Below are 72,089 nucleotides of genomic sequence, written 5' to 3'. Positions count from 1 at the left end.
CTTTTTACCACTGTATATAACAGTGGTATATGAGCTTTTCTGTAGTAGTGATAGGGTTACATGTAATACGATATGTGCATATATTTATGATAATTAGTTATGTATGAACAAAAACTTCACAATATGATTATGTCGTGATATGTTAGCTTAAACCTATATGATTTGTTTCCCATATTTATCTATTCTAAAATGTTGCAGGCATTGGAAAAATCTAAATACGAGCAGTCACTTGAACACACAAGTGATTAGTTCATTGAGAAATTAGAAAAAGAGCTAGAGGCTGTATCAAATGATTCCCGTGTATCTCATGTTGTTTGACTTGATACGAGAGTCTATTGAAAAATGTGGTTTAACAAGGTCAAAAGGGATACTGCTATCCTAGGTGCTACAAGGCTACAACTGGTTGTTGGACCTTACGCTGAGCGACAACATCATAGGAAACTTGAGTTTGTCAGAGGAATTTGTATTTACTCTAACAGTTCAACGGTGAGCATTGTAGGAGAATTGAACTGCACTATTTCTATTCTGTCCATGGAAAATTATGTTGGTATGCTTTGTCTTCTTCCTCCGATAGGAGAACGATTAGGAGTGGGATAAACTGTTTCAGGAGTTGCGGATGTCTTCCACGATTCTTTCATCTTATTGCTAAGCAACAGGCAAGCATTATGGTATCCCTTACTACTTGGAACCACATATCCAGCTGCAGAAAGCGCATGGAGCTACTCACAATCCTTTATTTGTTGTTTAATATCCATATGATTTAACCGAGTCTTGGTATGATTTTATTGAGTCGATGGAAAAGTTCGTGTATCTTTCTTGATGTTGAGATGGGAAGGAATTGGTGAGCTTGAAGATACAGGGCGCTCTGCAATGAAGTAACTGTGTTGTCATCAATGCCAAGAGAATGCCATCAATGAAACAAATTCGTGGAGTGGAGATGTGAATGCCAAGTGCCTGAAATTTATGGGGTAGATTGAAGTGGCAACATGGAAGTCCAGTGGACATACATCTTGCCTGGGCTTTTGTTACAATTTATGGCAGTAATTAGGAATTGAAGTTCTACTAACCGCTTTTGAAGTTATTTGAAAGTTTTGGCTCTGGCTAACTGTTTGTAGTAAAAGATGTCCATACATTCTTGTACCTTGATATCGCATTGTTGCCCATAACAACTTTTGCAGTTGCCAATCTCGGCTTTGTAGATCTATAGTATTTATATATGGAATTTACAGTTCACGTTGAATATAGATTTTTTTTAATTTTCTTATCGATTTTATTCGTTATTTCTTTTTATGATACAAGTATCTGTAAATAAGTTTGCTGATTTGCCTTTTCTACTTTATTTTATTTACAGGATCATTATTCTTGCCCACATCCCAAAATTAAAGCAGAAAGTGTTTCACACTTCAAGCCGAGAATAAAGGCATTATGCAATCCATATCACCCTTGGTTCTTTGTTTTAAATATTTCCTTAATGAAAATCCATGATGAATGGCTCATCTTTTCATTTGTAAGTGCTTTGAAACCCGTAACATGCATCCATCTTCCTTACGAGTGCGTGAAGCCTTAAGGATGGAAACAGGTAGTGGTAAAACTGTATTTATGATTTTATATGACTAATGGAATAAGAATAAGGTTGATCTAAAAAATAAGAACAAGGATGATCTCACTGAACTGTAAATGAATCTTGATCCAATAGGAATAATCGACGGGGTAGATATAAGCTGCATTGTAAGATTATTGCTGAATTTTTATCTTTGACATTTTTGGTATCATATCTACTTCTTGAGTTAAGACTGTGTGGTGCAGGTGAATTTCGAGGTAGATACTAGATAATGTCAAAATTTAAGATCAAGGTCTTAAAAAGATGTTGGTGACTCTGGGTATGGGCACATGGAGATATTGAGATTTTTATTTTAGTTTACATTTAGGAGTTCTTATTCATCATTTCTTTGTTTCCGTTTCTATTAATCTTTGGTAACAAGTGAGAATGATGTTGAAATCTATTAGCACTCGCTATTAATATAATCGTGTTTACAGTGTTCTCTAATTGTAAAAATTCTTTTCAATATTATTCCGTTGCCCAACAATATCTTTAAGACATGCTTGAGAATGTGGTCTTCCACTATTACAAAGGTACACACATGCTACACTTCCCGAAAGTACTTTTGTTACTCCACATGAATGATACAGATCAACAATCAACATTTTTCCTGCCCGATTTATGGATTAGGGGTACCACTACAGATGAATGCTAACTGGATTAGGAAAAGTAAAATAAAATATCGTCTTAACTTAACTTAAATACTGGATACAGTTGGCAATTATCAGCCCATGGTGAAGATCCAATTTATAAAGAATATTATGAGGATGTGGATGATGGCTACTAAGTTCTAATATTGGTATTTGGGTAATGTGATTTATCTCTAAAAATACATAGAAGTGAACAATATATGGATTATTTTCCAGTGAGAACAATGATTGAAATACAAAGATCATCCACTATTAATGTAGTAAGCCCGGCAATAGCCGGGCCAATTAGCTAGTGCATCATCAGAAACGTAGGTAATAGTTAACCAAACAAGAGAAAATAAACCCACAAGCAATTTAAAAATAAAAACAGAGATGTAGCAAAAGATACTGATCAAGACCCATCACGTACTAATCAATCTCATTAGAGATGAAAGAAACCCAACAAAAATTTCATTAGCCTTAATAAATTACATTTCGTTAACCCAACAAACTCAACATAAAAAAAAAACCCATTTATCAAACTTCAAAACCCAACAAGCCACATTATTATTCAACATATACATATATAGCCTTAATATATATACAGCAAATAAATGAATATTAACAACCCATTCATAGAACATATATATACCAACATTGATTTAGGCATTTAGCTAGCAAAACACATAGAAAACTAAAAAAATAGGACTTGTAAAGGTGTGTTTTCCCTTTATATACAAAGGAGGAGGAGGAATGGGATTGGATTTAGGAAAGACCGAGTTCGCTAAGGAGCGAGCTACCTATGTATCTTCTCTTGATTCTGGGGGGAGAGAACAATCAGGTCTCACGTAGTTCATGTAGGTGGTATTTATAGGTGGTATTTATAGGTGGGAAGGGTGTTGATCCATTAGACACGTGTACTAACATGTACATATGTAAGGTGGAGATCATGAATGTGTGTTAGGTTGGTTTTGGTAGGAATTCTGTAATCATTGGGAGTAGGTGTAGTAGTTCATATTTCACGGTGATTGGAAGTACAGGTAAGGCTCTAGTGATGATTACATCTGGATTAGAGATGGTGTCTTTATTTGAAGCGTTACGCCTTTAGGTCGCTTCGTTTGTCTTGATGTATTATTGAGCGAGCTGAAGTGTCCCACCTACATGAAGCAAGCTATTCACAACTCGATCTTGGAGGTCAATGACATGAGTTCGTTACGATCTTTGCTTATGCTTAACGCGTGCTTAATATTCCTTAATGAGAATATTACTCCCTTACACAGCCCCCTCTCAGTAGATTGTGTTGTACATTTAAGCGATCTGCTGAGAGAAAACGGCAGTGCGTGTTGAGCATGAGTGGAAGAGCGGGCTGGTGTGAACGAACCCGACTGGCACACCGTAGAGCTCGAGTCGTGTTGTATGACGTCTTGACGGGAAGTGAAAGTTGGCCGCGTGGTTTGGCGCGTGACAGAATCATAGCAGTTGGTAAGGAAACATGTTGCTGCATTTTTCAGAATCTTGAAAAGACAGGTCCTTGAGACACGTGTGTGGGCTAGGGCGTAGGCTGTAATCATAACTTCTTGGTAACTGAACGGGCGATTGCACAAAATCAAATTTGGGACAACTGAAAAGTTATTTTCTATTTTCAATTCTTCTTCAGCAAAATCACAAGCTAGGGTTTCTCAAGTGAGTGTTTCTGCTACCGTTGCCTTTCCATTTTCAGTTTTCTTTCTTCTTGTTCAAGTGCAGTGTGTTTATTAGGTAGGTCGGTGTTAGGTTTTATTGTTTAAGTTTGGATATTTGATAAGAAGAAAACGTAAAAAATGTCTGACTCTGATGATACTCGATCTGAAGAGGTTCGAGAGGTCTTTTTAAGCTGTGGTGAGTATGAGAAAGATAAGGAAGAGTCGGTGAGTCTTGGCAGTCGGTCTGAGCATGGTGAGGTTGACGTTAGGGAAGATGAAGGTAGTATACGATCTGGCTATGTTGGTGCTGTGGCTAGCACGTCAGGTCGTGATGAAGGGTCATCTTCAAGTGGGTTGCCCCCTAGGACGGTGGATCGTCATGCAGCGAGTGCATTCCCCGAACTGAGGGCAACTTACGGGATAGATATACCCGACCTAGAGATATACGAACCCGAACCGCGTGAAAATGTGCGGAGTGAGGAATATAACCCTCCAAACGGTGGGATTATAATCTGCAAAGGTCAACTGAGAGGGCATATGCGAATACCGTTCTCGAAGCTGGTTTGCGATTTTTTAGCTGAATGTTGGAAATCCCCTTGTCAGTTTGTTGGTAACACCGGGCGTCATTCAGGTATCCCGATCCGATTCTTGAATGCTAGTGGTGAATACCACATAGGGGTATCTGATATTATGGAACATTTTGTTGTCAAGCGATCTCGCAATTTCAACTTTAGCTTGCAAAATTTGAGTGGGCATTCTAGTGTTATGGATGGTGTAAGCAATGAGGCTTGGAAGAAGAGGTCGTTGCTGTTAGTTAGAAACTATTGTGCTAGAGGATGTAGGTTGCAAACTAGGATTTGCAACATCTCCGGTGGGTGGAGTGCATTTGTTTATAATTTTGATTGCTCGGTTATTATCATTCTGATCTACATGTGTTTGTGTTGTGCTTGCAGAGTACGCTGCCAAGAAACGAACTGATCGGAAGGAAATAGAGAAGTTTGCGAGGTTGACTCGGTCTGAGAAGCGAGCGAAACTGCCAGAAGTTACTCATTTCTTCGTGGAAAAAGGAGGTCCGGTGATCAGGGAGAAAAGGAGAGTTCAGAAGAAAAGGGCACGGGGTCAAGCGAGTGAAGAAGTGATGGATAAACGAAATAGCGATCTGATAACTATGGAAGATAGGAACCGAGGTCGCGGTGGTGATAAACGACCCTCTAGAGGTCTTTGGTGCCTCCGGGGGTTGGTACGTCGGGTGGCATCCCCGGCGGGGGTCGGTGACGACGCTGTGGAACGGGAGGGTAGTTTTCAACCCTCGCGGCGCAGGACTTCGCTGAAGAGGAAAACAGACGCGTCAGAGCATGACGCTACAAAGGCTGCCAAAGCTGCGAAGCACGTGCTTGGGGACAATTCCAGCATGGGGGGCGGCTTTGGTGGTGGTTGAGTTGGCGATACAGCCACTCGCAATACTCGGTCGAGACCGGAACAAGTTTTGGACTTGGCAACTTTTGGGGCTAAACCGAGTTCGTTCCCTATGTTACGAGAGCCTAGCCCGCTGGCGAAGGCGAAGGGTCCTAGTAAGGCTAGCGGGAAGTCGCCTATGACTGTTGATGACTTAGAGTCGCAGCTAGTGTACTTGGATGACCAGGGGGTGCAGCGGACTGTGAGGCGAACTGATTACAGCTTCCGGTCAAGTAAGGTAGCGACTTGTTTGCTTGAACATATAGCTCTGGATGTCAACCGTAAGGAGCTGGATGCCAAGGGGCTAGCTGATAACCTGAAGCGGATGGAGATTGCGCAATGTCTGGTACGTGAAACTGTCCCGATTTAGTTTGTTTGTTTATGAGAACTGCTATGAACTGATTGCTAGTATATGTGTGCGATTGCAGCTTGTAAGTGGATTTCAGAAACTGAAGGAGATTCCCCAGTTCGCTGAGTTAGATAGAGAGACTGTGGTGAAGTTGACAGACGAGTTGAAGAACGTTCAGGACGTCGCTGGTATGGAACACGAGGAGCTTGAGGAGATGAAGAAAATGCATCAAGCTCTTAGTTTACGGCTCTTGAAGGATACCGAAGGTGGATTGGAGGTTGAAACTACAAGTTATTGAAGAAAACGTTCATGCGCATTTCATCGTGGAAATTCGTAGGTTGAATGAGTACGCCCTGCACTGCAAAGGGGTTGCTCAGGATACTACGAAAGCTTATGACGTTTTGGATGCTGAGTTTGTTGATCTGGAGGCCGCTTACAATGCCTTGAAAGACGAGCATGAACGCGGGGCTCCTTGTACCTCAGTGGTACAGGTACAGGGAGGTGCGAGTGATGTTCCTACTTCTACAGTCGTTGCCCAAGAAGTTGTTGCATCTCGAACTGAAGTTGTTGTGTCTGATGTACTTGTGAATCTAGATGTGGATGGTGTGTCAATTGTGGTCGAGGGGAGGGATGCTGAAGTTGAAGACTCGCTGGTGGCTGGAGATTTGGTTGTCCTTCCTGGAGCTGGCGAGTTGTGAGATTGGTTTGTTGATTTTAATGTTTGTAAGTTGTGATACAATAGAGCTGGTTTCCCAGGGTAACCTGGGTAGTTCATTTTTCTTGTTTCTATTTACTGACATGTTGAACGACTTGGCGCCTCATATTGGTCTGGGGTGCCAATATGATGTTGAATGGTGGTTAGCCGAGCTGGATTTCCTGAGTAGACTCAGCAGCTCGGCTAAAATGCGAACTGTGGTATGGGTTTGTCCAACCAGTTCATCTTTTGCTTATAATCTATTTTTGCTGCTTGCTTCTCTGCTTTGTGTAACTCTTGCATGGTTGAATGTATTAGTGGTGATATTGCTATATTTGTGTAGTTGCGTAGATGAGTCCTTGTAACAGTAGTTGATTTTAAGTAACCTGTGATCTTGAGTGAGCGTCCTGCCTTTAATTTGTCCTTAGCATAGTGGGCCGCGTGTAACGAGAGTTAGTGACTCGTTACGAACTGCGGATATAGTAGGACGTATGTTGTTCCCTTTATTCTGGAGAGCTGAAGTATTTTCGCATGTGCGCCACATGTAGGAAATTGAGCGTTAGAGATGTGCAATGATGGCTGCCAGTGGCCCGGACGCTTACGCCTCGATGTAATTATGGCATTTCTAGGGAAGATATGTTATTTGAGAGAAAGTAGAACTGTTCCTAGAAGACCAAAAACATTTGCTCTTCTTCTTGCTGCCTCTCGTCTTCTCCAAACTGTTGTGCGCCATTTTCTTTGCCGCTTACTCGTGCACGCGTTTGTTTTCGCTTTTTCTTATACTTTTGAATAGAAACCCGTGGTCTTGGTTGATAACTCGTAATGTCAGCTTTGCTTGTAGATTTCTCTATGGCCAGGTGCCGCAAATACAGTAAGGGGGAAGGGAGTGTGAGGGAAACCTCCCCTCTTATAATGGAAGAAATGAAGTTTCATGCTCATGTGCATGGTGACCGTGGTAAGAGAAAAATTGTTGCTTCAGAAAGTAAGGGTAATAAGCGACCCAGGAATTCAGGTCGCTCGACTGGTGGCATTGTATTCAGGTCGCCTCGGCAGATGAATGAGACCGATCTGGCTGATGAAGACTATAGCGACCAGGGTCAAGGCCACCACGTCACTCGGGAGAATTCGCCCCAGCGTGTCAGGGATGTGGGGACTGAATTCTTCTATATGGGGAAGACGGGGAAAAAGCGCGGTCGCGGAAACGTTTTCGGGCGGCTTCCACTCAGCACCCATAGCGACCAGTCTTCTAAAAGGGATCGTGTTAGATGGTGATAAGGCTGAAGTTGAAGATGAAGATATGGAGATGCTGTTGGGGACCATGGATATGGGTACTTGCTTGGTAATTGCTGATTAGTTATATGTTTTTTTTTTGTTTATTGGGCAACTTTAACTTTAGTATTGTACTTGTAGTTTCTTGCGGAGTATGATAAATTGAAGAATGTTGTGCAACACGCTGAGACTGATGTTAACTCGCACGTTGAGCTGGGATGTATTCGAGCTGCGTGGGGAGTTGACAAGAAGAAACTGGAAGTGATGACCAAGAAATATTAGGATGCTGTTGACGAGAACGCTGTGCTAGTTAACGCTATGACTGATCTGTAGGGGAAGTTAGCCGAAGTGACTGAGTATGCCAAACAATGTCAGGGGGTGGCACACAAAGTGCAGGATGCGTATACCATGGCATGTGCCCAATATGCCGAACTGGATGAGAAATATCACCAGCTGAAAAAGGCGAGTGATGGCGGGGTGGTACGTGTATACGCGTGTGGTGTCGCCAGAGTGCGCCAGCACACTCCCGACTAGTGCTTTGCCGAAAAGAAAAGCATGTTGTGGCTGGTCCTTGATGGTGGTTTCTACTCTTGTCTTTGTAATTGTTGAAAGTTTATGAGCATTTTGTCTATTCTCCTCTCCGTGTGAGAGTTAAACAATAGAGCTGTGTTTTCAGGCTTGTCTGAGCAATTCACCACTTAGATACAGAGAACTGGTTTCCACGAAAGTGGCAGTTCGATATTTTGCTAAGATTGTAACGAAGCATCGATTCTGGATTTCCGGTAAAACCAAAGCCAGATTGGTGGATTTTGAACCTGGTTTTCCCGGCATTAGTCAGCGGCCCATTGGTAAATTGTATGGAATGCATGTTTTTGCTTGATTACTTGTAGCCAGTATTCTGTTTATTATGCTCATGGTGTGAAGTGGCTAAGGAGCATGGGACCTAGCTTAAGGAAGCGTTTGGGTCGTAAATATCATTTTGTTTTGTGGGCTGACCCCAAATAAATATAGTATAAAGAGGTTGGCAACGTTTTGATATGTGAGTTGCTCGTATGCAATAACCATATAGACTGTGAAGTCTGGTAGCTTAGGTGAGCGTACCAGTATGTTATGGCGTAAGACTCACTGAGAGCGTTATCGTTGATCTGACCCTAAAATTAAGGGCTTTCAACTGGCTAAATTGGGGAGGCGCTGGAGCCTGTGAGCTCGAGAGAGCGTGCTGCTTACGGAGAGCGTGTTAGCTTAAGAAAGCGTATTGCTCACTGGGAGCATTCTCTTTGAGTCGATCTTAGAAGTATAGATCCTCAACTAGTGAGGCTTGGAAAGGCTATGGAGCCTGTAAGCTCAAGAGAGTGTGCTACTGACGGGGAGCGTGGTAGCTTATGAAAGCGTATTATTCACTGAGAGCGTTCTCGCTGAGTCGATCCTAGAAATATAGGTCCTCAACTAGCGAGACTCGGAGAGGCTATGGAGCCCCGATGCGCTCAAGAGAGCGCGCTCGCCACCTGAGAGCGTGTTGGTTTATGAAAGTGTAAGCGCGACCGAGAGCCGCTCGCCACCGGAGAGCGTGTTGGCTTATGAAAGTGTGATGCTCACTGAGAGCATTCTCGCTGAGTCGATCCTAGAAGTATAGGTCCTCAACTAGCGAGACTCGGAGAGGCGATGGAGACTATAAGCTCAAGAGAGCGTTCTGCTCACGGAGAGCATTTTGGCTTTTGAAAGCGTGTTGCGCACTGAGAGCATTTTGCTCACAGAGAGCGTGTTGGCTTATGAAAGCGTGTTGCTCACTAAGTCGATCCTAGAAGTATAGGTCTTCAACTAGCGAGACTCGGAGAGGTTATGGAGCCTGTAAGCTCAAGAGAGCGTTCTGCTCACGGAGAGCGTGTTGGCTTATAAAAGCGTATTGCTCACTGAGAGTGTTGAAACTTCAGACAGTGCAAATGTACTGGTCGTGCTTACGGTGCGAATTGCATGACTTATCGATGCAAGTAAATGGAGTAGATTGTAATAACAAACATACGTAAATTAAACTTGAATTTACAGCAAATGAAAACATGGAATATACAACAATGTAGTTTTATTGATAAAACTTCTTCAACAAGTAAGTGTTCCAAGGGCGTGGCAATAATTTCCCTTACTGGGTTTTGATCCAGTACGCTTCATTGCCTACAACGTGTTCCACTATGTATGGGCCTTCCCATGTTAGTGCTAGTTTGGAGTCATCTTGAGTCTTTTTCAGAACTAGATCGTCGTGTTGAAAAGATCAAGGATGCACTCGCTTGTTGTAGGATTTCTTAGAATTTGTTGATAAGATGTGACTCTGATGACGGCTAGGTCACGCCATTCTTCTAACAAGTCAACTTCTCGTGCTAGGACGGAGTCATTGTGCCCTGACTCTACGAGTTCTGACCGAGTTGTAGTGACTGTCAGTTCGGTGGGAATAACGACTTCTGTGCCATAACACAAGGAGAATGGATATTCGCCTATACTGGAGCGAGCTGTGGTGCGATGAGCCCACAAAATGTTCTCTAACTGATTCGGCCATTGGCTTTGTTCTTTTCAATCTCTTTCTTCAAATTTTCTAAGATTGCTTTGTTGTTGGCTTCAGCTTAACCATTACTCTGGGCATACTGGGGAGTGGAAAATGCATGAACGATCTTCTACTTGGCCAGAAATTCTTTAACTGTTTTGCCCTTGAACTGGGAGCCATTATCCCTCACTAGTGTGTGTGGCAAACCAAATCTGGTGATGATGTGAGTCCAGATGAAGTTTCTGACATGTGACTCTTTGACATGCGCTAGTGGAATTGCTTTGATCCACTTACTGAAATAGTCGGTTGCAGCTAAGACGAAGTGGAAACCGATGCTTTTCTGTGGGATGAACGGTCCCATGACATCCAAGCCCTACATGTGAAATGGCCATGGGCTCACGATGCTGATCAACTCGCGAGCTGGTTGGATAATGTTGTGGCCAAATGTTTGGCATTTTATACACTTGAGGACGTATGCTTCGACATCAATTTACATGCGAGGCCAAAAGTATCCTTGGGAAATTGCTTTGTGAGCCAAAGAGCGACCTCCCGCATGGTTTCCACACTCCCCTTCATGAATCTCAGCAAAGATTAATTGACCTTGTTCTGGACTAATGCATCGCAAGTGAGGTCCACTAGCAGATTTTCTGAATAACTTGTTATGGACTAAGCAGTAATGGCGTGCCTGATATGGGATTTGCTTGGCCTTGGTACGCTCTTCTGGGAGCGTGCCGTGTTGGATGTATTCTATGATAGGCTGCATCCATGTTTGACTCAGCTGATTGTCAGAGAGTGGGCACAGATCGTTAATTGCTAGGGTTCCACTTGATAGGCAGGTCGGTTAACTACTTTAATGAGTAGTTGTCTATGGGTACAGTTCGGTGTTTGAGTGGCTAAGTAAGCTAAATTGTCGGCACGCAAAAACTGGTGTATGGTAGCTTTCTTAAAAGAAGGTAGTAAATGATAAACGACTTGGAGATACTTAGAAAGATTACTTTCGTGGGTAGTGTACTCTTTTGCAATCTGGCGAACAACCAGTTGCGAGTCACTAAAGACTTGAAGTTCCTTAACACCAAGCTGTAGCGCCATTCGAAGTCCCATGATTAATGCCTCGTACTCCGCCTTATTGTTGGAGGTGGCGAAGTCGATGCGAACTGATTTCTGTACCATAGCTCCATCTGGGGATACTAAGACGACTCCAATTCCACTGCCTCTGGGGTTACTAGAACCATCGACAAAGAGAGACCATACTGACTTGGTACTTTCCTTTGTGGGTGCGATCTCTGTTTCTGGTTCCCAATTTGGGTCATCGACCGGGAAATATGCTGGGAAATCTACCACGACCTGACCTTTCTGAGAAGTGCGAGGGACAAACTCCATGTGGTGTTCTCCGAGTTCTTCAGCCCATACTACCATGCAAGTGTCTTGTTTTCCTTGTGAAGAATTTTCTTCAAGGGAAAATCGGTGAGCATGTTGATTGGATGCGCTTGAAAGTAGGGCCTGAATTTTCTTTTGCCGAAAGTATAACAACGCGAAAGTAATCGCTTCTCTTTCAATGTACGAATAATTCTTTTCAACTGAAGTGAGCGTCTTACTTGTAAAATAGATCGGTTTTTCTTAGTTATTTTCCTCTTTGAAAATAAACGAGCTAATGGAAAAGTCTGATATTGCTAAATATAGCCCCAGCGTTTTGCCATCCTTTGGTTTTGCCAGGACGGGAGGTGTAGTCAGGTACTCCTTGAGGGTGGAGAACGCTTGGTGGCACTGATCGTTTCACGAGAACTGCTCACCCTTTTTAAGAAGTTGCAAGAACGATCGACATTTGTCTGATGCCCTTGATATGAATCGGTTGAATGCTGCTACCATTCCTGACAACTTCTGAATTTACTTCTTTGTCTGAGGGTCGGGCATGTCCAAGAATGCTCGGATTTGGTCTGGATTACCTTCGATCCCTCTTTGTGATACTTGGTATCCAAGGAACTTCCCGGAGGACGCTCCAAAAAGGCACTTTTATGGATTAAGCTTCATTCGAGTTCGACGCAACCTGGAGAATGCTTTCTCGAGATGATTGAGGTGGTCTTCCGCTTTCTTACTTTTGACGACCATGTCGTCGATGTAGACTTCCATGGTGTCACCAAACATGTCCTGGAATATGTCAGTAATGAGACACTGATATGTTGCGCTAGCGTTCTTAAGGCCGAATGGAAGAACGTTGTAATAATAGATTCCTTGCTCTGTGATGAATGATGTTTTCTCTTGATCTTCTTTAGTGAGTGGGATTTGGTTGTATCCACTGTACCCATCCATGAAAGAGAGGAGCTCATGGCCACAGGTCTGGTCCACGAGTCGGTCGATACGAGGTAAAGGGAAGCTATCCTTTAGCGTTTCTTGATTGACATTCGTGAAGTCGACGCAGAGGCGAACTGTGTCGTTCTTCTTTGGAACTGCAACGATGTTAGCGATCCAATCTGGATAATCTACTTTTCTGATGAAACCGACTTGCTTCAGTTTGTCGACCTCATCATTGATTGCTTTTTGAAATCTCAAAGATAACCGTCTAGGTCGTTGACGAACTGGCTTAGCATTAGGATTTACATTTAGTCTATGACACGCAACATTAGGATCTATTCTGGGCACATCAACATATGACCAACTGAAAACATCTTTATTCATTACTAAAAAGTTTACAAGTTGAGCATTGAGTGTAGAGTCCAAGTTAGCCCCTACATATACGAATTTAGGGTCGTCTTCGGTTCCTAAGTTCACTCGTTCTTTTTCTGCAGTTGATGCTTCTTCAGTTGGATTAATCTCTGGAGACACTTTGTCGATCTGCGGGAGAGTGGAACTGGCAGCAGGATCTGGAGCGACCTCTATGGCGACGACAACAGGGGCTGAGGTGGCCTATGTGGGCATGACAACAGAGGCTGGAGTGACCTTTGGAATCGGTACTGGTTGGGCGAAACATGATGGTGCGACCTCTGGGGTACTGACTGGTGAAGCAACAACAACTCAAGCGACCTCTGGGGTCTTGACTGGTGGATCAACAATGGTTTGATTGACTTCTGGGGTTTGAGCAGACGAATAGACCTTCTTGCTGGAGCCCCCAGTGTATTGTTTTGGTTCTCTGGTCTTGACCTCAGTGACCAAATCTTTTGCCATGGTGTAGCTGGTAGGCTCGTTTCTTATGTTGAGAGATGGGTCGGCGGTCTTATTCGCTAAGAGGATTTGGTTACAATGATAAGCCTCGAGCTGATTGCTTCGAAGCTCCATCATGCCCCTGGGGCCTGGGAAGCGAAGAACCTGGTGCAATGTTGACGGTACAACTTGCATTTGATGAATCCATCGTCGTCCTAGGATGGCGTTGTAGGACGACTTGATGTCTAGAACGCTGAACCGTATATTGAAGCTAACTTTGTCTTCTTGTGATCCCACGGACACTGGGAGTATAATATCACCGATTGGGTCGGCTCTGGAGCCATTAAACCCATAAAGAGGAGTAATCGGATCTATAAAGACTGACTTGGGTAAGTTCATCTCTTGTATGGTATGGTAGAACAAAATATCGCACGAGCTCCCAGCCGTCCCAGGGTCTATCAAGACGCGCTTGACTGTCCAATCGCTGATCTTGACATGGATGACAAGTGCATCATTGTGAGGGAGGCAGACCTTGTTGAGGTCGGCCTCTATGAAAGTGATATCCCCTGCGCTGCGACCTAAACTTCACGGGGCATGTGCCGCCTGTGAAGAAAATTGATAAACTTCTTGAAGAGCGCCGACACGCCTTCGTTTTTCTCTAGAAGATGTCACGGAATCATCTGGGAAAGTGATCATATGAATGGTTCTGTCATTGTCGCGATCTGATGAGTGCTGACGTCGCTCATGGCGAGAACGGTCTTTGGGACGTCCTCTGCTGCGGGAGTGAGCTTGAACATTGTGACGGTCATGGCGAGGTGGGATCTACTGCACACTCTGTGAGCCATGAGTTTATGGTGCAAATCACGGTTTGCAATGTTGGTGTAATGTTTGATATGTCCTGCTTCAATGAGGTCCTGGAGGTAGTGCTTTAGCCCCCAAAGATGCATCGCCGCGGACATTTGGCTCGGTGAAACGCCAAGAGACGGTTTGGTTTGTGTCGATCCACCGGGTTGCCACACATCAGGTCGAAAATATGAAGCTCGCTTGATCCTTTCCAATATGTAACTGGGAGACCGCGTGAGAACATCGAACTCGCGGTCATTATTCATTTTGTTTCCTGACTTCCGTTCTTGTTGTCGAGGTCACTTTTTGAAGTCGGGGGTCGCCGGTTATGATATTGCTGCGACCTCTTCTTCTTTCCGGTAGGCCTTGGCGTTTTGTGCCTTCCCCGCAGCCTTTAATGTAATTTGTCGCCCCGAAAGCCGCATAACTCGTGATAAAGTATATGGGCGTTCTTTCATCAGCCGATCGGGCGAAAAGTGCCGTGGTTGCATTACATGGCAGCGTTGGAGAATGCTAAGGTAGGCGAAGGACTCTTTTCGCACTGTTTCCATGCAATGAGTTTGGCTTTGAACCGACCTAGGAATTCACGAATTGTTTCGCTCTTCGCCAAGTGAGCCGGAACAAAGAAATCAAGATCGCCTTTCTACGCTTTGTTATGGACGCATCGACTAGCAAATGAATCGGTGAGCTGCTCGAAAGTCTTTATCGAGTCTAGCTCGAGCGAGAAAAACTAATCAAGTGCACCATTTTTGAGACTGGCGGGAAACAAATGACAGTGGAGGTGATCGAACTCTGGTGAACTGTAGAGTGCAAGGCTTTGATTGTAGCAAGCCACGTGTTGACCAGGGCACGTGCTGCCATCATACATCGGAAAACATGGGTCGAACGTAAACAAATGTGGTGGAGGGATCACGAAAACTTGTAGAGTGCAAGGCTTTGATTGTAGCAAGCCACGGTTTGACTGTGGCACGCGGCCGCCATCATACATCGGAAAACGAACGAAATCTTGAGGAGAGGGTTTAACGAAAGTACCTTGAGCATTTTCGGGTACGCCTTTGAGCATTTTCCGAACGATCCGATTGGCGCCTTTTATCGCGACTCGGGCCGATCCTTTGCGACAATTCGTTAATCTGTTGATTAACTTCGTTGATGTCATTCTCAGCGACGTTCTTAACTGGTTGTTGTTGTGTGTCTACTTATGCACATAGAGCAGCATTTTCCTGCCTGAGCAAGGAAATGCTCTCATTCCTTAAACTTAGCTGGTTTGCGAGGTTTTGAACTTGAGCTTCGAGGCTTGCTATGCTTCGTGGGCTTGAGATTTTTGGGTTTTTGGTTTTTGATTTGTGTGATAGTGGTTTCTCAAGTAATCGAGACCACAGACGACACCAATGTAAATGTGTGTTTTCCCTTTACATACAAAGGAGGAAGAGGAATGGGATTGGATTTAGGAAAGACCGAGTTTGCTAAGGAGCGAGCTGCCTACGTATCTTCTCTTGATTCTGGGGGGAGAGAAGAATCAAGTCTCATGTAGTTCATGTAGGTGGTATTTATAGGTGGGAAGGGTGTTGATCCATTAGACACGTGTACTAACATGTACATATGTAGGGTGGAGATCATGAATGTGTGTTAGGTTGGTTTTGGTAGGAATTCTGTGATCATTGGGAGTGGGTGCAGTAGTTCATATTTCACGGTGATTGGAAGTACAGGTAAGGCTCTAGTGATGATTACATCTGGATTAGAGATGGTGTCTTTATTTGAAGCGTTCTGCCTTAGGTCGCTCGTTTGTCTTGATGTATTCTTGAGTCAGCTGAAGTGTCCCACCTACATGAAGCAAGCTATTCACAACTCGATCTTGAAGGTGGATGACATTAGTTCGTTACGATCTCTGTTTATGCTTAACGCGTGCTTAATATTCATTAATGAGAATATTACTCACTTAAAGGACTAAAACTAAGAAAAAGAAACTTTCACCTCTCCATTAGTGATGATGACGGGGTCGACCACGAGTCTTTTGGAAATACCGCATATGAACTCAGATGGACAACTAGTACAGCGACCTGTAAGTTCAGACTCCGGCATAAAAATGTCTAAACGTAAAGCTATCATCATTTTTGCTACTGTATACATGTTCTCCATCTTATCACATTCTAATGGAACTTGAAAGTTGATGATGAACTTCAAATACTCCTTCAGTCGGTGTCGTGATCTCTTACATCTCTTTCTTCATCAGAAGATAATTCTTTTTCTTCACCGAAAACATCCGCCATTTTTCTTCTCGTAACCTTTTTCGCTGCTCTACTTTCTCTGCCTCTGAACTTTCACTGCCCTCACGACTGTGTTATATTAACTCTAAAGTCTCACTTCTTTCCCAAATTTGTTAGAGCTAACCAAATTACCCGGTTACAATCTCACTACAATGGACCAATCATATCGCCCAAAGTAGAGAAACCCCTCCGGCGGAAAATGATTTTTAAAACTTCTCCTCTCACCCTCCCCGGTAGCTTATCGACCCCGATTTGAAGAAAAAGAAAAAAAAAAAATGGTTCAACCATGGTTCATCACTCGGTCATGGACCGATTGATGTTTATTTTCCTTTGGAAATTTTTAATTTTAATTATAATAATAAAATAAATAAATACATGTTTTAATTCAATATTAATTAATATTATATATCAAAATAAATTTCTTATACTCTAAATACATAGTAGTATGTTGGTTTGGAGTTTGGATTATCTTGTTTAGGTGATTTAGGTTCAACTCCCCACTTTTATCAATTGCTAAAAAAAAAAAAAAAAAAAAAAAAAATTATATATGGGGTGATCCGGTTTGGAACTGGAATGGGGTTCAACCGGTTCGCCGGTTCAATCACGGTTTAAGTTCTTAGATGGATGAGTCCAACTATAAATCTAGTTTTAACTGAACCGAACCGAAAATTTACCGGTTCCGGTCGGACCCCGGTTCAACCACCGGTCCGGTCCGGTTTTCTAAACACCGCCTCTTCCTGACCATTTCTACATTATGGCATTAATGTGATTTGGTATGAAACTACGTCTACTTTGGCAATAGAGTCAATTTCTTTTTCTATCACGTAAGAATTGTAAGAATGGACGGTGAAGATGTTGTTGCTTAGAAATCCACTTTAGACAAACCAGCAGACAGTGTTGTCAGATTCCGAATCATTCCGATTGTGATGCATTTAATCACGAGTCGGCTAACATACTCCCTGGACTAAAACTAATTTTATGGCATCACCCCAAATCCCCAGATACTTCATGGACCGATGCTAATTTAAACCTACGACCTAAAATCGCCAAACTTGTAATTTTAATTCTGTTTACATTTTCTTCAACACAAGTTTGCTAATTGCTTTCTAATCAGTAAATGGAAAATAATCAGTGAACGAATTTAATTCTAAATTCTTGTGCTGTTTTGAACGTCTATAATTCCAATGGCATGGACGCATGGTAGGGGAACTATTTCGCCCTTCATGTACTTCGTACTACACATTCGGTAGTTCATAACGTTTAAAAGTTTGTTAGTAATAATCCACTATTTCAAGGACATATGCCAAAAATGAAACCGTTTAAACTTCGAGATCATGTATAGCGTGTAGCTGAGTGTGTTCGAGATCGATAACCCATGCATGATTATCTATATCGCCAATTTTTATACTTGAAACATAGTTTTTCATATATCTGTTTTCATAAAATAAAATAGTAACCCATAATACAAAATCCTATAATAAGACTTATATCAATGGAACGATTTAGGGATTAGACTATATATCTTGTTCCATCTCTTAGAATTGTATTCTTTGTCGCTGATTTTTGAGAAGTAGAAATAGGTAATTTGGAGAGGAGGAGAGAGAGACATGCACGACTGTATTTAGAAAATATGGAGAGGAGAGAGAGAGTGCGTAACTTCTTGTGTTTAGGAAAGTTACACCTAATTGGCTTGGCTTAAGCCATATTTGGCTTGTCCAATTTTTCCAATTGGTTTCGTTTCAAAACTGTTAGATTTAGTGTGTTGTGTGGTCCAGATCTATTGTAAAATCTATGGTACAAAAACTATGGTACACCGTGCACGTGTAAAAACTATGGTATATATACTAGCCTCGTGCACGTGTAAAAACACGTGTTGTATTTTTTTCAACATGGAAGGTCCTACCAATTGACCAAAAATACTAATTTAAAAGTGAACTTACTATTATAGCCCTGTGTGTCTAACTTTCCACAAACATAATGGCCCACCAATTTTAAAAACCGGCTTTAAAAACAATTTAAAAGAATAAAATTACCATTTTACCTTTCCAAAAAACAAAAAAATATTTAAAAATAAAATTACAATTTTGCCCCTAAGACGCATTAACCAAAATTATCATATATTCGACTCCCACATTTTTCTATAAAAAAAAATATAGACAAAGAGAGAGAGAGTTTACTATGCTCCCTTGTGGAACTCACTTGCAACAAAAGTCCGTTATATTATCTCACTTTTGCAACCACCCTGAATCGATAATTCCTCCCTTTTTGTCATCAGGAGTTTCATCAATTCATTTTCTAGTTTCTACACCTAAATTCAACTCGAACCACTTTCTGATTCTTTTTTTCTTTTTCTTCTCTTTTTTTTTTGGCAAAAATTTGATCCATTCTGGAGTTCGAAGATCTCGGTCACTTTTTATGTCAATATTGCTTATTTACTTGTGTACGTCTTTTAGGCTGCTATTATAGTTGGTCCACCTGGTGATCCAGTCTAGGACGCACCAATGCGTTCACCACATACCTGATCTGATATTGGCACCCGAAATCTCTCTGATATCTGTAATTTCGTACTCAAATTCGTCTGGTAATAGAATATCATGGAACCAGCCATTCCATGCTCCTGATTGTCCTTTGACAGCTTTTTATTTTCTTTTTAGTTTTGTCCCACTCTCACAGTCTCAGTTGTTGAAGACTTTTAACTTGGCTATCAAGAAACAAAAAACTCCAAAATAAAAAGACCTTTCTCATTTCTTCAGTGATCCAAATAAAAAGACCTTTCTCATTTCTCATTTCTACTGCGGCTTAAAGTAGCATCGCCCCTATATTATCCTAAGTCCCTCAAGGGTTTCTGATGTTATTGAGTTTTTTTCTTTTCTGCTCTCTGCTCCACGTAGAAGCGCAAGAGGGTAACCGGTGTAGTCAAATCTGTGATCCTTAGGGCGGTAGCGTTTGGTTTTAATTCTTAGTCGGTTCCAAGTAGGGAGCTGGGTCTTTAACCTCTCAGGACGCTGAGAGACGCAGGGGCTGATGGGCTCTGATTCAGGAATGAGGGAAGCTCTGCCAGCACAAGATGGATCGAACAGATCCAAGTTAGATGAACTTCAGGAAGCGATGAGAAAGCTCTTTAGCTCAAAGGAAAAGAAGGTGGTGAAAATCGAGTGTAAAAATAGGGAAGAATCCACCTCTGAGAATAACACTCTGCTGGGCAAGTTATACGGAGGTAAAACTATCAAACTACAAGAGATAGCAGAGGAACTACATAGAGGTTGGCAAACAAGGGGGACTACCAAAGTGGAAATGATAGCGAAAGGGTTCTATAAGATGGAGTTCGAAGATCGATCGGAATTCGAACATGTAAGGAAAAATGGACCTTGGCTTATACAAGGTTTCATTTTCTCAATCAAGAAAGGGATCCACACTGAGGAGGTGACCACCTCTAAGAAGTTTGATCTGGTAGACTTCTGGGTACAAATATATGGGATACCGATAGATCGGATAAACGAAGAAAATGTGAGGAGTGTGGGCACCAGTCTTGGCAAAGTAAAGGAGGTGGACCTATGTTGTCGGACGGAGTTTCGCAGCCCAGTAGCAAGGGTTATAGTACGGATGGATATAAAAGAAAGGCTGATGAAAGGTATAGAGCTCAGGACTGAGATGGGAGAAGTGTTCATGGTGAAGTTTAAATACGAGAAGTTGGAGATCTTCTGCTATTTTTGCGGATGCATAGGACATGACATTCACTACTGCAACCAAAGAGAGGCCTATAGCATAGAAGTGCGCAAACATGGAGGATCCCCCAGAGATATTACTAATAATTTTTCATTTATGTTAAGAGCCAATGTTTTCTACAATGGAGCTGCGACATCGGTCCAAATTATGTCACCATAGTGGAACCCTCGTAAAACCGAGACCGGACCAAATACCGGCCAGATATAGGGGATCACCGGCAAAAAGGGTAGGTTTTGGGGTAGGTGGTACGATATCATCCCCAAGAGGGGGAGTGGGTGGGGAAGAAGATGACGTCAGGAAAAAGCATAAAGAGGTCAGAGCGCCTGCAGGTACAGAGCACAGAACGGATAGTGCAGAGACTGAGATGGAGGTGTCAGTAGCCGTTGGGGAGACAGATTCAAACAAGGGGGGCCAGTTGTCGCTTTGGGTAACTCAAAAGGGAGGTGGGCTGGACCAGGCCCAGAGTAAAGCTCTACCAGGCCCAGAACTAGTAAATCAGAAGAAGTCTGAGATCCAAGGGGGGGCCGTGATTGTATGGAGTAAAGAGGCTAGGCCTTTGGGGATGGATCTGGATGGGAGCCCAGCTGAAGCTAGATCAGGACCTAGTGAGATAGGCCTTTCAGATTTAGAGGAAGGACACGATACAGATAGGGAGCAGATGGGTTGCCGCGAGGTCGAGCTAGGGAATCCAGCTATGAAGGGTGTCTGTTTGGGGAATAGAGCAGATCATGTGGTAGAGCACGCCTCGCCGTCTTTGGGTTTCCCCCTCCCCCATCTCATCAGTCCCTATCTTGAGAAGTGGGAGAAAGGTGGGAAAGAAAGCACCTTGTCATATACGTACAGGAGATGGGAACCCGGACTTTCGGTTTGTTGGGTTACCGAGGCGTGGAAGAGGGTACAAAGTGCTGATGTCCAAAGGACAAAGCAGGAGGAAACCAAAGAGGAGAGTGAGAGAAGAAATCGGAAGTAGGGTGGGAAACAAAAGAAAGTTGAGTCTAGGGTTTGGAAAAGCTGATACAAGGATGGATGACGACGAATGGCGCAGACATAGCCTGAGAATGGCAGAGAGATACTCAAAGAAGGCGAAGAGAGAGGCGGATGACTTGCGAGCAAAAGGGCTAGGACATCTGCTGATTCCGGAGGAAGTACCGATTATCGATATATCCAGTGAATCGAGGGAGTCAGAGGAACCAGAAAACTCAAACAAAACGGTGAGTTCCAGTGGCCAGTCAGAAGATGGGTGGGGACCAGAGATACCAGAAGAAGATATCCCATCTGACGCTTTCACAGAAGAAGAGGAGGAAGATCCATCAGAAGAAGAAGAGGACATGGATATGGCCGTGTTCAATGCAGATTCGCAAGAGGAGGTATCAATGGGAAATGCTCCCTTGGAGTTGGTTCAAGGTAGCCCAGTGGGGGGTGAGTATAACTCTGAGGAAAGTTTGGATCAGATTCTGTGAAACAACCTGAGCCGTTGGCCATAGATGACTCCACAGTGACAAAGGAGCCGGTTAGTCAGGGCAAAAAGCAAGGATCTGGGGATAGAGGTGAAGTAAGTGGATACAAGGGGGAAGAGAGATCAGAGGATGAATGCGCGGAGACGCCCGATTGTATCAAAAAAGAAACGGGGGCTGTTAAGCCACTAGAGGAAACAAGTGGTGAGGACAAAGAGAAGGTAGCTAGCAGTGGGGGTCTGTGTTGGTCTCCTCCAGGGCTCGCGGTGGCTGTCCCACAACAGCTGCCTCGGTGTCCATGACGATACACGCCTGGAATTGCCGGGGGATAGGTACCACCACGGCAGTTCAACAACTAAAGGACCTAATAGGGAAGTTTGAGGTAGATATTGTTTGCTTGTCAGAAACCAAAGCATCTAAGGAGAATATTGTAAAGTTAGGAAAGCAGTTGAAGTTTAGTGGAGTGTATGCAGTGCCAGCTAGAGGCCTGAGTGGAGGCCTAGCTGTGCTATGGAAGGAAGACGTGGAGCTGGACATTTTGGGAGTATCACGAAACCAGATTACAGGTAAAATCTCAAACTATTTTCATAAAGAGCCATGGTACTTCACTTTTGTGTATGGGGAACCAGTTGCTAACAATAGAAATAAAGTGTGGGATGAACTTAGGGAGGTTGCTCCCATAGTTCCAGGCCCATGGTGTATGTTTGGGGATTTTAATGCCATTACTAGTTTGGATGAAAAGATTGGGGGAAAGAGTAGAATTACCAAGAGCATGCATGAGTTCAACAATTTCATTAATGATCTGGGGCTAGTGGACTTGGGGTTTAAAGGTCCCAAATTCACATGGAGCAATAACAGAAAGCCTAAAGATCATATAATGGAAAGGTTGGATCGTGCTATGGCTTCTCCAGATTGGCTGGTGGCTTTCCCAAATGCCCAGATTAGAACTTGGACCAATGCCATCTCAGATCATGTATCCATGTTCATTAATCTGGAGAAGAAGGGGGAAAAGCTACCTAGACCTTTTAAGTTTTTTGATATGTGGCTTCAACATGAGACCTGTTTAGAGGTCATCGAGAAAGCCTGGAACTCTTTTGAACATGAGCTCCCTGATAGAAATTTTATGGGTAAGCTGGCTAAAACTAATAAGGATTTATCCATGTGGAATAAACATGTTTTTGGCAACATCTTTACTAATATCAAAGCCACCCAAGATAAGCTCAATGCTGTTCTGACCAAACCTTTTAATATTGAGAACTATAATAAAGCTAAAAGGCTTAAAGATGTTTTACATGAGTGGTACAATAAAGAGGAAGATTTCTGGAAACAGAAGTCCTCCAATTCCTGGTTGAGAGATGGGGCTCGCAATACTAAGTACTTCCATCTCTCCACCATATATAGAAGGAGGAGAAATTCCATCGAGAAGATTAAGAACAATGAGGGGGAGTGGAGAGAAGGTAGGTCTGAAGTGGGAAATGCCCTAAATCAGTATTTTAGGGATATTTTTACTTCAGATCATCCTGAGAGAAATGAGGACATTTTGGATCTCTTCCAACCTTGTGTGACTGAGAGGGAGAATGAGATTCTCATTGCTATGCCCAGTAGCAGTGATATTTGGGATGTGGTCAGGAAGATGGGGAGCCACAAAGCTCCAGGGCCTGATGGGTTCCAAGGCATATTCTACCAAAAGAGCTGGGACATCACTGGACCTGCTGTTGTGGCCTATGTTCAGGACTTCTTTTGCAATGGTATTCTCAATCCTGGGATGAATGAGACCCATCTCACCTTGATTCCTAAGATTGATAACCCTGATCATGCATCCAAATTTAGACCCATCAGCCTTTGTAACTTTGGGTACAAGATTATATCCAAGATTCTGGCCAATAGACTGAAAAGTCTTATTAATAGAATTGTGTCCCCCTTCCAAGGGGCCTTTATTAAAGGCAGAAGCATAGGGGATAATGTTGGCCTAGCCTGTGAGGTGTTCCATAATATGAAAAATATGAGGAATAAAAATGATGGCTGGCTGGCTCTCAAGCTAGATATGGCCAAAGCCTATGACAGAGTGGAATGGGCTTTCCTGGATGGGATCCTAGAGAAACTGGGGTTCAGTCAAAAGTGGAGACACATGATACACAATGTGTGTCTACTGTGTCCTTTCAGGTCATGCTGAATGGGTCTCCTCTGGATAGATTTAGTCCTGAAAGAGGGGTGAGACAAGGGGATCCTCTATCCCCATATCTTTTTATTCTGGTTTCAGAAGCTTTATCCAGGATGGTGACCAGAGCTGAGCAAGGGGAGGAAGTGCATGGCATTAAGATCAAAAGGAACTCCCCTGCTATAACTCATCTTCTGTACGCAGATGATCTTATCCTGTTTACCAAAACAAATGTGGCTGAAAGTGGGCATCTTAAGAGGATCCTGGAGGCCTATTGTGAGGCCTCAGGTCAGAAAATCAATTATGACAAGTCCAGCATTTTTTTCAGTAGGAATGTGTCCTACAGACAAAAGGTAAGGATCAAAAGATTCTGGAAGGTGAGGAACTTTGCCCCTAAGGAAAAATACCTAGGGGTTCCTATCATGTTAACTAGGAAAAAGTCAGAGGACTTTGACTACTTGGTGGATAAGATCCATAACAAGGTTAGAGGTTGGAAGGCCAAGGTTCTGTCTCAGGCAGGCAGAACTACGCTTATTCAAGCTGTGTTACAGGCCACCCCTCTATATGCCATGTCAACCTACTTGCTACCTGTGTCTACTTGCAAGAAAATTGACAAGGCATGTAGGGATTTCTGGTGGTCTGGAACAGAACATACTAAAGGTGTTCACACCATGGGGTGGGAGCACATATGTCAACCCAAGGGCGCAGGTGGCCTTGGGTTAAGAAAGTCAAGAGATATGAACAAAGCCATGTTGGCAAAATTGCCTTGGAAAGCTGTCATTGATGTATACTCTCTCTGGACCAGAACCATGTTCAGCATCTATGGTAAGAGATGGATAGGGGATGTGAAAAAACCCCCTGATAAGGCTTCCTACTTTTGGAAGGGTATCCACAAAACCTTTAATGATATGAGTGGGGGTCTTATTTGGGGGATAGGGAATGGTAATTCCATCTCTATTCTGAAGGACCCTTGGCTTACATGTAATGGAACACCAACTACCCTGGAGGAGCTAGGGGTGGAGGCACCAGCTTGGAATAACAAGGTTATTTCTGAGTTGTTCAGAAGTGATAAAAGTGGGTGGGATGAGACTAAGCTTAAAGTCTATCTTGACCCTATTACTTGTAATCAGATCCTGAAGATCAAGGTTAGGCCACAAGTGCCCTTAGCAGATAAGCTGAGATGGGAAAATGATAAATTTGGCTGCCTCACTGTGAAATCAGCTTACCATTTTTCTCAGGCCGAAAGCAGATATGGGGCAAGGATCTAGTTGCAATCCCAACACCCTAAAACTTATTTGGAAAGCTCCTGTTCCAGCACATATACAACTGTTTCTCTGGAAACTGTACATGTATGTGCTACCTATGGGAGATATCCTAGCTGAGAGGCACATAACAGGAGACTTTTCCTGTCCATATTGTCTCAAAGTGATGGAAACTGCGGAACATTTGTTCTACCATTGTGAATGGGTGAGAACTGTCTGGTTTGGAACACAAGTGGGTTTGAGAATCCACAAGGAGCAACAGCTGTCTTTGAGAGAGAGACTGGACCAAACCCTGAACTGGTGCTGTAATACTAACAATGAAAAAAGACTAGCTGGTACTCAAATAGTGTTCATGCTCCAACAGATCTGGCAAACCAGAAATGAGATAAAGTTTGAACAAAGAAAGGCAAATAGAGAGGGGATGATCAGAAAGAGCAGCAGGGGAGCTGACAAATGCTATATGGCATACAGAGAAGAATTCCTAAACTCTCAAAATAATTTAAATATAGAAAAAAACCTTTTTGAGGAAGTATTCTATAGGATTCCAAATGACAGCATAATCATTAGATTTGATGCTTCTTTTTGCAGACAGACGGAATGGGCTGGAGCAGGAGCTATTGCAACAGATGATGAAGGAAATATAGTAGGAGCTGCAGTTAGGAGATTCAAGGATGGGGAGGCAGCAGTTGAGATGGAAGCAGCAGAAGTAGCAGCAATTTTGGCCAAGCATCTAGGTAGTCAGGATTTTGTGTTAGAAGGAGACAACCTGGAAGTCATAGGAGCGTTACAACATAGCTCCTGCAGATGGGGATGGAAGGCGATTAAGTCTCATGTACAATTGTTGCTGAAGAATAGTAAGTCCCATGTGTTTAGATGGATTAGTAGGAGTATAAACGGGGACGCAGATTCACTAGCAGCTTGGGCTAACCAACAGCTAGAAATCTCTTATCTTCCAAGTTGTATGAAGTACGCTAGGTGCAGTGTTTTGTCTGTTTGAACCAAGTAAGATATATATAAAGTAGTATGATTTGCATAAAAGTGATCCAAATAAAGAGATCAAAGTTTGTTCTGACCATAAAATTCCAAAATAATTAATGTCCTGCATAAATCAATTTCACATACATACATTAAATAATCATTAGCACGCGGGATCACAAAATCATCAACGTAATGCTCTTGCCTCTAAATGCTCCCGAGTCCCGACCTCAAGTGCTTTCACAACAAACCAAAACCGGTTTCTGACGTCATAAAAGAAATATGTACCCAGGGGCCGCGCTGAGGTTTTGGGGCCAAGTCAAACTCCACAAGTGGAGTCCCTATATGATAGTTTTAAAAAATTAAATTAAATGATTTTGCAAAATATATTTGAGGAGAATGTGGTTTGTGAGTGAATAATGTTTAAATGCAAAAAGATACTAATAGTGTAGTAATTTTTTGGAAGACAGGGCCCTAATTTTGTGTCAAATTTTGGTGGTCGTTCGCCTGTGCCATGGCCGCCCTTGTATGTACCACGTCTCACTATTCGTCCTTTCTAATATTTGAATATCCCCTCCCCCCAGTGAAAAAGGAGGTTCCTGTTTATCTTCTCACTGGTCCGAATGAGGATAGATCAACGCTTCGGCTTGCAGATGTATTGATCTACAGTTGGTTTGAGGGGAAACATGCGTGTGCTGATGTAACTGGAGGATCTCCATTGGTAGGGCTTGGGAATGGAGTCTTTGAGGTGGAAGAAGCAGCAATGGCAGAGAAAATTGAGAAACACGAGGATGTTTGTAGGGCTAATCAGCATTGTTTCATTCTATTCAGTTCCGACACTTTTGGTTTTTTGACACAACAGTCTATTGAGCTCCTTAAGAGGTTGTAGAAAGTTATGGACAATAACGAAATAACAACTAGTTCTAACAAGTTTGTATTTAAGAGGATTGTATTTGTCATTCAGAAAAGACTTGCGACGTAACTTGTTGCACGTTTGTTTTAATTATTTGTAAAACTCGTTATCATTATTAATAACATTTTCCTTGAAAAAAAAAATATATAAATTGGGTTGACCATGAATGGGGGTAGGGGTGGGTAGCATTGTAGGTTGTTCTATTTGTAGTGGGTAACATTGCTTTTTACGGTTTAATACAAATAGCCAACAATGAAAAAATGTTTAGAGAACAAAATGCCAAAACCTAAACTATGTTTCAGAATCTAGCCCAAATGATTTTCATGATCCTCTCACCTAACACAGAACTTTCCACATTGCCAGAGATCGACAGACAAGTAGAATAACCTATTCCCATAACCAAACCATTCAACCTAGTTAAGACCTATCCTGAATTTCATGAACCATTACCTTTCCATGACCATCCCATTAACCATTATATTAACTCCACACACTACCTGGATGAGAACATTCTTGAAGACGACTCTGTAGGATTTGTTTCGGATGACCATGATGCCATTGAGGAAACTTATATTGTTTTAGAGGACGAGAGTGAGAAAATAGAAATCAACAATTCTAATCTAAGGCATGAACAAGGTAATGTGCAGGAATTAAAGGAAATAACTTCTTTATCGCAATGTGAATCTCAATTTAGTTTGGTAGCTGAGGAAATAACAATGGAAGGAATAGATGAATTTCTTAAAGATAAAGCCACGAACCACAACTTTATGGATTCAGTTAAGCTAGATGAAGAATTCTATGATTTTTTAAGAGCATGTGAGGATCCACCAAATGATGAACCACCAACCGACCACCATCCATCTGAGTTACCACCTCTTAAAATCCAACCATCTACCACAACTAAGCCATACATTCACCCACCATTTCAGAGGAACCTCGAATTTGCACTTGAGCTAATTGCGTCAGAGACCCTCTATAATTTTTTCAACCCTCACGGTGAAGAGTACGTGTTTGCCTAGCACACAATCCCATGAGTATACCATTCTTGTAGTTGAGAGCCAAGCTTTGACCGAGTGTAGTGAGAAACCTAGTTTGTCTTATTTTTCCTCATTTGAGTCTCATGAAAGATATCAGGATTTATATTTCATTCCTTTCTCACCTAAAGTATCACTAATTCATCTTTTGGGTTATTATAACTCTTTAAAACAGCTACAATATGATGGTTTGCATATGTTCTTTGATGGGTTGCATAAGTTTTCATTCATCTTCTACATGATTGCTTCCAATTATATAACTTCATTCTGTTTGTGGTGCATTTAGTATCATATTTTTATTGCTAGACCCCCAACTCTTTCGACTATTAGTTTATAGTTGACCATGCATCATCCATTTTGTGCCACTCCAGTTTCTTGCTTGTTTGGGGGTGTGCACAGTATATGGGAATTTGACTTAAAACGACCCCACATTAAGTCTAGGGGAATCTGACTTTAAAATACCCATATAATTTTTTGTAAAATACCACCTTAATGGAGTATAGGCCACAAAAATTTTCAAACTTAAAAAGAGTTTTCAAATTTTGTTTGGGGGTGGCGTATTTTGGTATTTCATTTCAAATCTTTTTGCCACCTTGTCATGTTTACTCTAGTAGAGTTTGTGTTAGTTAGTACGTAACAGTTTAATTGTGTTTCATATTATCATATTATCTTTATAATATTTTTGTTATAGGTACTACCAATTTGTGTCATGTTTCTATGGTAAATTCTTTCCTTATCTCTTTACACTTTGAGGACAAAGCGTTTGATTGTTTAGGGGTGGGATAAAAACATTTGCAAAAATTAAGCACTTTTAAGATGTAAATTACGCAATTTTCTTTATAAAATATTAAAAATCATAAAAACTAGATAGTTACGTAATTTAATTGTGCTATTAAATTATTTCATGAACCCCCTTCTCCCAAATTGTTTTGGGGGTGGTATATTTAAGGGGTATTTAGACTTTGGTCCTAACAATACTTGGTTTATTAGGGTTTGGTCCAAAAAGGTTGAATATTAGGGTTTAGTCATAGTTTTGGTTTTTGACCTCCAGTTAACTGAGTTGACTGTGGTCAATCAGCTTGTATTTTTGAAATGGTAATAATACCCTCGCGTGTAATATCACGTGAATAACTAAAGTTGCCATTGGAATCTCGCTGAAATTGACTTGCCACGTGTCACAAATCTAGCTAACAAATAAATCAACGGCCAAAACAATAGATCCGTTGGTGATCCTCTTTATAAGAGAAACTAGTCAGCCATTTCATCCTTTGCAAATCTCACTCAGAAGGAAATATGGGGGGAGCCTCTGTCAGCAGTTTTGTTGCGCCACAGGTACACTTTTCCTACCTCTTCACCTTCAAAATTCAAAATTGTAATGGCTGACAAGTAGGACTAAGCTCTAATTTTTCAAGTAACAGTATGGACCAAGTCCTAAAAGATGGCCTTATTTATGTATCAAAGTTTAACTTGTATATAATCTTGGTTTTCACAGATATGTCAGCTATGTTACCAAGAAGACCACACAGCTTGTAATTGTCCATACTTGAAAAAGAGATGCAATATGGAAAACTATAGAGCACATCACAATTACTAGGAATGATGAAGTTAACCAAATGAATTTTTTAGAGCACATGAAAGAGATATTAGCTCAGGCAGATGATGAATGTGAATGAATGTGAGGAAGCTATTTCTGACAGTGTTGGGAGCTCTTGAGATATAATGATGATGGTGTTAATGTTTAGGGTCCCTAATGTTTAGAATGTTAATGTTGTTGTTCTTCTAGTGTTTTTAATGTTGTTCTTCCAATGTTGTTGTTCTTCTAGAGATATTTGAGTCCATGTCCCAGTCTTGTTGTTATTGCTTAATGTTTGTTAATCTACTTATTTGATCTATTATTGTTGTTGGTACTCCAAATAGAATAACAGAGCAGAGAAGAGGACATTAAACTGACAAATTTCATTAAACTGAGTAAAGGACATTAAACTGACAAACAGAGCAGAGGAGAGGACATTAAACTGACAAATTTCATACCAAAATATAGCATTACAAATCCAAAAGTACATATAATCCCAAAATAGCATTACAAATCAAAGTACATCTAATCCGAAAATAGCATTACAAATCCAAAAGTACACCAGACCAATAGCTTAAGTACCAAAATGTAACTAAAACTAAAAACTGAAATGATAAAGAGTTTGTTTTCACAACAACATTCAGTCTTGGATTTGCTTTCACTGTGTCTGACTAAGTGACTCTATATCTCTCTGACTTAAATTCATTGAAGGTGTTGGTACATTGTCATCTCTAAACATCATCCTATATAAACCCCTTGTCCTCACTCCTATGCCTGGTGTTGGTCCTTTTAGCCTTCTACTTCCTCCTCTGGATTCTTCATCTTGTGGTGGTGGTGCTGTTGTTGTTGCTTCCTGTTGAACTTTTGCTGCTGGTGCTCTTCCTCCTTTTGGCCTTGTGCTCCTTATTCTAACTCCTCCTTCTGGTACTGCTGCTGCTGCTTCAGGTTCAACTTCTGCTGCTGGTGCTCTTCCTCCTCTTGGCCTTGTGCTCATTACTCTAACTCCTCCTTCAACTACTTGTGGTGCTTCATGTTCCACTTGTTGTTCTTGTTGCAGTGGACCACTCTTTCTTTTCCTCCCTCTCCTATTGGCTTCTTCAGGTGGAACATGTTGCTCTGGTGGTTGTTGTTCAAATGGTTGTTGTTCAGATACTGCTTCAGTATGGTCTTGTCCACCTTCAACTAAATCATTACTCATTAGTTAACTACCATTACTAACTTTAAATACTCATTTGTTAACAATGAAAAGTTACCTTGGCCTTTACCCTTCCCTCTCTTGCCATGAACTCCTTTCTTTCTTGCGTCACAAGTCAAGGTATTATGACCAGGTGTTCCACACTTTGCGCATTTTCTATGAGTCTTAAGTGGTTTATCTTCACTCCTAATTCTCTGTTTTTTTTGGTCTTCCTGCCCTTCTAGTGTGTTCAAGAGGCAAAACCAACTCTGATGGGCTTTCCTGTATAGAGTAAGCAATAAATTATCAAGTGGACTTACTATATAAGTAAGCAAGTGGGCTTTCCTGTATAAGTAACCAATAAGTTATAGGGAGTTATGAAAGTTCCCTACTATTATGGACTTACTATTTCTGGCCAGTCCTCAATATTATCAAGTGGATAAAGATAATTTGCATAAGTTGCTCTGAATGCTTCCACACTAAAATATGGACTGCAATACCTGTAAAAAAAATGGACTTAATTAATAACAAAAACAAAACAAATTAAAACAATATGCAATGAAGTAAATTACTTAAGGGAACCCATTACTTAATTACCTTGCCCACTGGGGCCTCCTTGGTCTAAGGACTGCAACAGCATGTACACAAGGCATTCCTGACATTTGCCACTTAATGCAAGAGCATTGAAGTTTGCCAATATCAACATTGTACTTAGTCCCAGTCTTGGTGTTGATTGCTAAGTATTCAACATCTGATACACCCTTTATCTCATACCAATTGTATCTCAACTCCCTCTTTTTTTTATCATGAACAACACATTTGGTACAACTTCACCAGGCATCAATGACAATGACAATTCCCTTGTATCATAAACCATTTGCAGCAAATTTAGGTTGTACTTATCCATAAAATGAACCAATGGTTTATCTCTGATGCGTAATATCCAGGAATTGAAGCTTTCACTGAAATTATTGGTTAACTCATCACACTTTGATGTCCAGTCAAAGTGTGCCCTAGCCCAACAACTCCTTGGCTGAGGGTCTAACCAATCCAAAGCTTTACTGTCTGTTTTGTTGATAACACCCAATATCTTTATCAGTTCTTGTTGCTTATATGCCTTAGCTGCACCCCAAGCTAGATTCTCCCATAATTCACCACCAAAATTATTTTTGAAGTTCTTATACATATGTCTAAAGCAATACCTGGAAGAAAACCAACATATACAAAAAAAAAAATGGCTTATTAGGCATATACAACATATACATATACAAAAAACAACATCACTTATTAGGCATTACCTGTGATTTGAATCTGGAAAGTACTCATCAACAACACTTATTAGTCCTTTTTGTCTGTCATTGATTAAGGTAAGCCTGTCTTTATGCATGTCAAGAAATGACTTCATCTCACCTAAGAATTGCCTCCATGTATCCCCATTCTCCCCTTTGCATATGTAAAACCCAAGAGGGACTATCCCATTCATGGCATCCAGTCCAATAGCAGTTAAACAACACCCACCATACTTGCCTTTGAGAAAACAACCATCCAGACCAACAATTGGTCTACACCCATTCAACCATCCATCAAGTGATGACTTGAATGCAACAACAACATCAATGAAACTATGATTCTTTTCATTCACAAAATGCTTGGCAAGGCTACCAGGGTTTGACTTTATAATATACCTACACATCTCTGGGACTAGTCTATAACCCTCCTCATAATTGCCATTGATCACTTCAAGCATCAATGTCCTAGCATTCCAACCAATCCAATAGGATATGTTAACTCCATACTGAAAAAACATCTCTGCTTGTATATTCTTAGGTCTATAATCTGGATGCTCTCTCATCTTATTTTCAAGTGCTTGAGCCACCCATGGTGCTCTAGCTTGTGTAAACTTGTTCTTCACACTAGCTTCACATGTATGTTCATCATTATAGTTTCTAAGAACAAAAGTGTGCATGTTTTTTCTGGTAAGAGTAGCAGTTATAGTCCACTCACAACTAGGATATTTACATGCCAAAATGTATCTCTCTCTGTCATTTCTCACTTGTTGTGTACTAAACTTGTGCTTAATTGCCATTGTATGGAAGAACTCTCTACAATCCTCTACAGTTGCCCATGTCATTTTAGGTTTCAACTGACATGAGCCAAACCTTTTAGAAGCTTCAACAGGGTCAGAAACCTTAGCCATGTCCTCAATCTCGAAAACATTTGTTGTTCCCATGGACCAATTTCCTAAAACAGTGCCTTGTAATTCTTCTTCTAAATTGTGGACTTCTTCATCAACCATCATTGGATCAATATCATTATCTAACTCATTCTCAGAGTTATCACTACCTGTAGGACAATACACTTCATCACTATCTTCTTCAGTGCTATTATACCCTACATCCAGCCAAGTACCAAAAACTGGCCCAAAAGATTGACCATACTGATACAAAGGCTCTTCAATATCCTTTTTATCATGATTCAAATCCTCTAACACATCAACACTTTCAGCATGAGTACCATTATGATTCAAATCCTCTAACATATCAACAACTTCACCATGACTACCATTATGATTCAATTGCTCTAACACATCAATAACTTCAACATGAGTACCATCAGGTTCTTTCAATTCTTCCAGAAACTCATTAATATTCTGAGTACAGAAACCATCATCAACAGGATCTAATTTAGACAAGTGCACATCATTCCCAGATGGATGAACACCATTGTGCCCCTCAACCACATTCTCAGTCACCTCCTCTCTTGTTTGTGGCTCACCAGTTTCTTCATCATCAGAAATGTCAAAGACCAATGGCTCTCCATTGGGACCTACAAGTGGTTTAGTTTTCAGTATGTTAAACCTGTTGGACTTTCTTATAGGTGTCGTTGGTTTTTGTTTATGAGTGGGAACTGGATTAGGTTTTTGAGTGGGAACTGGTTTAGGTTTTTGAGTGGGAACTTCAATGGGAACTGGACTGAATCTAGGTGATCTTCTAACACTTTCAGTGACTTGTGAAGGTTTCTTGGGTGTTGTGGGCAGTTATGTTGGGGTGGAGTCAAGAGGTGAGGGAGAGGAATGAGCAGTGATGCTGGAGTTAAGTGGTGGGGGAGAGTTATAAGTAGTGATGCTGGAGTCAGGTGGTGGGGGAGAGTTATGAGCAGTTAGTGGAGGTGGGAGGACAAATAGGTGGTATTGTTTAAGTGTAAGCTTACCCCACATATCCATCAGATGTTTGTCTTCTGTTATGCTACATAACTTCCCTTCAATCAAACTTGCAATCTCAAACTTAACTCCTTCACCAACCAGTTTCTGCAAATCCTTTTGCAAATCTAGCAGAAATATCTCATCCCCATCATATTTCACACACTCTCTATTACCACCCTTGTATTGACTAGCTTTTATCTTCCCAGGAATAGTTCTCCCCCACTTACCACCATAATGTATCACAAATTCCTTTACACCTAGCAAAGGATTGGCCATTCTTCCTCTGTCCACAAACATACAAACAAACAACATATAATCAGTTAATAAGAAACAATTCAAACAAGGGGACCCTTCTCACAATTACATTCAATCAATTTCAATTTAATGCAAGACAAATATAAACTTGCAAATATAGATCATTCAAATGCATATAATTTCAAACATTTACAATATATCCATCCTAAATGTTATTACTTCCTAATTTCAAATATTTACAACATATCCCAAATGTTATTACTTCCTAGCAAAGGATCAGACTCTCAGACAACAGAATAAAAGACCCCAAATTGCGCATGTCCACATATAGAGTTAAGTGCTTGTAATTACTTCCTAATATAATCATAGTCCAACTGAATAGTTAAAAATTAGGTTTTAGTCCATGTTTTCTAAAGTGTACGGCAACAGACTAAGCCATGCACCATGCAATACAACAAACCACCATTTTAATTCACGCTTTACTGAAAATTAACAATAACAGTATAGGAAGCATACGAGAAAGCCACCATTTTTCCAACAGATCAAGCTAACACTTTCATGTTTATCATACAACTTTATATAAAAATTATATTTTTACTAAGATTAACATAAAAAACTAACCTTTAAGCAACAACCTTCAATTTTATGGCGACAAATGGATGATGATGACCTCAAATCAACGATTATGACCTCACAACAGCTTCAAAACCGGAAAACAACGACGATCAACAGGTACACTAGATGAAAATCATTAAAAAAACACGATCAATAACTCCAATGGAAGTTCTTCATATTTCGTGGTTAGAGAAGAAGAGGGGCTGGTTTGGCTGTTTGGGTTTGCATGTCAGTGTTAAACTTGGTGTTTTCACAAATGAGAGATAGGGTTTCTGTGAGAGAAGTCGAGAGAGAGAGTGAGAGAGTGAGTGATCATTTCCCTCCTTATTTCACCACCTGTCTGTATTCTCGAGCTCCTTATTTCACAAAAAAAAAAAAATCTCATTTGTATTCTCGAGATGCGCAAATTTCAGATCTGACGACCATATTGAAAGTCAAAGTCAGATGTCGACACGTGTCTAATTAATTTGATTAAATAGAAGAAAACGTGATATTACACGTGAGGGTATTATTGCCATTTTGAAAATGCAAGATGATTGACCACAGTCAACTCAGTTGACTGGCGGTCAAAAACCAAAACTAGGACTAAACCCTAATATTCAACCTTTTCTAGACCAAACCTTAATAAACCAAGTATTGTTAGGACCAAAGTCTAAAAAACCCTATATTTAATTTTAGCACATTGTACGTTAACGTATTAAAATTGCATGTATAAATATCGAAATGTAGAATCCATAGGCCTTGTTGATTTTATTGGGATGTATAATGTAATTAGGTACCTTAATTTTGTGAAATTTCACTATTTCACGGAATTTCGGAAGCTAATCCTATAGGAGTAATCATATGCGCATGCTTGCTTTGTGAACGTATATTATTATTTTATTTCTGTTAGAGTCCGCTTATGTCCCAAGCGCTATTTATTTCATGATATCCCTATAATGGGAGGAACTCATATAGGAGTTGTGTATGTTTTTATTTCTTTATATTAGTATAGATTAACCTTCTTTTTCAGGTGCTCCCATTTACAAGCACGTTTCTATGATATTCTTACTATTCTCTATCCTTTATTTTCATTCCATACTTTGGGGACAAAGCATGATTTTGTTTGGGGGTGGGATAGAAGCATGTTGTAAATATTTAAGCACATATTAGGTTGTATATTTTGCACTTTTCTTTATAAAAATTATAAAAATAGTTAATATTATGCACTTAGTGATAATGGTATTGTTCTCTTCTCCATGATGATATTAGTCTAGAAATCTCACATAGTAGTTGAATTAGGATTTAATTTTTGAAACTTAGATTAATATGTAGGTAATAGTCATTACATCTTTTCATGAACATCTTGCATGAGCATCTATGATTGTACTTGACAGTATTTTTCTGAGACCTAGGTTAGAGTACTTAATACATATCCTATGAGCATCTAGCCAAAAAGCCCATATGAATTAATATCTGAGGAATGACACAAAGGAGAAGTCAATTCCGAGTAGAGAAATCACACATCCACTTGCTTGATTACCATAGCATATCCTAAGCGAGAATTTAAGCTCTCTTTGGATTGATATAGCTAGAAATTCACACCTATATGAAACACAATATAATACTAGATTTCTCTAACCTATTCTTACGATATCAATTATTTATTTCCTACTCTCAAATATATATTCATGCAATATATAGAGCACGGAATCGTTCCACTTTTAACTCTCTAGACTTAAACGAACTCAACTAATCAAACACAAGGAAACAGTGGTGAGAGCAATATTTATGGATGTGAATTTATACTATGAAACTAAATATATTAATTTAACTTATACTAATTTAATTAAAGCAATTGAATATGACTTGAATAAAATATGGAGAAGAATAGAGAGATGTTGAAATCCACTTTTTAATTTCTTAACATGTTAGCATAGATTTGTATAGAAAACTCTAGTCTAGATATTCTCACACAAGGTTAAAATATAAAAACTAGACTTTTAATGATCCCTAATTACTTTATACTATCTTTAGTCATAAACTAATTAGCATGAGAGAAAGCTTGTTCCCATTCTCATGACAAACTCACTATTATCTAGTTTAGGTTAAACTCTTCTTATCTCTAAGTCAAGAAAAGCCTAAACTTGAAATTCTAACTAACAATTCTATACTAACAAATCAAGTCCTCATCAAAGCTTCATTGAAACCATCTCTAATGGAGGTTTAGCTTTGATTCATGGGACTATCATGAATAAAAGAATGAGAAGAAGATATAATAGAAAGAGAAGCAATTAAATTGAATAATAATAATAACTTGAAGGTATTTTAATGGAGGTTTTATGAAGGCTACAATTATAAACCCTAATTACTTAATTAAACTAAACTAAAGAAAAAGGATAGAATGATAGCTAAATTATTCTAACTAATGGGAGGGAGAGAGAGGGAGAGAATCCTAATTTACAACTAAACTAAAGAGGGGAGTAGCCAAGTTTTGTTTAACCTTAACCCTCTTTATATAGGAGAGGGTTAGGTTTACAATTTCGTACATGGGCTTTGGAGCTATGTTTTGGGCCACTAAATCAAGCCCAAAACCTAATTACTTAAGTCCAAAAATGGTTTCTCTGTGGAAATTTACTGCCATAACATTTTCGTCTACATTTACTGCTCAGATTGGGTTAAAACTTAGACCATTAGAAAGCTCTTTTGAGCCGGTCATTTTGACATATAATACTCCCAATTCCGAGGTCTGAGTCCAAAGATACGGCTTACGGAAGTTTTGTTGACTTTTATGCTCTTTTTCTACCCGCGTTGACTTTGACTTTTCAGCTTTGACTAGGCTTTAAAAATGTTTTTTCTCCTTGAAACTTGGGCTTTAATCATATAATTTCTCTAGCAAACAATTTGACTCCTTTCTCTTGCAAAAGTGACATATTTTTTCACATAATTGATTCCAAGACCTGAAATACACAAAAACACGTAAACATTACTAACTCTTATTTATTATAAACATAATTAGCCTAAATATAATACTATTAAGGGGTTGAAACTACAGTTTTAGGCTCTTATCAAACCACCCCCAAACAGCATTTTGCTTGTCCTCAAGCAAATATGTAAAATTAAAATAAGTGGCCAAAAATGTATTCCTAACTACTCTTGTTTTGTTGAGTGCGATTGCATTGACCATATGCAATAAGACCTTAAACCACTAAGAATTCTCTAGTGAATGAGTTATAGCCTCGTGAGAGTTTTCCAGAAAAGATACTCACAAACTTCATTTATACTATAACGACTAAGAAATAAAAGTAATTGTCCCCTAATTTATCTCAGATATCTATACATCTAACTAGCATTTAGACAAGGATCATCAATCTAACTCCTAAATTAATACATACATAATAATCAAATCATCTTAAGATAAACAACTATACAATAAACTATGCTATAAAATGCAATGGCAGGACTTTTTTTCTGAAACTTTTGGGTAGCGTGCCTAAGTAGGTTATCACAAAGAATGTGTCAAAACATATAACACTCTGATTTTTCCACTCAAGTGTGCAGTGGGCACACGTTTTCTCACAATCTCAATGACAATCCAAGGAAGCCAAGGTCAATCAAACACATCTACCACTTACTATCACACCAACCTATTCCTAATTGAGCTAGATGTCTTTATTAGGTGATATGGGCGTAGGTATTGGTTAAAGAAGGAAAGAAATGAATATTCAAAAAGACAAATCTGAGAAAATAAGGTCTTCATATTATGTAACTAGAGAAAACCGCGTTCTTATTTTGCTTTTACACTTTGTTTCCATCATTAGCCATTTTGTTTTGTTTTTTGACTCATTTTGATTCTATTTTTGGAGTTCTAACTTTTATTTTTCTTTCCTTTTGGAAGCTTTATTTTATTTTATTTTCATTTTCTTTTTGTTTCAAAGCAACAAACTAATTTTTGTTTACACAGGTTTTTCTCTTATCTCTCCTTCACTTATCTTATTTCTCAGACTTATCCAGATAGGTAGGTTGATTTTATTTTTTATTTTGTTTTATTGGGTAAATGATTTGTGGTTTGTGAAAAGGCTAATGAAAGGTTCAGTGGGGCGACTAGCGGATAATAAATTTGATAATCAAACATAATACTAGATTAATCTAACCTATTTTTACGTTATTCTTACGTTGAAATATTGTTTTCAGTACTGTTCGTTTTTCATTCAGAGAAGAGGGTGGTGCGCACGCGCTCAACTATAGGCAAGCCCAAGCACGCGCCCATGCCGTGAAAAAGAATTAGTTTTTTTTTCAACTTTCGCGAAATAACAGTACTAGAAGTTGAAAAAGTAGAGGGCTTGCGTGCGCTCCAATATGCCTTGCCCAAGGCGCACACGCGCTCCACCGCATTCACAGAGGCTTCGATCTTTTTCGGTCTAGTATAAAAACATAAGTTTTTTTTTTCTAAATAACTTAACCTAACCAATACTAGAACAGAGACAGAGATTGTGAGAGTGAATTCTGAGTGTTTGAGTGTTCATTCTTTGTGAGTGAATTGAGATCGAGCTCTTGTAATCTGTTACTTTGTGCATCTAGTAAAGTTTGGAACTCGCCGGTGGACGTAGGCACATTGTCTAACTACGTTATATCCGTGTCTTGTGATTTGTTCTCTTTTACATTAGTCTCTTTACTTTATATGTTTATTAGTTGATATTGAGAAGTGTTAGGATAGTATTTGGAGGGTGTTGAAGTCTTGTCTAGAAAAAATGATTAATTTTTGTGTAGAATTGATTTATTTGTAGTTGATAGCATTGGTTCCGTTTTAGTTATTCACATCATTAACCATATATTATTGTTGATGATTATTTGAGGCTAAGACCTATTGTTTATTGTGAAGAAATTTTGTTTCAGGGACGTGGATTATGCTAACTTCAATGTAATAATATTGCTCCACTTTGAACATGTGAAATTTTAGTGTTTTATTTGGAATTAAATCTCTGTTTTGTTACTCTTTATTACTGTAAAGGCGCTGTTTGATTTAAGTTCACGATGTTGGTCGAGTAATTTTTTATTTCTGTAGGTAAAATCCACCAATAGTAAATTATTTGTTAAGTTTCTCTCGATCCTCCACTCTCTTAAGTAGTTCTTTATTTATTTTTAATATTCAGTAAATCGATCATCTTATCTCTGCCCTTAGATTTGAGATCCCTTATTAGCATTAATTAGAAAATATCACACAGTTCATTACTGGATGGACAACCGTAGTCTGGGGAGTCCATGGTAGGGCTGGGAATGGTACGGGATCAACCCGAATCCGACCCATATCCGAATTCATTTTTATCCGAATAGACCATATCCGAATCTAAATTATCCGACCCGAATATCCAAAAACCCAAACTATTTTAACAAGATTCATATCTTGATGCCTAAAAATAATTTATATCTTACATTTATATATGAAAATCATTAAAATAGTGTATTTTTTTGTGTGTTTTTAGTGGATATGGATATCTAAAATCCGACCCGAATCCGGATGGATCCGGATATGATAAAGAGTTTTAAGTGAGAATCCGACCCAAACCCGCTCCATTTCTTGCCCTAGTCCATGGTAGGAAATTAACCACTTACTGGCCACTAGGACCTCGGAGTTTTGTCTGTCTCGTCGTCTTGTGGCTGGCTGTATAGGACTTCCAATGTGTTAATTGTTAATATGTAATACCAATTTCATCAATAGTATAATATTTGCTAAGGAAAAAAAAAAAAAAATCTTGGTTTGGATTTGTATTTGCATTTGAAGAAATGAAGAGTGTGTAATAAACGCATAGTTCAAGATTTCGGAATCTCCAGAATTCCGAAAAAATCCAAAAACCGAAATTCGGACTTTATTTCACTATATTCCGAATACATCCCGAAATTCATGTTTTTCTATCCTTAATCTGGAATTTTGAATTTCTCAAAAGCTGAAATATTCGGCAGAATTCCAAACATTCCGTTAAAATAACGAACTATGAATAAACGCTAGTCTCATCTAAATCTAAATCTAAATCTACGTCCTCATTTACAATAGGAGCCCTTATTTCTTTTCCCCTTCTTCTTTTTTTTTTTTTTTCTACTTCCTCTAAATCACCTACACCTACTACATTACTCGGATCGGTGGCTTATCGATCCCCTCTACGGGCGGATGCCAACGTTCCCCTTCATCTTTTTTTTCTCAGGCGGGTCACCACAACCCAAACTACTACTGCTGCCACTAAGCAATTTCTTAGCACCTGTGTAGATGGTTTTCGCTACACTTTTCACATTCTTTGATCGAGGACCCATTATTGCTACAAAAAATAGTAATAAACAAGTATTAGTAACTAAAAACTTCAATCTAATAATATGAAAAACAAGCTTCATCGACAAAATGAAAACGAAACATAACCAATTAGAGAGAGTCGTACAATCTCATTTCGCCAAAAAATTGTTACAATTAATACAATGATACAGTGAATATGATCCAATACAATCAATTTGCGACAACAATAAATCTAGCAACTACTAATTTACTGAATGGATAAAAAACATGCATAGATAACAATGGTTAAGTGATGTAGTTGAAATAACTGAATTTTGGATATACTGTTTCAAGTAATGGAAACTCAATGGAATTCACAATTCTCTCAGGCAATAATGGTCAGCAAGTATCTTTTATTTTTTCTATTTTTACTACTTTTCCATATTATTGGTAATTGGTATTGAGCTATGGAGAGAGAGAGTCTGCAATCTTATGAGACATGATGATGTCTCTGGCTATATGCTCGTCCACTAAAATCCAAAGATTTTGAATAACCTTTTTAGGGTCTCAATATCTATCGAGTCTTCGTGACTATGATTATAAAACCTGTTATTATTTATGGCTGTGCTACCTGTGCATGTTACTACTATTTACTTGCAGAACCCTCGAAACCTGTCACTAGAACTAATTAATAACAAAAGTGGTACGGTAGAACTGCAAAACATCTTAAATGATATACTATTCTTTATGCACAGACATGTTATGACTCTTCAAAACTACTTCAACTTCTTTTTCTTATTAAACCTTCTAACCACTTCTACTTCTTTTTCTTTTTATTCAAAACAACCTTCAATTCTAACCACTTCTACTTATTTTTCTTATTAAACCAGTGAGATATGGATTCTTCAAAACTAGATGGGCTAACAATCCTCACATTGCAGGTTCCAGACATAGTCTCCTCACATTGATGTACTTGAAATAACTGATTTTTTTTATTTTTTTTTTATTTTTATAACAATTGGGATAAGCGCACACAAAAAAAAAAAAAAAAAAAAAAAAAAACCTACAGCAATGCAAAAAAAACAACAAAAACTAGAACAATGCAGGCAATGCAGAAAAACCCGATTTTTTTTTTCTTGCTTGAGGCAGCTTGAACTCTATTTGAGCAATGCATAAGATATCTTACGCAGGTCACATAAAAATATATATATGGAAAGAGAATTTGGAGAGAGAATTTGGTTTATGAATTTCAATTTGGAGTGGGTATAGTGGGACCGAAGGTTTTCATTTGTTTTTTCTTTGTTTTGTTTTGTTTTATTTCGGACCATTAGATCTTGAGATGATCTCGGTGAGTTGAGTGGCTACAAAATGGGGTGGGTTGGGAGTGGGCGAAACTGGAGTGGGTGTATCCCTTCCCATATATATATATATATAAGCTCAAAAAATTAAATTTTCAAAATTTATTCGAAATATGCCTTAATCCCAGTTTTAAAAAATTTTGAAATTCCAAAATAAAAAACTATTGAAGCGCCGTACCCAAATCATGGCCTCACACTAGGGAGCATAGTACAAAATATCCGATATATCGCGAAATATCACATTATCTATCGATATTTCAACAATTGATACAAAAATATCACGATATGTGTAGAGATATATAAGACTACAAATATCGGCGATATTTCAATGATTTCAACTATATTTACAATATTTGTAGGTATATTGTAATATTTGGGGATATTTGGCGATATTTTGTGTAGATAACAAATTTATTTAATATTTACTATTATATTTTAAATAAATACAAAAAATATCCATAATATCCACAATATTTGTTGATATTTTAGATATATCAACGATATTTGCATATGAAACAATGTAAAATATCTCCGAAGAGAAGGATATATCCACGATACGTATCAAGAAATTAAGTATCGATTAATATCTATATTCCGATATTTTGTACTATGCTAGGGAGTATCTAAGTCAAATCATGAAGCCATTGATTGAGGACAGAGTTGGGCCGATCCTTATATGTGGTGATTGGTGAGGGTTGGGCAGTTTAGGTCACCACTAAAACTTTTAAGGGCTTACGCCCCATAGGCCATTTTTTTTTTCTAAGTTAGAAAATTATATTACCATGAAATAAAATTACAAAAGGTTGGCTTAATTAGGAAATGGTTCCTAATTAATCTTAATCAAATCTAAAGTACACAAAATCTGGCGTTTCCCACTTGGAAATCCATGTTGGTTTATCTGGATAAAGAACTTGTTCTTGTAGGTTGAGGGTCAGACTATGTGTTGCAACTTGATCAGCTGAGAAGTTAACTTCGCGCCACGTATGTGAGATCAACACATAACTCAACTTCTGTTTACAAGTCTCCCAACGAGGTCTCACTTCCCACAAAAGCTCTGAAGTACCAAAAGCGACGACTGCCGCCTTTGAGTTGGACTCTATCCATATCTTGTGCCAACCCTTGTTAATAGCCACTTCTATACTTTCTATAATTCCTATAACCTCTGCCACATAACTCATCGCCGTCCCTATGTTCTTGCAAACCACCACCAACACTTCACTATTATTATTTCAATAAATTGATCCGTATCCAGCTGGACCTGGGTTGCCATGTGAGGCCCCATCGGTGTTTACCTTTATTATGTCGTTATCTGGGGGATTCCATTTACAGTCTTTGATTCTCGGTACTTTTGGAAACTTTGGCGCCAACTTCCATCTTTGAAGCACTTCCATATCTGAGTGCCAATTGTGTCCCTTGATAAAGCATAAGAGTAATGAATTTGCTTCCTAATATCTGCTTTGCATTCGGACATATTTTTTTCCTTTTCCTCGAAAACAATTCCATTTATGTGCACCCACATTGTAACCATGGCAGCCACCATTGCCGCATTCCATAAGTGCTTGATGATCGGACTTTGATTCTTGCTCATCAGCAGAGTCTCTTTAAAGTTAGAGAACACCTTACTGAAGTTAAACATCTGAGCTAACCAATCCCAAAGTTTCCTTGAAAAACTGCATTCCCAAATAACATGTTGCAAGTCTTCTTCTCTATCACATCCCAAGTAGCATTTAGAGACACCTTTTATCCCTTTGCCTTTTAAGTATGTGTCTGTTGTAGCACATTTATGTAGAAGCTTCCAAGCAATGCCTGAAAGTTTTGGGTTAACATAAGAATTCCAGAGAAATTTATCCGGCCAACCATACCTTTTGATTTTTAAATCTAATTTCTTCATATGCTGACCTCACCGAGAACATTCCCTTCTGATATGGCTTCCAAATTCTATAGTCCTTCGATGACGGATTGTTTCTAGGTAGGTGAGACATACTTGCTACTACCATTAAATCTTTCAGCTGGGTTGGTATCACCCACCTTCCATCTGAAATAATGTGACTCACAGTAGCCATGCATCGTTTCAGCTGCTTTGGACTTAACTGAAGATTTGTTTGAATAGATTGTTTCCCGCACCAGTTATCTCTCCATAAATCTATCTTTGTTCCATCTCCAATGACCCATTGATTCCTAGATTTTATTTCTTTCCAAGCCCATTTCAAACCTGGCCACACAGTGGATTGAGTGTAATATTCAATAGGTTCATCATCCCTTGTCATATATTTGCTTCTCATAAAAATAGAAAACTCATCCTCTTTAGTGAGCATATGCCAGCACAGTTTCATAATCAATGCCAAGTTCATCTCCTTTAATTTCCTAATACCCAAGCCTCCTTCTGAGATAGGTTTGCACACCTTGTTCCAAACTACAGTCACTAATTTCTTTGTGGTGGGATTACCAGTCCACAAAAAAATTCCTTAGAATTTTTTCAGCCTCCATAATGATACTTGCCAGCCATTTATAGACACCCATGTTGTATACTGGTATACTAGTGAGCACCGATTTCACTAGAATACTCCTTCCCTGAAAAGAGAGAAGCTTCCCTTTCCACCCAGTCACTCTCTTCTTGATCTTGTCTAAAAGAGGACTCACTGCTGCTTTATGTACCCTTCCCTGAAACAACGGTACCCCTAGGTAGTCCTCTGGAAGAGTTCCACCTTCGACACCCAGTATCACTTGGATTTCTCTTTGTCTAGTCCAGTGCATACCACCTGCCAATAGTCTGCTCTTCTCTTTATTCATAATTTGCCCTGAAGCCATTTGATAAGTCTCTAGAAGTTGTGCAATATTTTCAATACTTTCTCCATCCCCTTTTGAGAAAATAATAATGTCATCCGCATGCAAGAGATGTGAGGGGGCTGGAATACCTTTAGCTTTAGTTAGAGGTCGAGTAAGTTTTAACTCCCTAAGCTTGTTTAGACCTCTACTCAAAGAGTTTTCGGCTAGAGCAAAAAGGAGGGGAGATAAGGGATCTCCTTGTCTCAAACCCCTCTCTACTGGAATATAACCCACCGGGTCCACCATTAATCAAAACAGATAGCCTTGCCAATTTGAGGATAGCTTGAGACATGCTAATCCACTTCTTACAAAAACCAAAATTTTCCATGACTATATTGAGGAACTCCCAACTCATGGTGTCGTACGCTTGGGAAATATCCACTTTGATGGCTATACTCCCCCTTATGTCTTACTGTCGAGGGCATTTATCATTTCAGATGCTAAGCATATACTTGCTTGTGAAGATCATATCTATCTTGTATAAAACCACTTTGTTCACCAGAAACCATTCCAGAGATATGAACATTAAGTCGGAGCTGCATGATCTTAGAAAACAACTTGATGATAAAGTTACTTATACAAATTGGTCTAAACTGTGATAGCTTTAAAGAGCTTTTATCTTTTGGAATCAAAGATATAAAACATGCATTAGCTCCAATAGTAATAATATTTTCCTTGAAAAATGACACCACCGCCTCAATGACATCCTTCTTTATTATCTCCCAACAGCTGACATAGAAATGCCTTTGATAGCCATCTGGACCGGGGCAGCTATCAGAGTTCATGACTTTTACCGCTTCTAATATTTCCAGAGGAGTGGGGACCAATTAATTATTTCCATTGGCCATAACAACCTTTTCACTTAGGTTATTGTTATAATTTTTCTCGTATAACCAATTAATTATTTTAGTACAATTGGCTACACCAAAGGAATATATCCCAGCGAACCTACTTTTCCAATAAAATTTTATAAAACGAAGCATAGAAGGAGCTTCCCGCGATGAAAAGAGCTTATGTGAAGATTTCCTCGTAAAAATCTTTCATTAATTTACCATCACAATTGTTCTAGGGGGGGTCCTTGAAATATAGTCTCATGAAATTTCATACTAAAATTAAATAATTTGAAAAAAAAAGTTTTCACGTGCAATCAAAATACATATTTTGAAAAAGCAATATCATTATTTTCATTTAAGATAATTATGCACTTAATCGCCTACAATCTTTGCCACTGCACTATGACATTACATATAATTTTAAAAGAATAGATGAATAATTTTTTTGCTAAAAGATCTACTATTTTTCTAAAATAAGAGTTATCTATAGATCGAACATGTTTCTAGTAATCGATCAATTAAAACAACTGAAATCTACGATATGAACATGACAAAATGATTTGTTTCCCCCCTCCCCCTAAATGATCTACTTTTATTTTGAAAAATTTATTGTTTTGCTCTAAATTGGGAGTTATCTAGAACACATTCTCTAATAATCAATCCAAACAACTGATAGCTAGAAAAATATGTTGAAACCAAGGACCAAAATATCGATATCGGTTAATATATCGGTGTACCCAAAAACCGATATATATATTGGATATATCCATTTTTTTTGTGACCAGTCCAAACTATTTAAAATATAAGAAATATCGGATATCGGAAATATCGAAAATATATTAGAAATATCGGATTTATATTAAAAAATGGTCAAAAAGTCAAATGATATATATCGGAAATATCGATTATCTCGGCGATATAAAGTTTTATATCGGAAATTCCGATATATATCGGGAAAAAAAAGAATTCTATATTCGGTGGATATATATCGGAAAAATCGATGTCGGTGTACCAAAATACCGATATATATCGGATATATTGGCGATATTTTGGTCCATGGTTGAAACAATCTAACCACTTAGATCATGTATCACGTTGACACCCAGTACGTGTGTGAACAACAGAACGGGTGCATACAAAAAATAAAGAGGACACCAAATGAGGAGTTCAACCCAACTAGGGCAGGGAATCGGGTTGGGTAGATCCGAATCCGACCCGACCCGATTACCGAATACATTGGATTTGGGTGTATTTTCATATATGTTTATTTATTCGGGTTCGAATATAATTATTTTTTTTTTTTTTTTTTGAATTTTTAGTGTTATCCGATCGGGTCGGTCGGGTTCGGATATTAAATTTTGGTTTTATTCGGGTTTGGGTTCGAGTTCAGATATTGTAAAACTATTTGGATTCGGATTCGGATATAGCCATATCCGACCCAAACCTAGAGATGTCCAAACGGGTACCCAACCTGGCCCGAACCCGACTTTTCGGGTTTTGAAAGGTATCGAGTTACCCGAACCCAGAACGGTTTTCAGGGGGCGGGTTCGAAGTCGGATATTTTGTTAAGAAGTATGACCAAACCCTATCCTAACCCTATATTTTGGGTACCCATTGAGCTCGGGTTCGGATTTTGGGTAGGATAAAGCCCGGTATAAATGAAGAAAGAAGACAATAAGAAACTTTATTTGAAATATATATCTACATTTTATTCTTTTTTCGGCTATCCACTAATCCTTCAAACAAAATAAAAATTTCTAATGAACTTAGAAGTAATTATCACTTATACTCGGACATAATTATTTGATATGATTTAAAAATAGATGGACTCAAAATGAACTATAGACACATGATCACGTGCAATTACTGAAAAAATTGGAAATCTCGACATAATTTTTTTTATAATCCAATATATTAAATAACACATAATTGTAAACATGAATGATATCATAATCCAAATATTTATCTAACTCATTCTTTTATATGAGATTAGTAGTATGCAATTGAAACCGGATTTGGGTACCTTTGATTTCGATTCAGGTTCGGTTTCGGGTTTTTTAGCACTTTTAAAGTGTTTAGGGCTAAATTATCGGGTCGGTCCGGGTTTAGAGATTGTGACCAAACCCTACCCTATGTATTTTGGTTTTGTTGGGTTTGGGTTCGGGTTTTGTCGGGTTTGGATAGGGTTAGGTGAGGGTATTTTGTTCGGGTTTCGGGCAAGATGGACATCCCTGCCCTAAACCCAATCCTACTAGACAAAGAAAAAGGCCTTCAAAACAAAACCCGGCCCATTCACCAAACAGAATTCAGACAGCGTTGCAGGAATACAACGCTATAAAATTGGGACAGTTTGATTGATTACCTCATTATTATTATTAGTATTTCTTCAAACAAAAGTTAAACCCTTCTCTTAAACCGCTCCATTTTTCTTCTTCAAGTTAGTCTCACTCTCATTTCTCTCTCTCGCGTTCAATTTCATTTCAACATTTCATATATCCATGTCTTGTTTTGTTCCAATTGTAGAAACCCCATTTCCCATTTTGAGTATGGGGAAATAAATAATGCACACATGTACTGTAGTTATTAAGTCTTGGTTTTCTTGATTTTTTTTTATATGCTTGTTGCCCCTATATCCTTATATATATATATATTGTATTCAATGTAAGTTTATCAACTAGGCATGCTTTTGGCTTCTTGGTGATATAACATGCATGAAAAAAAGATTATAATTGATGGAGCAATTTTTAAACTTGGTGGGGAAATGAGTGACTATTATACCAAGATCACTTAAAATGAGGGACCCTTAGAAGATATTACATGGTATATGCACACTCTGGTAATATAATTTAGATATATCTGGCCTTGTCTTACGATTTGTGTGCCTTGCTTGAAATGTGGAGACTCTAAACAGTGAATATTACTTTGTATAAATACTGGTTTTATTATAGGAATTCACTTTTCAGGTACACAACTTTTTGTATTACTCAACCGATGTTTCATATTGATTTCCAAGTGACTGAAAAAGAGAGAGGAGGGAACACAAATTAACGCTTTCTGAAAGAATCAGTAGTTTTACTATGGTGAGCAGCAGTTTTTCCGTGCGAAATTTGAGTAAAACTGATCTTGGTGGGGTGATTTTTGGCTGCACGCAAAGCACTATGAGGGAATGCCTTGTTAGCCAGCTTTTCGGTTAGTCACTTTCTATTTGTGCAGCAAGTCACTTAACTTTGTAGTTTGCATTGTTACTATCACTAATCATTGGAACATAGAGAACCACCTTTTTCTTGTAACTAATAGCTAGTTCTTATATGCTGCAACAATTTTCAGTTTATCTGTCATTTGCTAGTCGATTCCAATTAAACACTTTGCACCTCAATTGTGGTTGTGCTTGTGAAGCCTTGTCATGTTCACGAGTATCTCTTTTGTTCTTCTTTTCGTTTGTTCTTTTGCATCTTCATAGGGTTTGACAGACATTATACTCTATTTTGATTGTTCTGAATTTTGATGGTATTTGCTAGTTTACCAATAAAAAAAATTGGAATGAAATAATAGTTCCTCCTTCTTTTGCTTCTTGGTAGTTTTGATAGACATTTGTCCTCTCTTTTGGTAGTTTTGATATTTTATAGTAGTCACTAGTTTCCTCTCAGTGCATTTTCGTAATCACTGATTTGAATTTGCACTGGTTTGGTAGAAAATCTTATTTTTCTGCTTCCTTTTGATTACTTCTCTGGAGCATATAGAAGATATTTCTTATTGCTATTTTTGTTAATGTTATTGTCGGTATGTTTGGAACAATAATATTTTTCTAAACTGAACTTCATGTTTTATCATCCAACATCTCTCTCTCTCTCTCTGCATTCTTGTGTGTGTGTGTGTGTGTGTGTATAGTTAACCCTTGAGGCAGTGGGGTGGGGGTTTGAGTAGCAACACATCTCATTGCTTCTGATAGGGAACAGTTGACTTCCTTGTTGTATAACAGTGGTTCCCTAATGGGAGTTGTCATAAGTATAGAGGTGGTGCAGCAGTGACACCACCACCTGCTACACATATGCCAAACATTAAAGATGGGTATCAATGCCTAAAACCAAGGGTTAGGATGTTGATCTTTAGTCTGAAACAGTAGTGAAGGACTGAAGGTGCTCTCAAGCAAGTTAGCCAGGCTTGGGAGGAGATCTGAATGGTCCTTACAAGTGCTCAGGTGGAGAGCGTTAAAAGCGTCTGCTGTTTTTGTGTGTGTTTTAACTTTTAAGCTGCGGATTTTGAGATTACGCATTCAAAGTGGTAGGACTTTTGTTGATTCTGCAAGGAAAAAAGAAAACTTATGTTGGTATATACCAACAAAATGAAGAAAGAAACAAAGTCAAAGACATGGAGAAAAAAAATAGAATCCAAGAGAATAAAGTTCTGGAAACATCACTTACTCTTGCCTTAATCGGATTTGATTTAAAGTAGTATGGCTTAATCTTCCTTCTGGGCTCCAGGCCTAATGTCCACATAGAGGCTACAGAGAAGGAAAGCATAATTTATGTTGTTGGTGAAGGATTGAAGGTTTGGCCCAAAGGTCTTGGGATCATTTCCTTCTTGCATCTAGGGAAGGAATTTTAAGGGTTATGGAATTACTTTTAGGATAAGTTCTATTGTACGATTAAGATAAGGTGTTGCAGATGTTTTTGGTTCAAAGGATGAGCTTTAACTTCCGAAAGGGATTTCTTACGAGTCCTTAGGAATTCGTATAAGGAAGGGATAGGGTTAGAAAAGTTTAGCGAAGCTGTGAAAATGGCCCATATAGCATATTGACTGAAGTGAGCTAGTGTTTGCTGTCCTTGCACCTTATATTGCATATATGCGGAACTTACGGCAAGGCGCTGTTGGTCACCTTTGCTAGCCTCAATCACTAGAGTTGCCTTGACATGTACAACTGATTTTTTAAGAGGGAGAGGATGATAATGGTGAAATTAATCTTTATCAGAAGTGCTTGCAAGAGTCGAGGAGCAAGTCTTACATTTTTTTAATGTCTTACCACTTTTTTTTCAAGTTTTCACACTCCACTCATCAGGAAATAAAGAAGTATAAGCTTTATAAACTGATTGAGGCTTAAGCTTTGCAATCAGATGTTACATTCGTCTGGAGGACTGGCTTTACTTGCTTCATGACAGAATTAATATGCACATTGACAACGAAATTAGATATCATTGTTAGTCGTGTATATAGAATTAGAATGGGGACAAGCTTTACGCTGTTTTCCTTCTTTCTTCCCTTTTCCCAAGAGGGGAATGGAAGGATCTTGTGGAAGTTGTAATTTTCTTTTATTTATTTCTTAAAGATTTTTGGCTAACACATTCAAGAATGTTTGACAGGTTTACCAGGACAGCATATGTCGTACGTACAGAATATTGAACCTGGTTTACCTCTATTCCTGTTCAATTATACAGAGAGAAAGTTATATGGAATCTTTGAGGCAGAAAGCCATGGAAAATTGAATATAAATCCATATGGTTGGAGCTCAAATGATTCTGAGAGAACCAAATATCCTGCACAGGTAACAATTTAGAACCCCATTATTTGGCATTACTGGAGGGTGATGTCTAATCCATGCTGTTTATTTCACTAAGGTCCGCGTACAGACAAGGATCAAATGCGAACCTTTGTTGGAAAAGCAGTTCAAGCCTATTATTGCTGATAATTATTTTACGTCTATCCGGTTTTGCTTTGAACTTGACCGCTACCAGGCCAGTGCTCTGATCTCATTGTTTGCACCTTCTCCAGCACTTGGTTGGGTTGCACCTTCTCCAGTACTTAGTGGGATTGCACCTTCTCCAGTACTTAATGTGATTGCACCTTCTCCAGTACTTACTGGGGTTTCACCTTCTCCAGTACTTACTGGGGTTTCACCTTCTCCAGCACTTAGTGGGGTTGCAAAATGGGTTCCAAAAGTAGCTCTGAAACTTGATACTCCTCTTTCTGAACAAAACCAAGTATCTGAGATCCATTTGGATAAGGAAGAAGTGGAAAATGAAGAGCAGATTATATATCTAAAGCTGAAAAAGTTGGCTAGTGAATGTCAACATGGAAATTCTTCTGGTACAGATCATGTTGCAGATATTCCTGTCCCTTGTACAATGAATGCTGAGAATGCAGAGGATAAAGGTGCTCCAGAAATACAATCAAGTGCAGCAAATAAGTGTGAAGAACCCCCAACATCTGATCTACATTTAGTCATAGCTCAGGTGATTCATATCATAGTGCTCCTTTAAGCACTCGGGCAACTTTCTTATTATGTTTTTTGTTTGTTTGTTTGTTTGTTTTTTGTTTGTTTGTTTGTTTGTTTTTTTGAATTGTAGTCAAGGACTCAAGGTACATGAAGATGCACGCTTGAGGATCATTCAATTGCTTTAGTAGCCTCAAACAACATATTCATAGTGAGATGCACTAAGGTGCAGGTCTCAGTGATTTCGCTGAATATATGTGTATCAGTGTATGTATAGAACAAGAAAGATCCTGAGATAAATAAGAGAAAAGGGAGGGTGAAACTTAGTTACTATGATCTCCTCACGTGTTCAGAAAAAGAAAAATAGTACAAGTTGAAACTAGAACTACCTAAGAAACTGGGGAACTAATTCGTTTTAAGCTAACTTACATTGACACGGATAGGTGTGTTGGATATGGATATGAAGTGTCAGACACGGTGAATATAAAAAATTGAGGTTTATCAACATACAATGTGTCCGACACGGACATGTGGATACATATCCAACACGGATTATTTTTGAAATATGGTGTGTTCATGTTACATGGGTTTTAAGCATAATGCCAAACGATGATGCCTTCACTAACTCTCTACTTAGGCTAGAGCATACAAACTTCACCATCACAACTCACAAGCATGATTTCCAGCAACTAGGAAAAAGTGAGCTAGACCAGTTGTACTTTAGCTAGAAGCCATTGTGTTTCGGTGTTGCTCAATCTTTGTATTTCTGGTTGCTTCCATCTATGGAAATTCCTTTAGTCATTGTTACGTACATCCACATAACTATTTAATTTATATTTCCTTCCATAGGGTTGCATTTCATGGCTACATGTTATAAATTCTGGATCTATGACTCATAATTTAAAACTTTTAGCTTTGAACAGTACTATCTTATTTATCTTTAATCGTACTCTTAGGAGATCTGAGCCTCTTAGAATGCAGTGCATCTTGTGCTAACTACCTTTTTCTTGTGGTCATAAAAATATCTGTTAATATCTTTATGCAGTTGGAGCAAGGAATAGAAGGGTTGAAAGATTTATCACAGGAACAAATTCAAAAGACGACTGTGCTGGAGAAGAAAATGGTACATATATTTTCATGTTATGTACATCCCAGATACTTTAAGTTTTTCAATTAGTAACCAAGGTTACTACAATCTTTAGATTTGTTGAAGCCCTTGCAGCTTCAGTACGTATTGCCAACTAATATGAAATAGGCTGTCTGCTTCTGATGCGAAGCATTACATAAAACAACATGCAAACATGTTAGCTAGACTCGTGTGAAATATGATCGTTGGTTTACGACAGCACCTCGACATGGGGAGACAGCTGACTTAGCGATATATATTGTACAATATTGATAAATGTTTCACACTGGTCTGCGAGATGAAAATATAACTTCCTAGTTCCTGGACTACCAATATGTATATCAACCATCTGGACAGCAGATCTTCATCTCTAAATAATAAGTTTAAATACGTCCTGACACGAGTTGGGCTTGGATGTTTTAATGTCCCAACCTGTTCTTGCCTCCGTTGTCGTACTTATTCTTGGAATTAATTTACTAGTTGGCATGTCAGGCTGAATCAGAATTGGAACTCTGTCATGTAAAAGGGCGTCTGAAGCTGTTAGAGTCACAGTTGGAGATATCCACATCCACGTGTGTTACTGGAACAATAGCAAACTCATTTGATGAGCTTCATTTAAGCGGTGGTGATGAACGAATATTTTTATTAGGAGGATATGATGGCAATACATGGTTATCTGCTTTAGATTGCTATTCGCCATCTCATGATACTGTAAGTTCTCTTCGACCAATGATCACTCTCCGTTCACATGCCGCGGCAGCCGTGTTAAATGGTCACATATTCATTTTTGGTGGTGGAAATGGTGATATGTGGTATGATACAGGTATTAGTTATTAGATATCTCTATTTACTCGGTGGATATAAAAACTCTGGTCTTCACAAGGAATTGACATTTCTTCTTTTTTCTTCTCTGAAGTTGAATCGTACAGTCTATCAAGAAATGAATGGACCCCATGTCCTCCGCTGAATGTTGAAAAAGGAAATTTAGCAGGAGCTACTTTACATGGCAAACTATTTGTGATTGGTGGTGGAAATAGAAGTAATTGTCTATCAGATGTAGAAATGTTTGACCCTTTTCATCCGCAGTGGGTTCCTATCCAGTCAATGCTAGAAAAGGTAATACCATTCAATGTTTTGGTGCACTTTCTAGTAACAGAAAAAGTACAGGAATTTTCATACTATTACTGGCATAATACCATTAACTTACCAAAATCAACATACTTTTTGTGAGTATGATTCTGTAAACTACGCTGCGGCTTAATTGCTATTTCAAGGTTACCAAGTCTAGGTTTTTTTAGGGTCTATGTTTCTGATTTATTTATAAATACTATTGTTTTAGGTTTTAATTTTCCAAATTGTCTAAAATTATAGTGAACTTGCAGGCCTTTGGCCAAATTGGTGATTAATTGTTGAAATTTGTCTGTGAGAGAGAAGAGTTTCCCTTCGTGGATAGATTGTTAATTTGCAGGGAGATTACACGGGAGAACTTATTGTTCCCTTTGTCATGATGGTGAGCTCAAAGTCCCGTTGTTGGCCACAACAACTGGGGTGAACTAATGGCTCACAATCCATTAGTTCACGATTCTTCCTTGTCGCAATCATATCTTTATTTGCATGCAGGTGCATCACTAAATAGTGTATCGTGCTGAAAAGCCTTCTGAGTCAATACCCTGATGGATACCCTTTCAGACACCACAACTTAAAGGTATTAGAAATTTAGAATAGTCATACTCGATCACCTGACTGGAATCTCCAAACCGACTTTTCAAATCCCTCCCGAAGGCATCCCCTTGTTTTTTTTACCAAACCCCTATAGCAATGTATCTAGCAATGGCTTTGACATATAATCAGCCCCTAGAGGAAGACCTTACTCCTGAGTACAAGTGATGCCTGAAAATTGGTGATAATTTTCAGGAGAGATATGTTGGTGATCTTGGAAGTTACTTTTTGCTGCTTACACACATGAGAATTCTGAAAACTTGGATTCATATTTTAAGTCTTGTGGTAATTTTTGTTGGAGAGGCAAATGCTTTAGATTATTAATTTTCAGTCCAGGAAGCTGCTACAAAGGCAAAAGTCATAGTCGAGTTCTTTGCAACCACGGGTCAGTGCCATGTTCTACTATTGTAGACATTTATTGCCTTAAATTTGAGGTTGAATTTTTCTTAACAGAGGAGAATAATGGCGGTGCATCTATGGGTTTGATGTTTATTTCTCATTTTTATTTTAATGTTTAATAAAGTGTGGCAAAGTGCGAGTACAATTAGCGTTGGGGTCAAGTTAGAAGTTTCTGTTTTGGTGGTGTAGCAAGATACCCAACTCTATAAAACGGTATTTTGTAATAGTTGTTGATTCTGTGTTGACGAATGAAGATTAAAAGAAAGACTTTTATGGTTTTCTAAGAACTAGGGTGCTATTTAATACGTGTAGAACTGAGTAATCGCTGCTTCCGCTGTTTAAATCTACATCAACAAGGTAGACACGTCAACAGCTCATGTCTAAGGCCTCTAGAGATGCTTAAGAAAAACCCATCTTTTGACCATTGATCAGGATGGGGAAAATCCGATCACACAAATCTCATGTTCAACTTTCTCTCCTTCAAATTAAACCCATCGTTACATGACTCTGGTAACATTAACCTTGCACGCCAAATGTGTTGCCACTAACATTATTATACCTTGTGCTTGCATCTCAGTTTCATGCATTTGATTTGAATTATAGGTTAGGCTTTTAGAACTACTCATTCACTGTCGGAAAACATTTTCTTACCGTTTTAGTATCTAGTAGAAAAGAAGTTGTGTGACGTGCTTTTGGATCCCTCTAAGCATCTTGTCCCCATGTAGGATCTTATGGATTCTGTTAAGCATTTTGGGTTTAAGCTTGCACTCGTGGCTCTTCATTTTTCTTTGACCCTGTTTTTCTCTTGTATTGTGGATCACCTCGTCGTACACAATTTTTTTGATTGGTTTGTTAAAGCACCTCAAAGTTTATTGGTCACCAGTGGTTATTTGGAGATTCTTATGTCACCTTCTGTAGGTAGTGTTCTTTTAATAGAAACTGAAGCTTTTTATTTTTCATATTTTCTTCTTCCAGCGGTTTGCTCCTGCTTCAGCAGTATTGAATGGTGCAGTCTATGCTGTTGGCGGATACGATGGCAGGAGCTATTTGAAGTATGCTAAATTTCTCTTTTCTTATTTATACTCATTTCTGCTAGTCAAATCCAAATTTAATTAAATTTTGGCGTTTTGGGGCATTAGTAGTTGAACTAGATTCCTTAAGTACATTTCATCTTGCTTGGGACGTCATAAGAGGGTTGCGGCTCATACCGACTAATAGACTGATTTATCACTTTGAGCAACACTTCACAGTATATTAATGTTTTTTATTTAAGAATTTGTAAATGAGATGCACTATTTACTATATCTAGGCGGCATTTTATCCAATAGAGCTCTGAGCTGCAAACCTCTCCAAAAATAAACAAGTTGGTCAAATTCTGGTTCCACCCCGCCCGATCTCTGTGTTTAAGGGGTTTTAGGTTGGGAAGACTACAAGGTTTTGAAAAGGATGGGTGGATTGTGCATGATCATGTGAACTTATTACTGCTAGAGCATATCTGAAATGAAGTCGTCTTCTTCATGTCCCTTGAGACTTCACCATATGAAAGATGTGGCTAAAATATATCTGAGAATAATATATGCATTAAACACCTGTTTTGAAAGTCAAGTAGCAGAATTCGCAGAAATTTATGACTATTACCAGATATATCAGGGCGTGCTAAGCCGCTTTGGATTTCACTTTCCACATTAAACATTAAGGATCACTGTGTTTCATGACTTTCATCCTGTTGATGGTCCGATTTAAGAACTATTCGCTGACACAAGGGTTGCAAAATCATTTTGGGTAAAGGAAATTGTATACACTATACAGTGTTGAGCTTGATTTAATAAAGTCACCATTTAAATATATGAATATTTCCTATATTGGATTTCTCAAATTCTTTTTTGTGCTGCCACAGATCAGCTGAAAGGTTTGATCCCCGGGCAATGTCGTGGCAGTGTATTCCTAGTATGAACACAAGCAGGGGAGGCCATTCCCTGGTCTCTTTTAAAGAAAAACTGTAAGTTCATCAAGTTACACATTTGCGTGGTTGATTTTATTTATATGTTGTCTTGTGTACTTGTATCTTACAGCTGTGTACAATGATGAAATGTTGATTTTTGGGACCATCTCTAATGGTAAATCAACATTGTGCATCTCTGATTAGATGGTTTTAATAGGAATTTAGGTATCAGAAGTTTGGCAATGATTGCGTCTGTCAATATTGTATATAAATGCATTGCATTTTTACTTTCCTATGCTTGGTTGCGCAATAATTTTAGTAACATAGACTGGAGTCTGACATCAATAGTTGACAACTTTCTTCGCAGATATGCCATTGGGGGCTATGATGGAATTAGAACCGTTCCAAGCGTTGAGGTATTCGATCCTCGCTTTGGCTCATGGACATATAGTGTTCCGATGAATGAACCAAGGGGATATGCTGGAGTTGTTGTGATTGGTGAATCAATATATGCAATTGGAGGGGTGCAAACAGGGCCAAAATTTGTTGACACTGTAAGTGACACCCTTTTCTTCTTGAATTCTCTAGCTTCCAAGCATCGTTATGATTCATCTCATATAGTCATATTAACTTACGTAAACAACAGGTTGAGCGTTACCAGGAACACACTGGCTGGTTGTTAAATAATTCAATGGCCATTGGGAAGAGATCTTTCTTCTCTGCTGTTGTCATGTGAGATCATTTTGATGGAAAGGGCATAAATATTGCACAGGGAGACCTAACAGATACAGGGTACAGGCTACAGTTTGCGGTTACATGTGTGATTGCCCATCAATTTTGTTGATTATGATGGTTGATATTTCCTCTGCTACAGAAATACACAATGTATCACACAAATTGAGATCAATGCACGGTTGATTCATGGCTAGGAACTAACCTCGAGATGGAGGTTGTCACTTTAGAAACATATTATGATACATCTTGCCTGTTCATCAACTAATCCTCGTCTTTTTCTTCTCTACAATTTCTTTAACCTCATGTTCCTGCCCCCATGTAGAATTTGTTGATATCTTAGCCAGCATCTGTTTCTACAAGTGTACAATCATTTTAAGTGACTCAGCAATTTTTCAAAACAATTGGGGGTTATATACAAAATCACATTTTGTTGTTATTATTTTTTGTTCTTTTATTGCTTATTTTGCCTGTTCGCGTGGGGGGACAATTCACATTGTTGATCATGACGGCACAACAGATAGAATGGTCGAGAATGTTTTTGTAGCACCAGTTCAGAGGATTAACACTTTTGTCGGCTGTGCAGCCCATGAATACTTTTATCAAGTTACCATTCTCTTACTAGCAATGAGGTCTAATTGAAATCTAATAGCAACTACGATAAAGGGACCACAGATATCAGAATGGTTAAATTTTGCATTTAAGTATATGGATTGCGTTACGAACAGGAACGTGGAGTATGGGTAATGGATTCGGTTAGACGCTTAGACTCGTGCATCAGATAAGAGTGTTTCTTTTGATGTAATTCGATGAAAATGTCAGTTAGGAAAATCTGGTCAGAGGGAAAACTGCACCACAACCATTGAACTGGTCGATGGTATGTGTTATCTAGGATTTGAATGGAGTTGTTTGGTTAAATCCAAGTATCCAACTGTCACTCGAATGAGGAGTGAATTGTTATTGTGCAGGCAGTGCAACTATTTGGACCTCGATGTCCTGACCATTTTTTTCTGAATTAGTTTATAATCCTTTTGGGAACTACTGGAGTCCTTACGGAGCGAGACAGACCAATTTGGATTAATAAGATACTAATCAGAGCATAAATTTAACATACAAACTCTACAGTTTAGACACCTAGATATAAATAAATTATAATGTGTTAATATAATGGACTGACCGAGACCGAGAAACAAACTTAGCTGACAACCTTCAGCTAGTCCCAAAAATAAGGTTTCAAATGGCTGTGGCAAGCGTTCGTCAGGTGTCATAATCCCGGGTTCAAAGGTTTGATCGTGGTAAGAGAAGCAATAATCAGTTTTGTATCATGTTTCTAATTACAAAGACAATCTTCTCGTAAAAAATGCCTGTATAGTAAGATAAGGACTGTTGGTATTAACCTCATTGAAATAGCTCATCAAAATCATCAAACGTTCTAAGAAACCAATTAGCTAAGTTGAGAAGTCTGTGCTCCTCTAAATGTAATTTGCGTAAAACCAGGAGCACCTGTCACCTCACCTCTTATCGTGGTGAACCAGACAGAACTGCGTACAGTTTTGGGAGGACTAAGCCGAGCTTTTATAATGAAAACATGCCAACCAACAAATAGTTACGATGTCAAGTGCAAAGAAACATCTTATGGCACGTTTTCCCCCGCTGCTATCTATAAAAGAGACTTAACAATATGGTTCAAATGCTACACAGAAGAAAAGACAAAAGTAAAAAGCCGCAGTTCCATTATTCTCACAAACAGTAGTTGAGTATCTGAGTCTGAGTATCAGGGTACTATCATCTTTAGACCTCCATCCCTAGTCCCTATAATATAAAGTAATACGAGAAAAAACATGAATCAGATTAACTTATGGATATCCAACATCATCGATATCTACTAATGACATGTACGTAATCTAAGCAGCATATGAAGCTCACTTAATTCCATGAAATGATGGCAAGACAGCAAGAAGAGGGTCTCCATAGCCAATTGCTTCTGCAAAAAATGTAATTAATTAAAGGTGATGAACAAAAGCTCCTTTATTTTCAGCTCAGTTTGTGGTTAAATAAATCAGATATATGGGACAAAAACTACACTAGGTTTGTTTTGCACCTATCCAAAAAGCAGTTAAAAATACATGTATTGGAAGGTAATGCATAGTCCAGGCCTGAGGAGACATCGGGCTTATAATATGCACAGATTCACAAACCGTGAACACAAGTAGGAGGAAAATAACAACCATATAAGAGTCCTCCCCAGTCAATCTGATTATGGTTACAAGGATATGTACAAACCTTTAACCAGTTCTAAGCATATTTTAAATCGAACATAAAATTAGTCAACTGACTGTTCATACTCATCCAAGGAGGTTGCTTATTTGAATTTTTGGAGTTTATCTTGGTTGGACTTGCCAAACGGGCACTTGTAATTTTACATGTGAACCCATGTTTACATTTTAGCTATGATTTTAGCTAGGTTTCTCCTCCATTAATTGTATAGAAGAAGATTCTAAAATATATAGTAGTAGGCTGACAAGTTAACTTACCCCCATCACTGAACAGCAGCTTTAGGACTTCTCCAGCAACATCCGACTGCATGATAAATGTCAAGAAGAAATAGGTGTAAGAAATTGCACAATTCAAAGAAGAGCTGCTACACTTGAGGATGAGGAATATTGGAATATCACCTTCACAGGAAGTTCGGTGCCGAACTGATCCAAATAGCCAATTATCTGCCCTTCTTTAATGACATCACCCTGTGCATGTGGAATTGTGGGTTTGAAATTCACAATATTTAAGTGTAATTTATTTACTCTGCCACAGTCAGCATCAGACCGTAAAAGGAGGGGCTGTGAGTTCTAGGTGATTCTCTAATGAACCTTAGATTTTTAAGAAGAATTAAGTGAATGATATTCCATCTGTACCACAAGAAAAGCTATCCACTAGATTTGGTTAACTATCCTCACAGTCTACCGGCACTACTAATTATTCAAACTTAATATTAATGTAACAGCTAAATATCCTGTTGACTTCAGCAACAAAAGGAGCTTGCTCTAAGAGACCACGCCTGGTAGGCCAGTAACTAATCAAGTGTTAAGGATAAAGTATTAAAGGAAGCTTATATCTCACCACTTTACATACGGGAGGTTGCTTCTTTCCTTTCACCGTTCTTCCTGTTCGAATGGACCCAACCTAGCAATAAGAAAGGGGTGGGGGTATGAGATGATGGTTCAGAATGATTTAAAATACGATAAGTATTTGGGGGAACAATGCATACTGTTGGTGATGAGACTAGAACATATCCATTTGATCCAGAAGCTTCTAAGGATGCTAACTTTGATGACTTCTCTGGAGAGACATATTTAAATGGACTGATGGTCTCTTTTGGTGGTGAGGGTGGTGATGATGTGGGAGCTGATTCGGCTACTGGCTTACTTGGAACTGCTGTTGGCTCTGAAGATGAAATAACAGGTATTGAAGTACTTGTTGCTCCAATATTACGTTTCAGATTCATCTCAAAGTCTCCGATCTGTTCAATAATTTCAGATAACTTTAAACTCAAAACAAAGAAGTCTACATTGTTTTCCTAGACAAAAATAAATAATAAAAGTAAACATAAAAGAATGAAGGAAAATTAAAACAATAATTGAATTAATGAAGGGGAAATGACTAGTGTAAGTGTACAGGGCATTTATTGATCACCAATATATGTACGTGACACGTGTCGTTGTCATTGATCAATTAGCGTATGACCAACCTACTACTGGATCATAACAAACTACGCATCTCAACAGGCATGAGTTGTCCATGGTTTCATACATGAAGCACCAAAGGTCACCACATCAATGGAGCAGTAAATGTCATCACATTCAATAGCTATTAGTGAAGCACCAAAGGAATCTATAAAGGAAGAAAGTGGTTATAAGGACAGGGGGAGTAAAATTCTAGGCTTCTTTTCTATTCTCTTTTACTATGGATACAATCTCCTCCAAACTCAATCTCTATGAACTACGTTTAGCTTGATTCAAGTTCATCCATGAAGAACTTGATATGTAGGCATCCCTACTGAATGGGGCCCAGCCAAATATTTCTCATAATTCACGTTGTTTTCTATGTAATAAGAGTAAACAAGTTTTACCCTTTTACAGTAGGCAATGTTGCCTCATCAGATCAATAATCATATAAATATTACGTGGTAGTTGACACCATACGCCGCAAGCAAGAGATTCAAGCAAACATAATTTGTTCTAAATAACCAAATGTTAACAGACCCTTTGTTGAAATGGATTGTTAGTACATTTTCACAAAAGCATTATGCACAAAAATTGCAGCCTTCTCTAATCGATTACTAAATACAAGTATTATGAATAACATAATAAAAACTCAATAAGATGAATCCACGGAAAAAGAGGAGAAACAAAATCTAACCTTCAGCTTTAGTTCTGCCACATCTGTCTCATCACAAACCTCAAGGACTAATTCCTGTAATATGCATACAATTAAGTGAATCCATTAAATTAATTGTTTTGCAAATCAAAATGGAAAACGTACAATTTGAGAAATATACTTTGAATGTGAGTGTGTGCTAATTTAGAAGCTGAAATGCTGTCCTATGTAAGTAGAAATGCATCAAGACAAAGTGGATGTGAATAGTTAGAACGAGAACATATGAATTCTCAAAGTTTAGAAGTAAAATGCATCTCATTCAGTGGCTGGTCCCAACTTAGTCAATGTTATATTAAGCAAAAGATCCATCTATCAAAATACTGCACAAGCCACCTTAGTGCCTTCTCACAAGAAAAGAGCTACAAGAATTTCTTGCATTAATGTACACTCACCTCAAATCCCTTAGGGAAAATTGCACCATTTACACTTTTCTTTGCCACTGGCCCATTTGAATTGCTATCCAAAGCAGCTACTGCACTCATGATCACAATGTTTTAGAATGGCAAACAGAAATTATTGTGGCATAAACAAGTCATACAATGTAATCTATCTTACACCTCTATGAAATTTTGTCGATTTAATAGAATCTTATATGGATCTTTCATCTTTTCTCCACTTGATCCAAGAGAGTTATCTTGGTTCTACCATGTGTAAACAAATATCTGATCATTTCTCCATTATATCGTGTGAAAATATAATTATAGCAACTATATGCAATTATAGACAAGGAGCAACAACGTCCCAGTAAAGCTTGAAATTCCTATTGGTCAGCAATTTGTTAATAAAAAGGTCCTAGAAGTAGTTGGTGTAAAACAAGTGGATATGCACATACCATCAGGAGTAGCTGCTACTGTTGTTGTTTCTGCAGTCTTAAAACATGGTAAAAGAGTCCCTTTTCTGGTTACTGGAGAAAAGGAAAGCCTTCCAGCTAGTGGAGACTTATTTGAGGTGGCATTACACATAGGGATTAAACCCGGCTTTTCAAGCATAGCTTGCACATGTGTAACTGTACCTAGAGAACCTGGCATCAGAAATAACAAAGTATGAATCCTCAATTTAGATCTCCCTGTGCGAAATAAGAAAGTTGTTTAAGAGAGAGAGAGAGAGTTACAGTGAAAAGAACGGAGAAGTGGGACGGAATCCATGCGAACAAGTTACAGCGAAGAGAATATAGAAGAGATGAAGGGAGTGTAGGAGGAGCAGTTAATAAGTAGACAAGAGTTTGGTTTAATAATGTTTGTCTTTGAAATGTCCGCCATTCTCCTAAGTTTCTCCACCTGTCCAGCTTACCTCTCTTATTTTAGCCACTTGACCCCTCACAATGTGCATACTTCAATGCCAACAATGAGTGTGTGTTGGAAGTAGGGCTGGGCTGGGTTGGGTCGGGTTGGGTTGAGGTATAAGTGTATAACTGAGCTCAATCCGAGTTTCAAATGTTTCAACCGAGCTCGGTTCAAATATGGTCGGTCTTTCAATTTTCAACCCAAGTCCTAACAGACCAATTCGAACTGGGTTAGATTATATTGGGTTGGTCAAACTTCTCTAATTTTTTTTGAATTCTAATGAAATAAAAGAGAAACTAATTTTGTTATTCTCTCTAAAATAGAGATTCTCAACTTTATTTTTTACAATAATAGAAAATTTGAAAGATGTTGTAAGTACCCTCCGTTCTACAGTAGAGAGCACGTGTCCACATGGCAGGACGTCTTACTTCAGCTCGTCCCATAATATTAGATCGTACCAACGACCCAGCACCCAGATCGTTAGCAGCAGTTATAGCCATTCATGGAAAGATATCAACTAATACAATCTTAGAGCTCAATCAATACCACATTCAAGGAAACATTAATTTTGTAACAACACATTAATGACGAATCACCAAGATAGCACACAAGGTGGATTTGCAATCCATAACGGTTCAAGCACATATCTATAAATAGAGAGAGATGAACTACGTAAGACTTAATTCAAGTTTATCCCGAGAAACTTGATACGTAGGCAACTCTTATCTCAAGAAGAGTGCAGCCATTTTCTATCTAACAAATCATCAAGTCGTAGTCCCAAAATAACCAACATCTATATTGGCGCCATTTGCCGGTTTGTTTCCTAAGAAAAGAACAACCACTCTTTTCTCAAGCCCACGAAGCTGGTAAGAAAAACCACAATGGAGCCCAACCTACAAGCATTGGCAGACCAGATGAACTCCAAGAAGCTTTCATCACTTTGCAACAAGAAAACCAGACAATGCGAGAGCATGCCAACTCCAACGCCAACAATGGCACCACAGAAGCCGAGGAGCACAACACTGTTGCAGCCCTAACCAACACCACCAATCAGTGTTTAGAAGACTTCGCGCAAAAATTGGAAAAGTCAAACAAAAGAGCCAGCGTGATCCAGATTGCTCAGAAGATGCTATAAACGTACAAGGCATCACCATTCATCCAAGATATCAGAGACAAACAACCTCCTTCAGAGTTCATCCAACCAAAGTTCCCGTTGTACGACGGTACCTCTTGCCCATGCAAGCACGTAGCTCGCTTCAGCCAAATCCTAGCACTCTACAGCCATCTTGACTACGACTACCTGAAGTGCAAACTTTTTCCAACCAGTTTAAAGGACGGAGCAATAGACTAGTTTTACACACTCCCTCCAGATTCGATCAACAACTTCAATGCCTTCTGGCGAGGCGTTAAGTAGCGAGAGTTCATCCACAATGAAAAAGAAGCTACCGACCGGACTCCCTTGTTTTAGCTCAAGCAAGCTCATGGCGAAACGATCCAAGCCTTCCTAGGACATTTTAAGAAGGACCTCCTCTCAGCTGGAATCAGGACTCAGTGACGGTTTTGCAATTTCTGCGTTCACAAACGCCCTCTTGGATGACTCCGACTTAGCAGGGTCCCTCATGTGCAACAAACCAGACACCTCAGCAGACCTGTATCACAGGGTCGACAAATACATCAAGTACGGAGAATGGATGGCCAAGCGCAAAGGCAAAGAGGTCCTCGCAGTTAGCAACGAGTCAGACCCCAAGGAAAGCAAACAATATTCAAGCAACAACAACAACAAGAGATCCAACGCCAGCAAACCCTCATACACAAAGAGGGAATTATCTAACTTTTCAGGATGCCAAGTCAAATCATGAAGAAAATATATACAACACCATACTTCAAACCAAATATCAACAAGGTGATAGCCATACCAGAGCGTCCATACTGCCATTTTCACAAACTCCACCACCACGACACCAACGATTGCTGGGGCCTCAAGCACTACCTTTAAGACTTAGTGGAGGAAGGCAAATTAAAAGAGTTCTTGCCAGAAAGCGATCTGAGGCACAAGCTGGATGCCAAACGCCCGTAAAATAGCCGCAGAATGAACGACGCCGCCAACAACGTAAAACGTATGTAGGATTAGATCAACTCGATGATCTAAGTCTCCAGGTCGGTCAAGGCAAAACAGGAGACAACACTCCTTCGACCAAGTTAAGGACAAAGTAATCAACATGATTACAGACACCTCAAACGACGAAACCTCAGGTTGGGAGAAGTACAGAAGAGTGGGAGAAATCCAAGAAATCTACCACCTCTCACACAAAGCCGAGATGATCAACCCTACCGACCCTAAGAGGACAACAACAATTTCATTCACAAGAGAGGATCTAGACAAGGTGTACCTACCTCACAATGATGCCTTGGTAGTGCATGTCAAAATTAACGGTTGGACAGTCAAAAGAGTCCTCATCGATCCAGGGAGCTCATGCGACATATTGTTCTATCAAACATACAAGGACATGCACCTGCCGAACTCGATGATGATAGAATCCAATGCACCGCTCTATGAGTTCAACGGAGATTGTACAGATGCCATCGGAGATGTAATCCTACCAGTCTCCATTGGCGAAAAAATAGGACATGGTCAAAACTTCAACACGCTTCAATGTGATCGATGTTAGGTCGTCCTGCAATGCCATTCTAGGACGCCGTTGGATTCACAAAATCCAAGCAATTCCATCAACCCTACACCAGGTCCTACGATATCCCGATCCCAGAGGCATCATGGAGCTCAGAAGCAACCAATTGGAAGCTCACCGATGCAATCAGGTCAGCACAACGACCTTACCCAAGCCTCAGGTCGTTGAAGCCAAAGACGTCCCAAATAGGCAAGATCCTCAAACATCCAGCCCTCCAGCAACGGCATCAAACAAGATTAATGGAAAACAAGCTCAAATAGAACCAGGAGAAAAAGTCAATTTGGGCACAACTGATGACCTAAAATTTGTCTATGTAGGGGCTGATTTGGACCCCAAGCTCAAGGGCAACTTGTCAAATTTGTATCTCTCAATAAAGATGTTTTCGCTTGGTCGTATATCGATATGCCAGGAATTGACCCTCAGGTCCCTTGCCACAAGTTAAATGTAGATCCAACCACCAAGCCTATCAAACAATGACCTAGGAAGCTAGCACTCAAGTTTCAAAAAGCCATCAACGAAGAGATAGAAAAGCTCAAAAATGTTGGATTCATCAGAGAAGTCGAGTACCTGACCTGACTTGCCAACATAGTAGCCATTCCAAAGAAGAATGGTCAGGTACGACTCTGCATAGATTTCACCAACGTCAACAAGCACTACCCAAAAGACAGCTTCCCCCTACCAAGAATCGATATACCGGTAGACCAAACTTGCGGCCATGAACTTTTGTCATATACAGTGGGTACAACCAAATACCACTTGCAGAAGAAGATCAGGAAAAGACGTCCTTCATAACTGAACAAGGTACATTCTGCTATAACGTCCTACCTTTCGGCTTGAAGAACACAGGAGCGACCTACCAAAGACTTGTCACCAAAATGTTCAAAGAGTTACTAGGAGACACTATGGAGGTCTACATAGACGACATGGTGGTCAAAAGCGAAAAGGTAGGTGATCAAATCTCCCACCTACAAGAGGCCTTTGAACGAATTTGCCAAAACAAGATGAAGCTCAACCCAGCCAAATGTGTATTTGGAGTAGCCTCAGGGAAATTCTTAGGTTACCTCGTCTCACAAAGACGCATTAAAGCAAACCCAAAACAGATACGCGCTTTCTTTGAAATGCCAGAACCAACCACAAAGCAACAAATCCACAAGTTATCTGGCATGGTTTCAGCCCTCAACAGGTTCATCTCAAGAGCATCTGACAAATACAGACCATTCCTGCAAATACTCAAAAAGGGAACAACATTCACTTGGACAAACGAGTGCCATAAAGCCTTCACCGACCTGGAAGCCTATTTATCAACTCCACCCGTCCTGTCCAAGCCAGAATAAGGAGAAACGCTAGGTCTATACCTTGCAACTACCGACTTCGTAATCAGCTCAGTTCTTTTTCGCGAGTATAATGGAGTCGAAAAGCCAGTCCACTTCACTAGCAAGAAATTGGCAGATGCAGAAAAGCACTACACTCCGATGGAGAAAGCAATGCTTTCTTTACTCTACTCAACTTCAAAGTTCCGACCTTACTTCCAATCTCACAGCATCAAATTCATCACTGACATACCCATTAAATAGGTATTGAGTTCTAACAACAAAACAACCCGCATGGCCAAATGGGCTGAAAAACTCAGAGAACATCACATCGAGTTCGCTCCCAGAACATCTAGCAAAGGCCAGGTCGTTGCTGATTTCTCGACAGATTTCCCCGTCGAAGACATCAACTGGGAACCCGAGCCAATCACTTCACTCCATCAACAAGCCACCCCAGACACATGGCACCTCCACGTAGATGGCGCATGCAATAACAGTGGTAGTGGACTGGGGGCTGTATTAACTTCACCAGAGGGAGCCCAGCTACAGAAATCAATCAAGATCGATTTCGCAATGTCCAACAACGAAGCAGAATATGAAGCATTGATCACAGGAGTAACGCCCGTATTTAAAAATACGTATTTATTTATTAATTAATTAATTAAATTATTTATTTAAAATTCATTGGATTGGATTTGGGATACGTGGGCCTGGTTTCTAGGCCCGAGTCTGTGTTGGGCTTGGGTTTCAAACCCAAGTATATAATCACATTGTTCTAGAGAATAGGGTTTTTAGATAATAAAATATAATAAAAATGGAGGCGGCTTATTTGCTCGAGTGTTGGAGCACGACGATTCGAACTATGATAAATTCGTGGAACGTTTGATACAGGTGAGTAGCTATTTTTGCTATTTTACCGAATTTATAGTTTTCGTGTATCGGTGTATACTGTCTAAGATTTCTGCCTATTGATACTGCTTATTATCTTGTTTTACTCGACGTCGTGACTGTCGTATTATTAAACTTTGTTAAATATCGGAAATTGTATTTGAACCGCCTTTAACCGCGGATAATCGTGTTGTGTGTGAGTTGATTTCGATTGGTGGTCGCGATTTGGGGAGCTTATGCGCTGTTCATGGCGGCTAAAGCCCCACCGATAGTATTGCCTGTAGATTTTATAGAACTGTTGAAGCTCTGTTCAAGTTTTGAACAAGCGTTAATGGCGTCGCCCACAAACCAACGCGTTTGATTTGTTTGAACTTTTTGTGGTGAGGTTAGATTGGTTGGTTGGAGGTTGGTTAGGGATGTTTGGAGGGGGATGTTGAAGCTTGAAGGGAGCGTCAATGGAGGCGCGAGCCCCAAACCTCCTCCCCTGTAAAAAACGTCATTACTGTGATACTGAGGGTTGGTTTTTTTATGTGATTTTCGTTGTTGTGAACTGTTTGGGTTATGTTGCGGGTTGTTGGTTTGATGAATGGTGGTAGGGGGAAAGTTTGAGAGCGGTTGAAAGCTCCAAGAACATTAATGGCGGTCGGATCTAGAATTTAGAGGTGATTTCGAAAACTGGAAATCTGGGGTTGCTTGGTGAAGTAAAGTTGTGGGGTTTTTCACCCACACCAATTTCTCTTAGTTAGTTTTGGGTGGTGTGTGAAGATTGTGGTGGCCGAAATTTGGGCTGGTGGTGGAGGAAGAAGCTTGGAGAAGATGAACTGTTGGCCAGTTTGGGCATGGGGCTTGGGCCTTAGATGGTTGTTGGGCCGAAATCTAATTCTATGTTGGGCCGGTTCTATTTCTTGTTGGGGCCAGTTTTAAATGGGTTTTGTTTTGGACCGGTTTCTATATTAGTTAGTTGGGCCTTAGTTGGTTTTCCTTTGGACCAGTTCTAATTTGTTAGTGTTGGGCCGAGATTAGCTTTTTGTTTGGGGCAAGTCCATATAACTTAAAATAGAGATCCAAATGGGTCTTTCAACATTTAGACTTTTGGGTTCTAAAGTTTGGGTTTGGGCTTGGCTAGTTGGGTCTGAACCATTTTCGTAGTCATGAGTCCATGAGCCATGCACATTGACCTTAGCCATGAACCATGGCTATGACCCTGAACCTGTTGAACATGGAAATGACAATTTGACTTTGACAATAATGTGTTGATTTTGACCGTTGACCGTTGACCATTGACTTTGACCTTTGACCGTTGACTGTGGAATGTTGACTTTTTCCAGTTTTTCACATATTTAAGAATATGGACAAATGTAGTAATAAAATGTTGTCGAAAATTTGTATAACTTGGTTTGTCATTATCTAATTAAGATTTGACGTGAGTAGTGCAATATAAGATTGTCACGTAACAAGAGGAGAATTTTTATAAGACTTAGATATATACGTTTTTATGAGAATTAAGTTATATACGGACTTAGATTCATAGACTTTAGATTTTCTTGGGATTTGATTGTGGACTGTGGACTGTTTAATTGTGCTACGTTTTATGTTGTAAATTGTATGGACAAATCAAATGCTAAAATGCTGTGGAAGCTTGTATAAATTTGGTTGTCATTATCTAAGAAAGATTTGACGTTGATATTGTGTATATTTTGACACGTGACGAGATAGAAACTTTAGGAGATATAATATTCCTAAAACGCTTATTTCCGGGCGTTCAATTTGAATCAATGGCCCTTCCGGCGTAAGTAATGTGATTGGCCCTTCGTTTTAAGTAAAAGTGAATGGCCCTTCGGGCGAAGCGAATAGTGGCTTGATTATTCCGTTAAGCAAAAAATAGAGCGAGACATAATATTTTATGCCGAATAATTGCATTTACATAATGACTTCCGTGTGAGGGTTACCCGGTGTCGCGGCATCCCTTCGCAGTAGTTACGCACGGAGTGGTTCATTATGTAAGGGGAGGCATGTGGATGTATATGTTCGGTTGGGAAGTGATTGTGGTAGCAGTGGAAACTAGGTAAGACATAGATACGGCGTGATTTTAGGGACGAGACAAAGAAAGCCTTAATTAATATAATTATGGTAATATGTTGTTTAATGATATATCTTTAGATAGATGATTGTATATGGTTTTGCAGAATGGTGGGTCAAACTAATTACTCGTGCAGAGACGACCCACTCTGTAATTGAACATGAAATGCAGTACGTATATAATATGTTTGGTTGGTTATTTTTTTAGTTCGACCCTAAGGCGCCTCGATGGAGGAACTACATGCCTTATTTATTATAAGTATAGTTTGTTGTGTGGTTAGTGGGAAGTTAAAGGCCTCGATTGGAGGAACTACACCGCCTTTTAATTATTGTACTTAATGATATTGCATTAGTCGTTAAAAGTTAAAGCTACCGGTGGAGGAACTAACTGCCATTATGGATTGTGTATATATTGGTATAAGTATATGTTGTATTTTAGAGCTACTCACACCAGCATTTTTATAATGCTGACCCGATTTGCATGTTTGCTTATCGAGTGTGTTCATTAAATGAGCATAGTTGATAAGTTTTGACAGGTTGAGTGTTGAAGAAGGTTAGTTGCTGCTTGTGGTTTGCGTTAGCGTTGCATCTCAGGATATGTTTTGTTTTCCCTTGGGGTGATATAGATTTTCAGTCTAGACAATGTTTTTGTATTTTCATTTGTAAATTTAATTAAAGAGTTGTTGAAAGGAGATTTGTAATCTAATCTTATTTGTGAATTTTTGTAATGAATAGGACTTTTGTTTAAGTTAAATTTTTATTGGTTTTTAATTATCCGCACATTTAAACTGTTATGGGTTTTTGGGAGTTGATAGTGCGTCACACCTCGAAGATCGAAGAGTTGGGAACAAATATTGTTTTCCGTGGTTTCAATTTCTCATTGCCGCTTCTTCCACCTCAAAGACTCCATTCCCAAGCCCTACCAATGGAGATCCTCCGCTATATCAGCATTGACGATGTTTCCCTCAGACTAACCGTAGATCAATACATCTGCAAGTCAAGCGCTGATCTATCTCATTCGACCAAATAGAAGATAAACAGAACCTCCTTTTCACCGGGGAGGGATATTCAAATATTAGAAAGACGGCATTGAATAGTGAGGCGTGGTACATACAAAGGGCTGGCCATGGCGCAGGCCGTAATCCACGACCAAAATTTCCTGATACAAAATTGGGGCCTCGTCTTCCAAAATTACTACACTATTAGTATCTTTTTTGCATTTAAACATTATTC

General features: G+C 39.2%; 3 protein-coding genes across 9 annotated transcripts; 2 read left to right on the top strand and 1 right to left on the bottom strand.

Annotated features, from left to right (window-relative positions):
- Window positions 1-25,135: 25,135 nt before the first annotated feature.
- LOC147483530 (uncharacterized) lies at window positions 25,136-26,047 on the top strand. Its single transcript, XM_086579586.1, has one exon. The coding sequence runs from the start codon at window positions 25,136-25,138 to the stop codon at window positions 26,045-26,047; it is 912 nt and encodes a 303-aa protein (XP_086435712.1).
- Window positions 26,048-48,357: 22,310 nt separating this feature from the next.
- On the top strand, window positions 48,358-58,614 carry LOC147483529 (uncharacterized). 3 transcript variants are annotated; one of them, XM_086581620.1, is made up of 11 exons: window positions 48,358-48,486; window positions 49,013-49,238; window positions 51,407-51,588; window positions 51,674-52,276; window positions 53,303-53,380; window positions 53,876-54,206; window positions 54,300-54,499; window positions 56,477-56,553; window positions 57,399-57,500; window positions 57,811-57,997; window positions 58,090-58,614. In XM_086581620.1, exons 2-11 carry the CDS (start codon window positions 49,127-49,129, stop codon window positions 58,177-58,179), a joined length of 1,962 nt encoding a protein of 653 aa, XP_086437746.1. In that variant the 5' UTR covers window positions 48,358-48,486; window positions 49,013-49,126; the 3' UTR covers window positions 58,180-58,614. The 3 variants fall into 3 exon arrangements, with proteins under 3 accessions (XP_086437746.1, XP_086437744.1, XP_086437745.1); XM_086581618.1 differs by having other exon boundaries at window positions 51,662-52,276; XM_086581619.1 differs by lacking the exon at window positions 48,358-48,486 and having other exon boundaries at window positions 48,994-49,238; window positions 51,662-52,276.
- A 1,112-nt stretch (window positions 58,615-59,726) lies between these two features.
- Window positions 59,727-63,938, bottom strand: LOC147483528 (uncharacterized). 5 transcript variants are annotated; one of them, XM_086581621.1, is made up of 10 exons: window positions 63,721-63,938; window positions 63,442-63,630; window positions 63,002-63,081; window positions 62,592-62,645; window positions 61,441-61,692; window positions 61,293-61,355; window positions 60,851-60,919; window positions 60,710-60,755; window positions 60,102-60,159; window positions 59,727-59,987 (listed from the first exon to the last, which is right to left on the bottom strand). In XM_086581621.1, the coding sequence occupies exons 1-10, from the start codon at window positions 63,752-63,754 to the stop codon at window positions 59,981-59,983; spliced, it is 852 nt and encodes a 283-aa protein (XP_086437747.1). In that variant the 5' UTR covers window positions 63,755-63,938; the 3' UTR covers window positions 59,727-59,980. The 5 variants fall into 5 exon arrangements, with proteins under 5 accessions (XP_086437747.1, XP_086437748.1, XP_086437751.1 ...); XM_086581622.1 differs by having other exon boundaries at window positions 60,102-60,156; window positions 63,721-63,934; XM_086581625.1 differs by lacking the exon at window positions 60,851-60,919 and having other exon boundaries at window positions 63,721-63,912.
- Window positions 63,939-72,089: the final 8,151 nt, after the last annotated feature.

The sequence above is a fragment of the Coptis chinensis genome, chromosome 8 (assembly GCF_015680905.1).
Source record: "Coptis chinensis isolate HL-2020 chromosome 8, ASM1568090v1, whole genome shotgun sequence".
Taxonomy (NCBI): domain Eukaryota; kingdom Viridiplantae; phylum Streptophyta; class Magnoliopsida; order Ranunculales; family Ranunculaceae; genus Coptis; species Coptis chinensis.
The sequence above is the reverse complement of the archived record's forward strand: the minus strand, read 5'-3'. Positions and strand labels throughout refer to the sequence as shown.

Excerpts from the sequence above, each read along its gene's own strand:
- LOC147483528 (XM_086581621.1), bottom strand. The coding sequence starts at position 63,754 with ATGGATTCCGTCCCACTTCTCCGTTCTTTTCACT. Across the intron at positions 63,082-63,441 it reads AGTAGCAGCTACTCCTGATG|TAGCTGCTTTGGATAGCAAT; the intron begins GTATGTGCATAT and ends TCATGAGTGCAG. Across the intron at positions 62,646-63,001 it reads TTTTCCCTAAGGGATTTGAG|GAATTAGTCCTTGAGGTTTG; the intron begins GTGAGTGTACAT and ends TGCATATTACAG.
- LOC147483530 (XM_086579586.1), top strand. The coding sequence starts at position 25,136 with ATGTATGTGCTACCTATGGGAGATATCCTAGCTGAGAGGCACATAACA.
- LOC147483529 (XM_086581618.1), top strand. The coding sequence starts at position 49,127 with ATGGTGAGCAGCAGTTTTTCCGTGCGAAATTTGAGTAAAACTGATCTT. Across the intron at positions 51,589-51,661 it reads GAACCAAATATCCTGCACAG|GTCCGCGTACAGACAAGGAT; the intron begins GTAACAATTTAG and ends TATTTCACTAAG. Across the intron at positions 52,277-53,302 it reads TACATTTAGTCATAGCTCAG|TTGGAGCAAGGAATAGAAGG; the intron begins GTGATTCATATC and ends ATCTTTATGCAG.